A 72,089-nucleotide genomic window follows, 5' to 3' on the forward strand; every position below is an offset into this window, starting at 1 on the left:
AGAATCAATCCACTATTTAAAAAATGAACGTGTGAGAAGGTAATATTTGTTGGAAAGACTAAACCATTTGATAACGAATGCTTAAATGCTTTTACAGACGTCGTGTTTGAACTCGGGACCTTTAGGGATAATAATCACCCTTCACCCTTTAACTACAAAGGTGATCACTTGGTTCGTGCAACATGTCGGAATATAAACAATAAGAATAGAGAGATTTAACGTACCTAAAGCTGGCTGGTTTGGTAGGGCAATGGTATTGAGGATGTGCCACTACCTTAAGATATTCTCTGTTTTCCCCAGCATGGGATCTTAGACCCCATCTTATCCTATCCATGGAATCCTTCTTTAAATATTCACTCCTTTCTTCCTGATTCGTCAGTTCGAAGAAATCTGAGATACCCTTCAGTGCTGCTTCTACCACACTTTCTTCAACACCATTTATCAGCTTCACAAAACGAACACGAATCTCAGCATATAATACATCATTAACATAATTTTTATATTTATGTGTAAAGCATGCAAGGTTCATACATAAAAGAAACCGAATTCTTCGCATGCTTTTCCAAGGTGTTCAAGGGACTTAGCCCGTTCATTTTGATCCTCGGAGAACAGCAAAGAGTAATCAACGGTGGGGATTTGATCATCACAACCATCAGTGGCTGAGACAGCTAGATTGTTGGCCATAGAAAGGAAGTGAAATTTAAAAGCACAGATAAGTGTTGAAGAGGTTTCTTGATTAAGATGATGGATTTGCATGCAGGTTTTGGAAGTAAGTTTCGTCATTTATAGATGAAATTCCGGACCCACTTCATTTTTTATTTAAGGGTAAATGATATCTCATTAAATTATGTTGGTTTGTTGAGTATCCTATTGTTAAAACTTATAAAATAGTCTCTTGATTATAGAATATTACTTTTTGAGTTTATCGACTATTAAAAGTTATAAAATGACCACCTTACTCTTCATATGTTCTAAACTCATTATTTTTCATTAAAAAAATTGATAGTCGCCGTCAATTTTTTAATAGAAAAGAACTAGCTTGGAACATATGAATAGTCGGATGACCATTTTGTAACTTTTAATAGTTAGAGAATCAACAAAATAATACCTCATAATTAAAATATCATTTCGTAACTTTTAATAGTAAAAAAACTCAATAAATTACTATCCTATAATCAAGAGACAATTTAAGTACTTTATCGTTTATTTAGATATCAAAATTTAGTCTTAATCGTCACTTTTTAATCATCTTAACTATCAAGTAATCTAAACCATTGTTTATCTTTTTTGTTGAATAAATTATACCCACCTTGCTTATCGTCTTTACTATTAAAAGTTTTGTATAACAATCAACCATACTACTAATATACCAAAATTTTATAAAAATAATTTACTTTTTTCCTTATTGTTTTACAAGTAACTTTAAATAATTGAGGAAAAATAAGCTCATGATATGAACACACATGGTATAGTGGAAAATGAGGTGCTGAGCAAAATAAATAAATAAGATGACGTGGATAAAGCCAAAAGAATAGTAAGTGAAACTGTGGAGGTATCGTGTACGTATTTTTTTAATTACATTGTATATTAAATTTTGGGATATGAGTAGGGGAGATGTACTTTAATCGATATATCAATATTAGGGTCTTATACATCTAGAAATATTTTTTAGGGTGAACATTATTAGTAAAATAAATTATCGTAAAATTTTAATTTTAGAATAAACATGTAACGTACATAGATCTACCAGTGGTCTTATATATATTTTTCTAAGTAGATAGAAAGATATTTAATTAAACAGTACAACCGGAAAACATGTATTTACAATAAACCTAAGATATCTTTTAAATTGTCACTGTCGGTTAATTGTTGTTCACCCTCAGTGATTATTTGTGATCAAATTAGCGCACAAACGTTCATATTTCGGTCATACCTCTTTTTTCGTATTAAATTAAAATTAAAGAGAATTGATCTAAAAATTTGAAGTTTTAAATCATAAAGCCAAACTCTCCGAAATGATGATTTTTGCGCTTAATTTCTTGACTTTTAAAATAGTTTTGAGAAAATATAAAATCACAAAGTGATAGGGGTAAAGAGATAAGTTTATAGGTATTTAGGGTGACTGCAAAAGACGTCGAAAAGTAATGATTTTTTGAAATGATTAAAAATCGATAAAAAAAAATGAAGCCCTAACTTTGATAAAGATGACGATAAGAAAAATAAAAAATGATTAAAATTTAAATTTTATGTCAACATTAAATTATTATGTCGTTAAAAATAATTACATTAAAATTAAAATCAAAATTTAATACAAAATTTAAAGTATTTTATTATCTAATGATAAAATCGATATAAACCCTACAATTTAATGATATTTAATTTAGTTTACCCTTTGTTAAATCAAAGTTAAGTACCGGTTCTTTCTCAGTCATAATTTACTAAAACATAGTAAGCAGATAGAAAAATTTTGGCACAGAACATCATTTTTTTTTCTTAATCATAATTATTAAAACAGAGATAATCAGCCCGTATATATGCTGGTAATACAGTAATGGTAACACCATAAACAATTATAATCAAACAGTAACTACATAGGTTAAATCAAGCAGCATCGTAGTTGAGTCTGAACAGAAGGGACATCTGTGTAGGATCTCAAAATTAATAAATTTACATATAACTAAAAAATAAATAAATTATCGATTTAATCCCTCATCTACTATTTCTTTTCTATCTTGATTATGTAATTATAATTTTAGCAACTCATCATTAAAAAATTATCGACAATATTGACATGATTTAAATTATTTTTTAACTTCCACATAATTGTTCTTTGTTATTTTTTGACGAGATTAAAATGAGTGAAATCGAATCATGATCTTTTGAAAAGAAGATATGCTTGTTTAATGGTCTAATGAGTAAAATGAATTATTTTTAACAACATTGACTTTAATAGATGTTTTTTGATTTTGGTGACCAAACTTAAAACACCCTTAAAATGCAGTAACCATCAACAAAGTTTACCCTATGTTTTATGAAACAACTATCCTAAAAATATATGAAAATTGACAAGAAAGTATCTCCTTATGATATTTTTACTCCACGATGTAATTAATTTTGGGATGGAACAAAAATTTTAAATAAAAAAATATAGAGACTTAATATTATAAAATTAAAATATAAAAATAAAATTTTAAATTTTAAATTTTAAAAAAATACGAAAAACCCTGTCATATTTAAACCTGAAATTTTCGTACAACAATCCACCAAGTAATACACCACAATTTACTTTCAGCTTTTCCCCAATTAGCTTTAAATAATTGAAAACATTAACCTTATGAACATGAATGGTACAATTAATTAATATGTTGTGCTGAGCAAAATAAATAAAATGACGTGGATAAAGACAATAGCATGGTTAGTGAAATTGTGAAGCCATGTCATATTATAATGTTTTTATATATTAATAAACAAATTTAATTAAAAAATTTAAATTATTACTTTTGTTCCATTTTGATATTCGAATTTTTATTTTTTTAAAATCATATCTAACATTTAGTTTATGTTTTAATTTTGTACTTTGCCGTTAAAAATATTAGAATTACTGACGTGGCATTTTTTATTTTTTTAATGATGATGTAGCATTATCTTATGGTGACACGTCAACATCATCTTTAATTTTTTAACAGCGAGATACCAAAATCAAACCTAAACTAAACGTTAGATATGTTTAAAAAAATAAAGTTTAGATACCAAAACCAAACAAAAGTAATAATTTAGGTAGTTTACCCTAATAATATTTTGGCACAAAGCAATTTTCAACAAAACTAGGATTTTGATTTTTCTAAAACAAAAGTGGACTTGAACCAGTTTGATTTACAACTCAATTCATAAAAAAAGTGATAGAACAATGAAATTATTATCTAAAGGCATAATGGTAAAATTAGTCCCAAACGTTTACTATCATGGTCATTTTACCCTCTATTCTATTTTCTAGAGCATTTTAGCGTATTATTCTTCCTTTTGGGACATTTTATCCTCAATGTTTCATTTTAGGTAAAAAAATGCTCCTATTTTGGAGTGTCAATCATGTGTTAACTAATAATTTTCATCTATAAAGGGAGTTTTTTGTCCCAAAGTAAAATGTTAGGGGGCCAAAATACTCCAGAAAAAAATATGGGTCAAAATGACTATTTTGGTAAACATTAAGGGCTATTTTTAGCATTATGCCTTATCTAAAAAGAAAACATAGAAACGAAAAGAAAGGATGAGGAAAAGAATTAACGATGACATGAGGATCATTGATAGAACAGTTGACTATAATTATTATCTAAAGATTCAAGAGAGTAAAAGAACTTAGAAAGTGAATTTTAATTGCTTTTTCTATTGGGCTTCATGAGAATAATGAAATTGCATTGCTATATGATATCCTTGGCAATACGTACTAGGGTTATATGTGATACACCAAACACAAATGTGGTGGCTGGAACTTAATTCAGTCCACAATTAACAAATATTTAGGAAAGAAGCAGCAGTATTTATAACGTTGGAAGAAGTTGTGTCGCAGGTCATCCTCAAGCTTCTAGTAAAACGTTGAGAAGAGAAGAAACCTTGGCATGAACCTCATTTGTGTCAAGCGTCATCCCGTGCTCCATCATTATATCCAGGAACGATCCGCAAACGTGGTCCTCGTTTCGGAAACGTTCCTGCAGACAGTATAGTCCGATAAATCGAGTCCCAATTAGATTTCATAAGGTTTAGGGTTTCACCTTTACATGGTTAAGAAAGTTGGTTACTCTATCCAATCGAGATGTCTTCTCCGAACAAGAAGCGTCCTTGTCGAGGGTAATGACATATCCTTGTGGCAGGAAGACATTGAATACATTGATGAGGTTGTTATGGCCTTTAACTAACTCTCCTACTCGGAAACAGGCGGTAACTAGGCCGATCATGCATGAAAGAATCCAAGATTTAGTAGGTTAAACCAACAATTATTTACCTTAAAAGAAACAAAGAAAAGAATACCTGTTATCCAATAAATCATTCATGAATTGATGGAACATGTCGTACTTCCCTTTCTCATCCTCAAACACCTCCTTCGCTGCCTTCATATAACTCTCTGCCAGTTCATGACTTGGCATACTTCAACAATACCAAATCCAAGAATCACAAAAGCATTCAAGTAAAACATGCCAAATCAATGATATTTAACGAATCACTGAATTCAACGTGATGAACAAAACAATCTAATAGCAATGGACTAAGGAAAATCAACTTACGCTGTAAACCCAGAAACCAAAAGAAAATAGTAAGCTGAAATTGTTTTCGCATAGGAGTAATCTTTGAACAAATATAAATAATCCCATTTCAAGAATTGGGTTCAAGAAATGAAATTTAGTTTTAAATCATGATTATTACCTCCAATTTGATCCGGCGTCTGATTTAAATTTAAAAGTATTTTTATTTATTTCTCAAAAATTAATTAAAAACTCGACTCCAATCGAATTTAACATGATTTTTAATATTATATATATTTAATTTAATAGTATAAAATTAAAGTAAATTTCAATATAATACGATAATTCTAGTAGCTTATATGTTGAATTTTTCATGGAAATTGGAAAACCATCTGGACAGGTTTGGTTCCAAGTAATATTGAACATTTTACATGGAAATTGCTTATTAACCGGATTCCTACAAAATGTGAATTGATGAAAAATGGTGTTTCTCTTCTAGATAATTTGTGTTCTTTGTGTGGAAAGGAAGAAGAGTCAATTGAACATTTATTTTTTCTTGTGAGGTTTCCTGGAAGATTTGGAATCGATGGGGTGGTTTTTGGGGTGTTTACCAAAAGAACGGGTGGAAATTGTTTTGACTCTTGGTTGGAAAATGGCGTTCTTTGCAATTGTGTGGACTATTTGGTCTTGTAGGTATGAAATTGTCTTTAATAAGACGAGGTGGGATGAATATAAAGTATTAAAGTGTTAGATCTTACCTGGCTCAGGTTAGGCTTAGGCTGATGGAGTAGCGCTAAATGGCCGGAATTACCGTTCACAGTCAATGATTTCATGCTTAATCCGTGGATTTGGTCCCTCCAAAATCCCCCTGTTTCCCTTTGTAGGTGTGATGCTTGGATCCCCCCTTGAGAGAAGGTGCTAAAATTTAATTTGGATGGTGCTGTGGCAGGTAACTTTGGACCTGTTGGGATCGGAGGCTTACTTAGAAACCCCAATGGTAAAACGCTGATTCAGTTTTCGCGAGCTATTGAAAATTCGGATCCTGCGTCTGCGGAATGATTAGTCATTAAAGAAGTTTGCATGTTGTTCCTTGCATGAGTGGTTTGGGGCTGCTGATATAATTTTTGAATCGGACTGCTGTAATGCTATCCATTGCATTAAGAACTCAGAGCTTGCAACTATAAGCTTCAAGGATTTAGTTGAAGCTGGCAAGGCTGCTGTTTCCAGGTGTGGTGGATCTCTTAGTCTGATTAGTAGAGGGGGAAATTGTGCTGTGGACAGTCTAGCAAAGAATGGAATTAATAGGCGTTTTGATTTAGTACAGGTTTCGACCTCAAATAACCAGGGTGAGTTGTGCTAAATGGTTTTTTGCGTGATAGTTGCTGGTGGTATGTTGAATTCTGTTTTGTGCTTCCTAGTTGTGTCTTTTTGTTCATTTTGGCAAGCTTTGGTAGGTGTTTTGGTTGGTATTTTAAAGTTTAAAGTTTTGTATGGTTATTTGTGTATTTGACAATGATATGGTACACTCTTTTTCCTTCATCTAGGCTTAAGGAATTTTTCTAATGAGGTCCATATAACCAGATTAGCGGGAATGCGAAATAAAAGCGGAAAAATAATACCCGTAATTGATAACGGTGTTCAGCCAATTTTACTTACGTCTCCGGACTGCTGCAGATCTTTTACTAAGAGAGAAAATTTACAAGTGTTTACAAAACACTCACTACTCACAAGAAAGCTCTCTAGAAATAGGAGAAAAAAAAATGATTTTTGGGATGATTTTGAAGCTAAATGAGCTAGGGTATTTATAGTCGAAGCTTAGGGACTAATCTTGTAAATACCCTAAAGTGTGCAATGGCTAAAATATAATTAAGCAAAAAACCATTTTCAACAAGCAATAAATGCACCGTTCGGTGCATTTAATCACCAAAAGCCAGCATGATTTTCTTTACTTTTCCAACAATCTCCCACTTGAAAATTGATTTTAATTTGTCTTCACACCTCGATCACTGAGCATAATTTCTTGTCTTATTACTCTAGCATGCCAACTGAAGTTGAACACAACTTCAGTTTGTCCGTAGTTACCGTCTTTGTCAACATGTCTGCAGGATTTTGAGCTCCACTAATCTTTTCAAGTTTCAAAATCCCATCTTCCAGAAGAGACCAGATAAAATGATATCTCAATATATGCTTCATCCTGGAATGAAACTACGGATTCTTTGCTAGATGGATAACACTTTGACTGTCACAATACAATACATTGTTTTCTTGTTTCTTGCCTAACTCTTCCAAGAAACTTTGGAGCCAGACCATCTCCTTGCTGGCTTCTATAACTGTGACATATTCTGCTTCAGTTGTGGAGAGAGCAACTATCTTCTGTAGTTGAGAAACCCAACTCACTGCGGTTTCTCCTAGAGTATAGACATACCCTGTAATGCTTCTTCTGATGTCAACATTTCCAGCTAAGTCAACATCTACATAGCCTGTTAGTATCGTATCTCCGCCTTTGAAACAAAGTTCTTTGTTTGTGGTACCCCGCAGATATCTGAGGATCCATTTGTCTGTTTCCAGTGTACCTTTCCCGGATTATTCATGTACATGCTAACAGCTCCCACTGCATGAGCAATATCTGGTCTGGTACAAACCATGACATACATCAAACTTCCAATTGCTGAGGCATACAACACCTTCACCATGTGTGTACGTTCTTTCTCCGTCTTTGGTGACTCACTTAATCCTCATCCCAAGAATCTGCTTTGCAGTGCCCAGACCTTTCATTGCAAACTGCTTCGACAATTTTTGCTTTAAGTTTATAATCTCTTGCATGTCTGAACCTACAACAAGCATGTCTGAACCTACAACAAGCATGTCATCAACATACAACAATAACATAATGAAGTTGTTGTCGAACTTCTTGATGTAGCAACAATGATCTGCTTGGCATCTGGTAAAACCACTGCTACCCATGAAGCTATCGAACTTCTTGTACCACTGTCTAGGAGCTTGTTTTAAACCATACAAACTCTTCTTCAACCTGCATACCAGGTTTTTATTGCCTGCCTCTATGAAGCCTTCTGGCTTCCTCATATAGATTTCTTCCTCCAAATCACCATGAAGGAAAGTTGTCTTGACATTTAATTGCTCAAGATGTAAATTCTTTGCAGCTACAATTTTCAACACCAGTCTGATTGTAGACAGTTTTACGACTAGAGAGAAAATTTCATTGTAGTCAATACCTTCTTTTTGATGAAAACCTTTGACAACTAATCTTTCTTTGTAGCGTTTGCTCCCATCATGCTCTTCTTTGATCCTGTAAATCCACTTGTTATGGAGCGCTTTTGTAATATCCTCCATACTGGGTTAGTGATCAAATTGTGAGATTTAAAAATTCAGTGACCAAATTGGATAAATTAAAAAGTTCAAAGAATTGATTGAAATGTTTTGTGTAGGAGCAATTAGCAAAGAAGGAGGAACTAAAGGGGTAAATAAGTCTTTTAGTAAGGGAAGCAATTAAATATTACTTTTAAAGGGATATTTTAATACCCACGTGGAAGACAATTGGGGAAAACCAAAGTTCTAGACTCTCTTATTCTTCATTCTTCTTCTCTACCGTGAAGCCAAGCTAAAGGCGAGTTTTCTTGTTGATCAAATTCTTGATGAATTTAAGGTTGCTTATTGATCATTAGATGATAACTAAGCTTAAGGAAAGCTTAGGTTATCTTAAAATCAAAAGAGGATAGAGTTAGGAAGGATTAAAGAAAGGAAGTAGAAAAGTGAAATCTTATAATATAGTTCATAATAAGAATTGGAAGTGGGATTTGACTTGCCATCAAGCTAATTAAGGAATAGGAAGTGTTAGAATAAGATTAAGAACATGTTGGAATTTGAGTATGATTCTTAAATTCTATATGGAGAATTGGATTTCTAAGTTTTAGAGGTATGTAATGGATAATAATTAGTTTAAGTAAGAGTATGCAAGTTAGGGATATAAAAAGAGGGGAAATATAAAGTGTTGAGAAGATTATGAAGAGATTTTCGTGCTAAAATGACATTTCTGGGCAATGTGCATCGATGCAAATTCAATGTGCACCGATGCATCAAGGATAAATCCCAGAAATTGTTCAAGGTGTATCGATGCACATGAAGTGCATCGATGCACTACTTTAAAATAAAAACATCAAATGCCATCAGTGTATCAATGCACCCCCTTAAATACAAAAATCGAATAGGATTTATGTATCGCTGCATAGATAGTGCATCGATGTACCCGTCAAGGGATGCATCGATACATGGTGTAGTGCATCGATGCATACATTCATTAAAAGATGAAAATGACTTTTCTTTTAGCCTAAGGAATGATAGTTTAGAATATATTAATTATTATATTGATAAGTATCAATGAATTACCATGTAGATACAGAGCCTAAACAAGTTCTAGAACAATTGCCTAGTAAGATCGATCGAGGAAAAAACAAGGAAATATAGGTGAGTTCATATGCATAACATGATTATAATGATATATTTAGTTCTAGACTTGTGAGAAGTCTAGATTCAATACATTGATGCATGATTCATTTCATATTGTGAAGCATGATATGAATTCACTATGTGCATTGTGTAACATGTTTTAAATGAATATGTATGCAAAGTTATAAGAGCCATGTGATGAAGGTAAGGAAATGATATGTCTATGTGATATATTATGTAATTTGGGAAAAACACATATTATATAGATGAGAACTATAGGTATAGTTGGCATGCCAAGAGTAGAGGGTTTACGCGGTCCTTCGGGACATATATGTATTCTTTGGAACATATATGGAGTTAGGAAGGATTAAAGAAAAGAAGTAGAAAAATAAAATCTTAGAATATAGTTCATAATAAGAATTGAAAGTGGTATTTGACTTGCCATCAAGCTAATTAAGGAATAGGAAGTGTTAGAATTAGATTAAGAACATGTTAGAATTTGAGTGTGATTCTTAAATTCTATATGGAAAATTGGATTTCTAAGTTTTAGAGGTATGAAATGGATAATAATTAGTTTAAGTAAGAATATGCAAGTTAGGGATATAAAAAGAGGGGAAATATAAAGTGTTGAGAAGATTATGAAGAGATTTTTGTGCTAAAATGACATTTCTAGGCAATGTGCATCGATGCGAATTCAATGTGCATCGATGCATCAAGGATAAATCCCATAAATTGTTCAAGGTGTATCGATGCACGTGAAGTGCATCGATACACTACTTTAAAATAAAAACATCGAATGCCATCAGTGTATCGATGCACAAGTAGTGCATCGATGCACCCCCTTAAATACAAACATCGAATAGGATTTATGTATCGATGCATAGATAGTGCATCGATGCACCCGTCAAGGGATGCATCGATACATGGTGTAGTACATCGATGCATACCTTCATTAAAAGATGAAAATGACTTTTCTTTCAGCCTAAGGAATGATAGTTTAGAATATATTAATTAGTATATTGATAAGTATCAATGAATTACCATGTAGATATAAAGCTTAAACAAGTTCCAGAACAATTTCCTAGTAAGATCGATCAAGGAAAAAACAAGGAAATATAGGTGAGTGCATATGCATAACATGATTATAATGATATATTTAGTTCTAGACTTGTGAGAAGTCTAGATTCAATACATTGATGCATGATTCATTTCATATTGTGAAGCATGATATGAATTCATACTATGTGCATTGTGTAACATGTTTTAAATGAATATGTATGCAAAGTTATAAGAGCCATGTGATGAAGGTAATGAAATGATATGTCTATGTGATATATTATGTAATTTGGGAAAAACCCATGTTATGTAGATGAGAACTATAGGTATAGTTGGCATGCCAAGAGTAGAGGGTCTACGCGGTTCTTCGGGACATATATATTTATTCTTTGGAACATGTGTGAGGTCTTTTGAGACACATACTTGATCCTTGGCATATGTATATGATTCTTAAGTAATTTTCTATGTAGTCCTTAGGGACAATCTTATATGGCACTACGGTGCAATTCTACGCGGCACTTCGGTGCAATTCTACGTGGCACTTCGGTGCATTTATACGAGCTGTGGTGACAGCATAGTGCACAACCTCACAGTACTCACATACCTTAGGTTATCAGTATGGTATCATGGGTCAATAATCTTATTAATACGAATTCATGAATGTTAATATACTATGCTTACAGGTAAGGAACATGGTGATATAAACTGCATGGTTAAGTATTTGATTTCATCTCATTCCATTTTATTATGGCATTTTCATTACATTTCTTTGTTGTTATTATTATTATATTGCATCACTAAGTCGATGACTTAGTGTGTGAGTGTTTCACACGTAGGATCCGAGAAAGTAGACGAGACAGGTTAAGCAGCTGGACAATACTACTCCTGCAACTATCAGATCAGAGGCAACTTAATCAGTATGTCCTTTTGTTATGTAAATGAATGTTGACATGTAATCAAAGGGTCAGGTTGTGTATGCTCTGAGTATTTTTATAAACTTGTATTAACATATGTATATTATTATATTTTAATAATATAAGTTCAAATGTTTTATCATTTTTTAGTATTGTTTTGTATAGTCAATGTGACATCCTGGACTCGTATCCGGGTCGGGTATGGGTTGAGGGTGTTACATTTAATGGTATCAGAGCTATGGTTTAGTCGATTCTAGGCATAAACCAGAGTCTACAGAGTCTTTAAATGGAATTCATACCAATAAATAGTGAGAACTTCTTATCTGGTATAGTATGAGTATGTTGTTTTGCTAATAGAACATTGTGTTTATTTTATTAGATGTTCGGACATAATAGTTCCCGAAGTGAAGCGGGAGAAGATAGGCTTGCTGAAAGCAGTAATTCACCTGCCCTGGCCAGGCAAGGTGAAGGACAGACATCTCAAGGAGTGCCTGTACAAGACCAAGACACTTTCTTCAAGACGTTGGACGCTATTCTGCCGCGTCTTCAAACTCCTGCCCCACCAATTCAAAGAATGGATGTAGCAAAAGAGTTGAGAAGTTTGGGAGCTCCCGAATTTAAGGGAGAATCTAAGGAAGGTCCGGTTGCGGCGGATCTTTAGTTAAATGATTTGAAAATCATGTTGGATGGTCTCCACTGCTCTGAAGTGGAGAAGTTAGATGGCGTTGTCTCGTTACTGAAGGGTCAGGCAAGAATATGGTGGACGAACGTCGCCATGAGGATGTCAAGTGACCAGTTGACTTGGTCTTTATTCTTAGATGAATTTAAAAACAAGTATATAGGAGATCAGTTCATTTGGCAGGAGTTTATGAACTTGAAACAGATGAACCGCTTTATATATGAGTATGAATGCAAGTTCAACAAGCTGAGTCAGTTTGCATCTGAGCTTGTGCCTACTGAAAAATATGCATGTGAATGGTTTGTGGAGGGCTTACGCCCTAGATTGAAAGAAATGCTGATAGTATTGAACTTGTCCTCATTTCAGGAGGTGATTAATTGTGCCAAAGCTCTTGAAAGAGCTTAGAATGAGAGATTTGGGGACTTAAGAGTTCAGACATCAAAGAGGACATGTGTTTCTTCCAGCTCAGCACAATCAAAAAGAGGAAGAGACTCAGGATTTTGATCACAAGTTAGATCAGAATCAGTTGCATCATCTGATAGGGGAGCAAGTCAGGCAAGGCCTAGACAAACACAGTCAGTGGGATCTGGTACTGGGAGATCCAACCAGGGTCAAGCAAGACATTGTCAGTATTGTGGGAAAAACCATTTTGGGGCGTGTCGGATGACTGTTGGGACTTGTTTCCGATGCGAAGATGCTGGACATTTTATCCGAGATTGTCCGTTGATGGTTGGTGAACCTGCACCATCTGAGAGAGTTGGTTCTGCCTCATAGAGAGGACGAGGAAGAGGCAGAGGAAGGAACCAGTCTGAATCCTCTGCTTAACATGAAGTTTGGTCAACTGCACGGGTATACAATTTAAAGACAAGTGAAGACCGTGATGATCCCGATATTATAGCATGTACTTTCCAGCTGTATGATAAATTAGTATTAGTATTGATTGATCCGGGTTCTAATTATTCTTACATTACAAGTAAATTAGTAAAGGAATTGAGGATCCCCTTAGAAGCCACGAGTAATGAAATTATAGTAACTAATCCTTTAGACCATAATGCTCGGGTGAACAAAGTCTGTAAGGGGTGTCTCATAAAGATTCAGGGAATTAAATTCCATGCTAATTTGATGGAATTACCCTTTGACGAGTTTGAAGTGATTTTGGGAATGGATTGGTTGTTCTGTTACTATAGGGATGTTAATTACAGATCGAAAAAGGTAACCTTGAAGAGCCCAGGAGGAACAGAAATAAGTGTGATCAGTAAAATGTTTAATCCTTTAGCAAATGTAATATCAGTAATGTCTGCTAAGAAGCTATTGCTACAAGGATGTCAAGGTTTTTTTGCAAATGTGATTGATACAAGAGTTAAAGAGAAAGGATTAGATGAGATTTCAATAGTTTGGGAATTCCCTGATGTTTTCCCTGCTGAGTTGCCAGGATTACCTCCAGATAGAGAGGTAGACTTTCAAATTGAAGTAATGTTGAGAACAGCTCCGATTTCAATGGCACCTTATCGGATGGCTCCGAAAGAATTGCAAGAGTTAAAGAATCAATTGTAAGAGTTGTTAGAGAAGGGATTTATTCGACCAAGTGTGTCTCCTTGGAGAGCTCCGATGTTATTTGTTAAGTAAAAGGATGGGTCAATGCGTCTCTACATTGATTAGCGACAGCTTAATAAGGTGACCATCAAGAATAAGTATCCCCTCCCACGCATTGATGACTTGTTTGATCAGTTAAAAGGAGCTTCGATATTTTCGAATATCGATCTACGTTCGAGTTATCACCAATTGAAATTCAGGAGAAAGACATTCCAAAGACTACTTTTAGAATGAGATATGACCATTATGAATTCATTGTAATGCCCTTCGGAGTAACGAATACACCTGCTTCTTTCGTGGATCTCATAAATAAGATTTTTCAGCCCTATTTGGACCAGTTTGTTGTTGTCTTTATTGATGACATATTGGTTTACTCGAAGTCCATTGAAGAGCATAGCATACATTTGTGAATAGTTTTGCAAATTCTCAGGGATAAGAAGCTTTATGCCAAATTGTCCAAATGTGAAATTTGGCTAAATGAAGTAATTTTCTTGGGGCATGTGATCTCTACAGATGGGATTCGGGTGGACCCTCAAAAGGTAAAAGTTATAATGGACTGGGAAGTTCGAAATAATGTATCCGAAGTTCGGAGTTTCCTTGGACTTACCGGTTATTATCGAAGATTCGTTAAGAATTTTTTGATGATAGTGTTGCCTTTAACGAAGCTGATGAGAAAGAATGTACCGTTTGTTTGGAGTTTTGAATGTCAAGAAAGTTTTGAAGCTTTAAAAAGAATTCTAACAGAAACTCCTGTATTGGTTCAACCAGAATCTGGTAAGAATTTTGTGGTATACAGTGACGCGTCCCACAATGGGTTGGGGTGTGTATTAATGTAAGAAGGGAAGGTGTTAGCGTATGCATCGAGACAGTTGAAACCATATAAAAAGAATTACCCCATCCATGATTTAGAAATGGAAGCAGTGGTGTTCGCTCTCAAGATTTGGCATCATTATCTGTATGGAGAACGATGTTACTTGTATACGGATCATAAGAGCTTGAAATACCTGATGACTGAAAAAGAGCTTAATTTGAGACAAAGGAGATGGGTTGAGTATTTGAGAGATTATGATATAATAGTTGACTATCATCCCGGAAAGGCTAACGTGGTAACATATGCTTTGAGTAGAAAAACGTTTGCAGCTTTACGAGCTATGGATGCAAGGTTATCTTTGACTGGAGACGGTGGTCTATGTGCAGAGTTAAAACTTAAACCATCATGGTTGGACCGAATAGGAGAATTACAAAGCCAAGATGAAATATGTTTGAAAAGAATAGAGAAAGTAAAAGAATAAGGAAATTAAGGATTTTGAGGTGAAGTCTAATGGGAAATTGTATTATAAAGAAAGAATTGTGATACCATACGATAAAGAGTTGAAGAAAGATTTATTGACAGAGACTCATTGCAGTCCATTGACAATGCACCCAGGTGGAACCAAGATGTATATGGATTTAAAAGATTGTTATTGGTGGCCTGGGATGAAACGAAGCATTACTGAATTTGTGTCCAAGTGCTTAACATGTCAGCAAGTCAAAGTCGAACATTAAGTTCCATCTGGATTATTGCAAACACTTTCCATTCCACAATGAAAGTGGGAAAATGTAATGATAGATTTTGTTTTGGGGTTACCCCTGACTCTAAACAAAAGAGATTCGATCTGGGTAATTGTTGATCGATTGACCAAGTCAACACATTTTCTTCCTGTCAGAACAGATTTCTCTATGGAAAAGTATTCAGAGATGTATATTAGAGAAATTATTAGATTGTATGGAGTGCATGTTTCTATAATTTCTGATCGAGATCCTCGATTCAACTTGAGATTTTGGAAATCCTTGCATGGAGCATTGGGGACTCGCTTAAATTTTAGTACCACCTTTCACCCTCAGACAAACGGACAATCAGAAAGAACAATTCAAATATTGGAAGATATGTTGGAGCATGTGTCATTGAGTTTAAAGGGTCATGGGAGAAATATTTACTACTGGCGGAGTTCGCTTACAATAATAGTTATCAATCCAGTATTAAAATGGCACCCTATGAGGCGTTATATGGGAGAAAATGTCGTACGCCATTAAACTGGTATGAGCTCAAAGATCGAAATGTACTCGGTCCAGATTTGATTCAAGTTATGGAAGAGAAAGTTTGGGAAATTCAACATAACCTAAAAGTGACATGTGATCGGCAAAGGTCCTATTCTGACCTTAAAAGAAAGGAGATTGAATTTGATGTTGGGGATAAAGTGTTTCTGAATGTATCACTATGGAAAAAAGTATTACGATTTGGTCGGAAAGGAAAGTTAAGTCCTAGATTCATCGGGTCATATGAAGTTGTTAAAAGAATAGGACCAGTGGCATACCAGTTATCTTTGCCACCAGAAATGGAGAAAATCCATAATGTTTTCCATGTGTCCATGTTACGAAGATATAGGTCTGATCCCTCTCACATTGTTGTATAAGAACAAGTAGAAGTTCAATCTGATTTGACCTATGAAGAGGAACCAATACAAATATTGGCTCACGAAGTTAAGCAATTGAGATATAAAACGGTTCCGTTGGTCAAAGTTCTTTAGAGAAATCACAAGATAGAAGAAGCCACGTGGGAACGTGAAGAAGATATGCAACTTCAATATCCTCATCTGTTCGTACAATGAAAATTTGAGGACGGATTTTTCTTAAGGGAGGGAGATTTGTAACATCCTCCATACTGATTTAGTGACCAAATTATGAGATTTAAAAATTCAGTGACCAAATTGGATAAATTAAAAAGTTCAAAGAATTGATTGAAATGTTTTGTGTAGGAGCAATTAGCAAAGAAGGAGGAACTAAAGGGGTAAATAAGTCTTTTAGTAAGGGAAGCAATTAAATATTACTTTTGAAGGGATATTTTAATACCCACGTGGAAGACAATTGGGGAAAACCAAAGTTCTAGATTTATCTTCTTCTTCATTCTTCTTCTCCACCGTGAAGCCAAGCTAAAGGTGAGTTTTCTTGTTGATCAAATTATTGATGAATTTAATGTTGCTTATTGATCATTAGATGATAACTAAGCTTAAGGAAAGCTTAGGTTATCTTAAAATCAAAAGAGGATGGAGTTAGGAAGGATTAAAGAAAAGAAGTAGAAAAATAAAATCTTAGAATATAGTTCATAATAAGAATTGGAAGTGGTATTTGACTTGCCATCAAGCTAATTAAGGAATAGGAAGTGTTAGAATTAGATTAAGAACATGTTAGAATTTGAGTGTGATTCTTAAATTCTATATGGAAATTGGATTTCTAAGTTTTAGAGGTATGAAATGGATAATAATTAGTTTAAGTAAGAGTATGCAAGTTAGGGATATAAAAAGAGGGGAAATATAAAGTGTTGAGAAGATTATGAAGAGATTTTGTGCTAAAATGACATTTCTGGGCAATGTGCATCGATGCGAATTCAATGTGCACGATGCATCAAGGATAAATCCCAGTTCAAGGTGTATCGATGCACGTGAAGTGCATCGATACACTACTTTAAAATAAAAACATCGAATGCCATCAGTGTATCGATGCACAAGTAGTGCATCGATGCACCCCCTTAAATACAAACATCGAATAGGATTTATGTATCGATGCATAGATAGTGCATCGATGCACCCGTCAAGGGATGCATCGATACATGGTGTAGTGCATCGATGCATACCTTCATTAAAAGATGAAAATGACTTTTCTTTTAGCCTAAGGAATGATAGTTTAGAATATATTAATTAGTATATTGATAAGTATCAATGAATTACCATGTAGATATAAAGCTTAAACAAGTTCCAAACAATTTCCTAGTAAGATCGATCAAGGAAAAAACAAGGAAATATAGGTGAGTGCATATGCATAACATGATTATAATGATATATTTAGTTCTAGACTTGTGAGAAGTCTAGATTCAATACATTGATGCATGATTCATTTCATATTGTGAAGCATGATATGAATTCACTATGTGCATTGTGTAACATGTTTTAAATGAATATGTATGCAAAGTTATAAGAGCCATGTGATGAAGGTAAGGAAATGATATGTCTATGTGATATATTATGTAATTTGGGAAAAACCCATATTATATAGATGAGAACTATAGGTATAGTTGGCATGCCAAGAGTAGAGGGTTTACGCGGTCCTTCGGGACATATATGTATTCTTTGGAACATGTGTGAGGTCATTTGAGACACATACTTGATCCTTGATATATGTATATGATTCTTAAGTAATTTTCTATGTGGTCCTTAGGGATAATCTTATATGGCACTACGGTGCAATTCTACGCGACACTTCGGTGCAATTCTATGTAGCACTTCGGTGCATTTATACGAGCTGTGGTGACAGCATAGTGCACAACCTCACAGTACTCACATACCTTAGGTTCTCAGTATGGTATCATGGGTCAATAATCTTATTAATACAAATTCATGAATGTTAATATACTATGCTTACAGGTCAGGAACATAGTGATATAAACTGCATGGTTAAGTATTTGATTTCATCTCATTTCATTTTATTATGGCATTTTCATTACATTTCTTTATTGTTATTATTATTATAATGCCTCACTAAGTCGATGACTTAGCGTGTGAGTGTTTCACACATAGGATCCGAGAAAGTAGACGAGACGGGTTAAGCAGCTGGACAACACTACTACTGTAACTATCAGATCAGAGGCAACTAATTAGTACGTCCTTTTGTTATGTAAATGAATGTTGGCATGTAATCAAAGGGTCAAGTTGTGTATGCTCTGAGTATTTTGATAAACTTGTATTAACATATGTATATTATTATATTTTAATAATATAAGTTCAAATATTTTATCATTTTTTAGTATTGTTTTGTATAGTCAATGTGACATCCTGGACTCGTATCCGGGTCGTTATGGGTTGAGGGTGTTACAACTTTCTTACATGGTAGTAATTCAGCTATTCCCACGTCTGATTTGACATAAGTGAGTTCATCTCATCTTTCATGGAAGACTCCCACTTGACTGAATCTTCCATCTGCATTGCTTCATCATAGAACTCTGGTTCACCATTGTCAGTTAGCAACAAATAGTGCAAAGAAGGCGAATAACGTTAGGTTGGTTTAGGAATTCTGGAGGGGCGTCTCAGTTCTGGTGTGCCTGGTTCTTCTTGAACTACTTCAGGACTGATCTGAATATCATTTCCATAAATCTCCTCAAACTCAGCAAATTCGTTTGTTTTAGCTTCGGTATTGGAGCTACTTGATTCTATGGTTGACCTGTCTTTGTATCAATTCTCATTGAAAATGACATCTTTGCTTCTGATGATCTTCGATTTTCATAGTCCCAAAACCGGTAACCAAACTCATCACCTCCATAGCCAACAAAGACGCATTTGTTGGACTTGACGTTAAGTTTACTTCTTTCAGCAGAGTTTATATGTACATAAAAATACAACCAAACACTCTTAAGAGTGAAAGGTTTATTTCTTTCTTGCTCTAAACTTCCTCTGGTATTCCACCATATAAGGGAACTGAGGGCCCATGGTTGATCAGTAAGCTGCAGTGTTGAAAGCTTCAGCCCATAGAAATTTGGGCATTTCGCATGTATCCTCATACTTCTGGCATGTTCATTTAGAGTTCTATTCATGCGCTCTGCTACGCCATTCTGCTGCGGTGTCATGGGAACTGTTGTCTCTATCTTGATCCCATTGTTTGCGTAAAATTCTCTGAATCTACTATTTATATTCTCTCCTCCATTGTCAGACCTCAGCCGCTTAACTTTCAAACCAATATCATTTTCCACCATGGCCTTTCATTTTCTGAAGGTATCAAAGACTTCTGATTACTTCTTCAGAAAATAAACCCACACTTCCTTGTAGAATCATCGATGAAGGTGACATAATATAGTGAGCCTGCAAGAGATGGAACTGGAGATGGTCCCCATATATCAGTATGAACCAACTCTAACTTTTCTGCCTTGGGTGTCTTGCCAATCTTTGCAAAACTGACTTTCTTTTGTTTCCTAAAGATGATATCTTCACATAGTCCGACATCTGCATTCTTTAGATCCGACAGCTTCCCTTTTGATAAAAGTGTCTTAATCCCTTTCTCGCTCATATGGCCAAGCCTTTGGTTCCATATGTTTGATTTTCCATCAACATCTGCTGCAGTAATGATATTCTCTAAATTTGAGGTTACATAGAGAGTACCAGTATTCTTACCACGAGCAATGACGAGTGCTCCTTTGGTAATCTTCCATTCACAGACTGAAAAGGTTATACTATATCATTCTCCATCAAGCTGTCCTACAGAAATCAAATTTCTTTTTAGGACAGGAATATGTCTCACTCATTTTAGCGTCCAGGTGGTCTGGTTTGGCAACTTTAATCAGATGTCTCCTTTTCCGACGATCTTCAAGGTTTCATCATCAGCTAGATGAATCCTTCCAAAATCACCACTGACATAATTCTCCATGATTTCTCGGCATGGGTGGAGTGGAAAGATGCCTCTGAATCCAAGATCCATGATTTAATCGGACTATTGACGCTTAGAATCATGGCATCATTTGTCTCCTCTATCATGTTGGCAGATTCCTGTGCGCCGGTATCTTTCTTCAGTGCTCGACAGTCTCTTTTAAAGTAACCCTTCTTGCCACAACTATAACAGGTAAAATCTTTCTTTCACGTTCTTGATTTTCCCCTTCTGATTTGGATCTGCCACGATTTGAATTTCTTTCTGAAATTCTCCCTCTGGACTCCGTGTGCAAGGCTGAGGAGGTTGATGCTTCACCTGATTCTCTCCGTCGAATTTCTTGCTTAGTACCAGATCGAATATCGTCGAATTTAAATTCACTATTTCCCGACGAGCTGGTAACTTCTGTAACAGTAGCATTCTGACTGTCTGGTAGAGATGATAAGAGAATTAAAGCTCGAACTTCATCATCGAATTCAATTTCCACGGAACTCACATGGGTTGTAATTGTGTTGAGTTTATTTAGGTGTTGAGCCACTGATGCCCCTTCCGCCATCCGCAAATTGAATAATAGCCTCATCAAATGAACTTTGTTTGAGGCGATGGCTTCTCATATATTAGAAAGATGCCATAAGACCTGTCGTGGTCTTTTCCTTTGCTATGTTGAAAGAAACATTGTGGGATAACGTCAGTCGGATAACTCCAAGGGCTTGTCTGTCGAGAAGAGCCCAATCTTCATTCTTCATGCCCTCTGGTTGTTTTCCTGATAGAGGTTGGTATAATTTTTCTGGTACAAAAAATCTTCAATCTGCTTCTTCCAAAAGCCAAAGTCTGTACTATCGAACTTTTCAATTTTCACCTTCCCTTCGTCTACAGCCATCGCTCCCACTCGAATCTGGCTTCTTTGGATCGTTTCTAAAAATTCTTACGAACCGTCGTGTATTAGAACACCTCCGTCGACAAATTCGTATCAACGACAAAAATTTTACTATTCACAAAATTCACTATTCACGTAAATAATAATGAATAGTAACCTCACAAAAAATTGACAAAATTCATAACCAAAAGCTCTGATTACCAGTTGTTAGGAAATAAACCAAGTACGAGTAATTTCCATATAACCAGATTAGTGGGAATGCAAAATAAAAGCGAAAAATAATACCCGAAATTGATAACGGAGTTCAGCCAATTTTGCTTACGTCTCCGGACTCCTGCAGATCTTTTATTAAGAGAGAAAAATTAGGTGTTTACAAAACACTCACTACTCACAAGAAAGCTCTCTAGTAATGGAGAAAGAAATGATTTTTGGGATGATTTTGAAGCTAAATGAGATAAGGTATTTATAGTTGAAGCTTAGAGACTAATCTTGTAAATACCCTAAAGTGTACAATGGCTAAAATATAATTAAGCCAAAAACCATTTTCAACAAGCAATAAATGCATCGTTCGGTGCATTTAATCACCAAAAGCCAACATGATTTTCTTGACTTTTCCAATAGGGTCTTCATATATTATATATATGATGAGAAGAATTATAGGTAATTTAGGGGTGTAAAAAGAAACATTGGTGATATTGTGAAAATATAAATGAATTGTTAGGGTAAAGTATATAGGAAAGTTATTAGGAGTGATGTGGTGAACCATGATCTTTGTATAGTATAGGGGATTCAATCCTCTTAAGGGGTCATTTTTGTTTGTATTGGTTGTAAAGGTACTCTTTATCTGTTTTAAGCTCTCTCTCTTTTTATTATGTTGTCCATGGCGTCAAGTAAATTGTAATGAATCAATTTTTAGTTGAGTATGAAACCGAGAAGAATGTCTTTTTGCTTTTGGAATTTGGGGCACACCTTCATGTAAATGAAGAACTTTTCTTTTAGGGGTTATATGGTTTGATTCTTGATTCCAGATGCGTATTTGCTTGGCGATTTCAATTTAGGGTTTGATCAATTTTCACTCCAATTTTGTTTTAGGTTTTAGGGATTTTATTTGTCCCTTATCTCAGCTTTCATACTTCGTCCCTCTTTCTTGTTTGATGGACAAGGATTACTAGAAAAATCACTGCTTTCGATTCCTTTTGAAATTTGAAAAGCCTGAGAATTTGGGTGCTGTCACACCCCAATTTATGGGGAAAATAAAAAAATTATTAAGTTAATTAAAATTAAATCAAGGAATAAATTGTAAGATTTTGAAGCTTGCAGTCCATTTTAGGTTCAAGATGACTCGATATACTGATAAATCGACATGAATCTTAAATACTCTAAATCGACATGAATCTTAAATACTCTAAATCATCATTTCACCTTATTGGATTAAGCTACTAAGAATCTATCAGACATTAAAATGTCTGAATTATCCATATTTATCTGAATAATGAAAACGATCATGTTATATCTAGATCTTAAAAAATTATGATGTAAAGGTTTCTGAGTCCTTTTTAATACACTCAAATTCTTAAATGATTCTTGAAACATCAATTTCCAAATGTTGACTAGATCTGCTAATGAACGAACCTTTTTTTATAGAGACCTCGAATATAAATTCTTTCAAATCTACAGAAGTTATACGTTTATCATTCCCGGTAATAATCAATTGCCTCTGAAAAATAACATGAATGACTGATGAATCCGTCGGTTATCAAACTTCATAGTTCTCTATATGATAAATATCAAGTACCTCCGAAGAATAATTGGATCCTCTAGTGTGTTTCTTATGTACATGTAATTGTTTTACCTGTTCCAAAATATGATTTTCCGAAATTACAGATTCACTGAGGGTTTAATTTACTGTTAATGAACTATGGACATATGATGTGTTTTCTGATTTCCTGTTTTCACTGGAAAATATAATCGTTCTGATCTATGGATCGTAGAATCTACTGGTTTATGATTTATGGATACCTGAAATGTGTTATATGGTTTCCTGTTTCACTTGAAAATATGATCGTTCTTGATTTATGGATCATGGAATATATTGGCTACTACTTGAACTGTTTTATTGGGAGATTATCTGGGTAGGCTGGAGTATGGAGGTTCAGCTCTGATCAAGCTGGTAAATCCTTACAGACCTAAGTGACCCTTGGGTAGGGTCCGAGATCCCGAGAAACTTTTTGGGTATCTCTGGCCCCAAGGCACTTGTTTCTTTCATATTTTGAATTCGATCGTGCAAGCTGGTTTGAACCTAGTCGTTCATACCATTGTGAAACTGAGGCTTGGTATTGAGTATGTACAAAAATCCCCGCATAGAAGAAGAATTTTTACATAATTGCCAGGACTTAGAATTTGGATACTGAAAGAAAGTTGTGTCTTGATTCTGCTACTAGATGGAATTCCACATATAACATGATTGAAGTTGCTTTGTCTTACAAGATCGCATTTGTGTACTTAGGAGAGCAGGACAAAAACTTTCTAAAAAATTATCAGGAGACAAGTGGGAAAAGATGAGTGTCTTGTGCAAATTTCTGAAAGTCTTTTTTTAGGTGACTACTGTATTTTCTAGAAACAAATAGCCGACTTCAAATTTATATTTCAGAGTGGCATGGAAAGTTCTTAGTCGCGTGCTTGATATGGTTCGAGGTCCAAAAATTTTATGACTTGCATGGTCAGGAGATGCACTCAAAATTGAACCAATACTGGCTACGTATAGCTTGATCTTGTCATGTGCTGCGATCTTGGATCCTAGGTATATGATTAAGTTTGTTGAATATTGTTATACCAACTATATGGTAGCGGCACTCAGAAATACGTTAGTGCAAGTGTTGACACTTTGTATGGCTGTTCGAGGAATACATGCAAAATTATGCACACCCTTCTCATGCTACCGAATTATCAGCTACTACCTGTAAAATATGCAATGATAAAGATGATAATGATGGGTTTAAAGACTATAAACCTTTCAAAGTGCCAGATTTCGAACTCAAGTCGAGAAGTCTCAAGTTAATCTTTATTTAGAAGTGTCTAGCCATGATCTAAACAGTGAAATAATGTTTTAGAGTATTGGACTGTATGCTCCCTGAGGTATCCAGAGCTTTCAAGAATGGCTTGCGATGTTTTAACCATTCGGTGTCCACTATTGCTTCTGACAGTGCATTTGACATTGGTCCTCAAATGATTGGCGGTGATCGTAGTTCTTTAAAACCAAAGATGTTACAAGCATTGGTTTGTCTTCAAGATTGGATACTGGCTTCTGATAGGAAAAGTAAGTTGGCTTATTCGATTTATTTAGTAATTGTTGTTATCCTATTCATAACTAGTTTATTTAAAACATCTGTAGGAGGTTCAGCTCTTTGGAAAGTAGACCCGAAGATAATAGCTCAAGTTCTAGTGATGGTGATAATGATTATTAGGTAATTCTTTTTTAATCATATATCTGCCTTCATTGAGGGGCAAAAGAAAGCCCAACAATGCAACTCAAGGTGTACTTTCGTGGCATGCTCGATACTACCAAGATGCGCATGTAACATGTTTGATTGAGTTAAAATATACATAAGGTTTTTTTGAACTTATATCTTCCTCTTCCAGGTTATCTGAAGTGCTGCAGAAGAGCCAACTTGCTTCTGGTAAATTCTGATGACAAATTCAATAGACTCGGTTACGAATCAGAGTTACAAACAAATGATGGCAGATCAGTCATCTCCAACATAATGTTTGAAGGAAATGGAGCAATGGGCTCATACAAATGGATCCCAGACTGCCCAAGATTATGCAAAGAATGAAGCTCTATATGACTGATTTTGGAGTTCATGACAACACCGGTGGAAGATCAGAGCAATTTGTTGGTTGTTTCCTAAGGCTTTTCCAGGTATTCGAGAAACTGATGATGTAGTGGTGTTAATCATCGATGTTGATATTAGAGTTTTCATCTACTTCAAATTATTTGTGTTGACGAAGCTTATTGAAGCTTATGGTTGAAATGCATGTGATTAGGCTTCGAAGCTAAGCTCTTAAAGAATTGCAGCATTTGATATATGCAAATTTGTGTAGAAAATTCAATTTTAGAATGAACACAAAGGCTTTATGATTTTTATTGTTGTAGACAGGGGAGCCCTCTTCTCTGTTCGAAAAACTATGTCTCGGAAATGGTGATTTCATAAATCAAATGAACTGAGTTTCGGATCTACCATTTTAAGAGTACTAACCCTATTTAGATTATGCCAAAATTATAGAAACAAATATAGAATTAAAATAGAGTAAAAACTCTAATTGATCGAGAAGAAGAAAAACTCTCTTTAGAATAATCTCACAAAATTGCAAAAGGGAAGAACTCGTAAGAAAACTTTCAAATGCTTATAATTAAGCTTTGATTATTGGATGATAAAACTCAAATAAAGTAGGGTATTTATAGGTTACAAGAAACAATCTAAACCACTCATTAAAATAATCACTAAATAATCTAAACCATTGAAATTAAAACATGAAAAAATACTTAATTTTCACCTAACTAAATTGATGTAAGCAATGAAATCAAAACTAAATTAATGTAAGAAATGAAATCAAATTAATTTAGGTGTGAACTTATTTATGCTAATATTGAATTTTCAACACTCCCCCTCAATGTTAGCCTCCATTCTTTGAATCACGCCATTCTGGCGACGGAAATGTTCAAACTTTCCAACACTCAAGCTTTTTGTAAACAAGTCATCAATTTGCTCATCTGTCTTGATTTGCCTCATATCAATCTCTTCTTGCAAAACTTTTTCCCTAACGAAGTGGTAATGTACTTCCACATGTTTAGTTCTTGCATGAAAAACAGGATTCTCCGCCAGCCGAATTGCCGATTGGTTGTCACAATACAACATAATTGTATAATCTACTGGTTGATGTAGATTACTCATCAACTGTATCAACCATGTACTCTCTTGAGCTGTTCAATTCTCAGCTTCAGTGGTTGACAATGATACCGTTGGTTGTCTCTTGCTACACCAAGAAATTGTTCCGGAGCCAAGCTTAAACACATACCTAGTTGTTGATCTCCTGGTGTCATGATCTCCTGCATAATCAACATCACAATAACCAACTAACTTGCAGTCTTCACCTTTCTTGTATAAAAGACCATAGTAAATTGTACTCTTCACATATCTCAGTATTCGTCGAATTGCTTCCAAATGAGGCTTCTTTGGATTTTGCATATACCGACTCATCACACCAACTGCATAAGAAATGTCAGGTCAGGTCAAGGTTAAGTAGATCATACTACCTACCAATTGTCGATACATTGTTGCATCTTTCAAATCTTTTCCTTCATGTGCACACATTTTGACATTTGGTTCCATTGGCGTTGAAGTTAACTTGTATTCGAGCATTCCAAACCTCTTCAACAAATCTTTAGCATATTTCTGTTAACATAGAAATATTCCTTCCTGTGTGCGATCAACCTCTAGACCAAGGAAGTGCTTAAGTTGTCCAAGTTCCTTCATCTGGAAACGAACTGATAAATTCTCCTTTGTCTGAAGAATTTTTGTCTCATCATCACCGGTTATGATTAAGTCATCCACGTAGACTAGCACGATAGCTAGCTTACCTTCATTAACTTTGACGAACAAGCTAGATTCTGCAGGTGTTACTGAATAGCCACTTTTCGTTAGAAATTCAGTAATCTTACCATACCACGTCCTAGGTGCTTGTTTCACTCCGTAGAGTGCTTTTTGCAGCTTACACACATGTTCAGGATGATCTTGACTCTGAAAACCCATTGGTTGGGTCATGTAGATCTCTCGATCTAGCTCTCCATGAAGAAAAGCATTCTTCTCATCCATATGCCACAAATTCCAGTCTTTGTTGGCTGCAAGTGCAAGTAGAACTCGTACGGTTGTAAGTTTTACCACTAGACTAAATGTTTCATCATAGTCTAGTCTAGATTGTTGAGAAAAACCATGAGCTACCAATCGTCCTTGTACCTCTCGATTGACCCATCTGGATGTCGCTTTATCTTGTAAACCCATTTGCAAGATATGAGTTTCACATCTTTTATCTTTAGCACAAGATCCCAAGTTTGATTTTGCTTAAGTGTATCGATCTCTTCTTTCATAGCTGTCATCTACTCAGAACTCTGCGATGCTTCTTCGAACGTCTCAGGCTCTGTTACTTCTTCAATTATGGATGCATTGGCATATTTGAGATTTGGCATTCGTATTCTTGTTGACCTTGGAGTTGAGATTGTGGAATTGATTCTTCTGTTTCACTAGGTGTCGACATGCATTTTCGTCCGACTTTATATTTTATATACATGTTATTATATTATATCATTATATATTATTATTCATTTGCTATTTTATTTTTCAGGTTCAATACTACAAATGAGTTTAAACTCCAAGGCCCTGTACACAATGGCCCAGCAAAAACCCTAGTCTTCTACATCTTCAGCACCGCAGCCAACGTGCAAGGGGGAACTGCCAGCCGAGTTCCACGGTCAACCCGAAGACTCCTCTCGCCTAACGTCTCCCTCCACGTCACTGGAATCCTCGCCACAAGCAAAGCAAGAGTTTTAGTCCTAACGGGAGTCTAAAACCGAATTAGCACTATAAATACACAGAGAATGGAAGGAAAAAGGGAGGAAAAAAAACCCAGAGGAAAGAAGGGGGATTTTCATGAAATGAGAGCAAAAAGAAAACCAGAGGGATTGGGGGGTTTTTCGGGAATTCACCACACCTCCCTTACCAGCGAAAGATGCATTCCTCTTTCCGTTCTCCGTACCATTTCCTCATTCTCCCTTTGTTGAAAGCTCGAATCATCTTCTCCAGTCGAACAACCACATTTGATTCATCTTCACGCCTCTTGCTTTTATGAATTCAAGACAGCTGCGGTTTCGGTTGAGATGAGGATGTTCATTTAGTGGTAATACCGAGTAAACAAAAGAAGTTTTCGTGCTTTTGGTGCTTATCTGTTCCTACGGGATTGTACAATTCCTGCTTAGGGATGTTGAACTTAAGGTGTCTCGCAATTATTTTCGATCTTGATGAAACGCTGATTGTTGCCAACACGATGAAATCTCATATTCAAGCCTTTGAAGCGGCGTCGATAGCTCCTGATTCTTCAAATATTAGAAGCGCAATTGTGAGCGAGGAAAAATTCATTAGTTTGATAAACTAGAAATCCACGTGGAAGCGGCGTCGCAGTGCAAGAAGCTCATTAACTTTCCCTTTGGTTTCTTTCGTCTAAGCACTTTGATAAACTAGAAAAGCCATTAGTTTGGCTTTAATGTTGCGTGAAATGAAACAAATCCACGTGAAGTGGACTTTGGGGATAAACTCTCCCTTTGGTCCTTAAATATTATGGGTAAATCTCATCCCCGGTCCCTGTAAGCTGTACCTTTTATATTTTGGTCACTGTAGTTTATTTTCAGTATTTCTTATTTTAATTTCCAATTTTATGCATACTTTATTTTAGTCACTAATTTATGATTTATTAGAAAATGGCCTAGAAATTTACGCATGTTTTAATTTAGCCACTGTTATTTTAATTGTTTGTATTTTGATCTTTTTTACTTATTTATTTTTTTTTGTTTTTAATATTTATTATTATTATTATATTAACATTTTTCCTTTCTTATTTTTTTCATATTTTTTTTCTAACATATTTTTTTAATAGTAATTCCAATGGATCAAAGGTAAGCAATTCGAATTGAATATTTTAATTTTTTTTAATTTTTCGCAATTAAGACAACCGATAAATTCATTGGTACCGAAAGGGCGGTTCAAGGGTGCTAATCCTTCCTTGACCGTAACCGATTCCCGAACCCGACAGGTTTCTGGTACAACACAGATCAGGTAAGATGGTGTCCGACCCACCTAAATTCGTTTTAAAATGGTCGGTGGTGACTCCAATCCACATTTTCAAGTCGAAACCCAATTTCGGGACCAACCGAAAGACATTTACGACACTAGGCCCACCTTCTTCGTTTGGTTGTTGATACACGCCAGTTTGCCAAGGATTCTGAGTCACTCTTCATTCGACATCATCGCCATTTGGATCTTCTGATTCATCTGAACTTGTTTGGAGTTGAGCAACATGCTCCCCCATATTTTGTTATAGATTGTCTCCAAATTCTCTCGAATCTGGCAACACCTCCTTCTCCGAGGACCACCAAGAAGATGCTTCATCAAATACCATATTTCGTGACGTGTAACATCTTCCACTAATTGGATCACAATAATTCCAACCCTTTCTCTGGCTGTCGTATCCCACAAAGATACATTTAACAACTTTCTTATCAAATTTGCTCTGTAAATGAACAGGAACAAACACATAACATACACAGCCAAATACTCGAAAGTAGCTAACTGTAGGTTTTATGTTCCATAGTTTCTCAAAAGGTGAAACAAATCCTAACCTTGGTTGAGGAAGTATGTTAATCATAAAGGTTGCAGTCCTCATTGCTTCAGCCCAAAACCTTCCAGGTATGTTCTTTGCATGTAGTATACTTTGACAAATTTCTGCAATATGCCGGTTTTTTCTTTATGCTACACCATTCTGTTGTGGCGTGTTGGCACAAGTGTACCGATGACGTATTCAACACTCCCTTAGGTATTGAGAGAACTCGTTTGATCTATATTCTCCTCTGTTATCTGTGCGCAAGCAACATATCTTCTTTCACACTTCTCCTTCAGCGAGTCTCTAAACTCTTTAAACTTTGAGAATGTGTCATATTTTTCTTTCATAAAGAAAACCCACACATACCTGGAAAAGTTATCAATGAATGTTGCCATGTACCGCATACCGCTAATTGATTATTGCTTAATTGGTCCGAACACATCAGAGTGAACAAACTCCAACGGTTCTTTTGCTTTAAACTTTGACTCGTCATATGGTAATTAGTGTGCTTTACCATACTGGCATTCCGCATAGTCTGTGTCTGTTCTCACGTCTAGTTGAGGAAGTCCCTTAAGCATCGACTTCTTCACCATCACACTTAGCTTGAAATAGCTAACGTGACCTAACCGCATGTGCCATAGATCTGATGTCTCATTTTTTCTTGTCCTGTCTACATATGCAGACTCTGCTGACATCACGTAAATTGACTCCAAACGTCGTCCCTCTATTGTTGGTGTTTCTGAGATTTTAACGTCACGATAAACCTTTACGTCTTGGGGACCAAATAAGACATAATAGCCTGATGATGTTAGTTGAGCCACATATAGCAAATTTTTCTTCATTCCTGGGACATGGTAAACATCTTGAAGTTGCACCTGGTTAGTATTATATCGAGGCATAACTATCGTCTTACCGATGTGAGTTATCGATAACCTTGAGTTGTCAGTTGTCACCACCACACGACCTCCATTATGCTCAGACAGGTTTTGCAACTTCTTTTTGTCACCCGTCATATAATTTGAGCAGCCAGAATCTATGATCCAATCATTCTTGTAGTCAATTCGTTCTGGTGTTGTTACCATGAGAGCTAATTCTTCTTATTCCTTAGCAAATAGCGCTTCAGCATCCCAACCGTCTTCACTATTCTCCTTTGAATTGGAAGTAGCAGTATTACTTTCAACAGGTTTTTTCTTGGTCCAACAGTATTTTTCCATGTGACCCATCTTCCCGTAGTTGTAACACTTGCCATCGAACTTTCTACTATTACCTCGATTCTTGGATGCTCCCCCTGAATGAGGGCCTTCCTTTTCTTGGTAATTTTTCACCTTGTCACCATCCATTTTAGATCCACTGCCAGTATACCGCTGAAAAGTGCCTATGCTTTTGGTTTAGAATGCTTCCTCTTAACCCTTCAACGAGACTCCTCCCATTTGTTTGGCCATGACTTCTTGACCTGCAAGAAAATTTTCGAACTCAACAAATGATGGTTGTGTCGGCCATCCCTGTATAACCACAACAAACCCTCGATATTCGGGTTTCAAACCATGGACAATTATTCTTTTTATCCTGGCTTCCCCAATAACAGCTGTCGGATCTAATTATGAAATTTCGCGGTATATCGACTTCACCTTGTGAAAGTATTAGGCAACCGCCATGTCGCGTTGCACCATTGATAGAAGTTCATTCTCGAGAAGTTGCAATTTTGTATCGTTCCTCTTCGAAAAGAGTGTAATAAAAGTGTCACATGTTTCCTTTGGTGTTTTAGCATCCCGGATGTGCTCCAACATTTCTTCTTCAATTGTGGTCTTTAAAGCAAACATTACTTTGCCTGCTTTATTTTCCACTTTCGCAAGATGCCATTGGCATCTTCTGCCGTCGGTTATATAACTTCACCACCACCGACAACCTCTCAAAGGTCTTGACCTTGTAAGTATGACTCCATACATGTTGCCCACGTGTTGTAGTTTTTGTTGTTGAGCTTCTTGATTCCTCCAACTACTTGAAGATCACCCATCTTAATGGCTAGGCTTTGACTACATCGAACAAGCTTGAGTAACAAACGTGTAGAGTACTAAATTACTTTAAACACAAAGAAGCTCCACAAGGTTTGTAATAAACTCGACAATAATCTCAAGAAATCTTTTCTGATGTGGAAGATCAGTTAAAACTGCAGCCACAGAGCATACTTAAAATTTCTAGATACCTTAAAAATATGGCTCTGATATAGAATCAAAATAGAGTAAAAACTCTAATTGATTGAGAAGAAGAAAAACTCTCTTTAGAATAATCTCACAAAATTATAAAAGGGAAGAACTCTTAAGAAAGCTTTCAAATGCTTATAATTAAGCTTTGATTGTTGGATGATAAAACTCAAATACAAGTAGGGTATTTATAGGTTACAAGAAACAATCTAAATCACTCATTAAAATAATCACTAAATAATCTAAACCATTGAAATTAAAATATGAGAAAAATACTTAATTTTCACTTAACTAAATTGATGTAAACAATGACATCAAAACTAAATTGATGTAAGAAATGGCATCAAATTAATTTAGGTGTGAACTTATTTAAGCTAATATTGAATTTTCAATAACAAATACATCAGTGTTCTTGTCTGAACTTCCACCTTCACACACTACTTCAACTGTCAATTCATTCCATTTCAGAGCATTTTCTTTCATAACCTATCTAATGCAACCCAAAATTCCATCTCGGCTCACAATGCCATCCTCTCCAACTGTAACTCAAACCCCAATCTTCCATACATCCTCAACCAACTTAGCATCGGTGGTTTGGTCGGTCCATTGTGGCATTGACACCATCGACACACCCAAACACAAAGCTTCGATCGTCGAGTTCCATCCACAATGCGTGAAAAGGTACCCCGCGACCTCATGTGGTAGCACTTTGGTTTGGGGAATCCAGTTAGCTATCAAGGATTTATCACCCATTTCTTTGGCAAACCAGTCCGGGACTTTGGCCATCTCCGATGATCGAATAACCCACAAGAAATCAAACCTCGTTTGCTTTAAACCCTAGGTCAATGGATAGGTTGACCATGCTGCCAAACGAGACGTAAACAACCGATCTAGGTGCCTTGGAGGTCAACCAATGAGTACTAGTGGAGTATAGTTTGAAGAGATTAAGGTCATAATTTTTGTCCTTTCCGATCTTTGATCTAAATACATGGAGGGGATTATCGGTCCGATCGTTAACAATGGTGGAGTCATCACTTTCAACATCGAGTCAATATATTTGCTGACATATTTGCTTACGATAAGCCTAAGAAGTACAATGCCAGTTCATAGAAAATAAAACGTCATCATCGGTTTGGCTCAACATTAAAACTGAAACTCAGTTGAGTACTTGAGTTCGAGCAGAGCTTTACGCCCCAAATTTTAACTTGAGCTCAACTTTTTTTGATAAAGTGAACTCGGCTCGGTTTGATTAAATATTCATACTATATAGTTAATGCGATTAAACTAACATCTTGTTCCAACTTGTAAAAGGTGTTAACTAGAATGAAGTCAGCTTGGACTACATTTGAGAATTGAATCAACACCATCTCAAAATAAGATGAATACGAGCCAACGACGTAGGTGAACGATGGCATGTCTCGAAGCTCAAGAAATGGCAAACTGGGGATGGTGATTGGCACTGCAGATGACGGAACCGGAAGACTCAAAAGCCCACAGTGAGCATAGTAATATATGTAATCCACGCCACATGCATGCATGAAAAAAGCAGCCCCGATGATGCAAAACTGCTTGGCAACATCGAGAGCCCACGAAAGGAAAACGTCGTAGATTATTCAATCGATAGGATGGGGTGAGTTTCTGTATTTTACGGTGAGTTCAGTTAGCATTCTCGACCCGGCATCTTGCAACCGTACGAGGTAATTGTCGACGCTCTTGGCTTCTGAGAATCCGCATTCATCGCAGCCGTCCGGTATTCTGTCGAAATCGATGTCGGAGCCGGTTAACTCGGGTTTCATGATTTGGGAGATGAAGATGGTGGTGACAAATGTTGCTTTGAGTCCTTTGGAGGATAAGCGTTTGGAGAATTGGTGCATTGGGTTAATGTGGCCTTGGCTTGGGTAAGGAATGGCCAATACATGGACTCTGTTTGTATCTTTTTTCTCCATTTTCCCCCCTCTTAAGATATTCAACGATATTGGAGTCATATATTTATGAAGGAAGCAATGAATAATATATAATATAATCTTAAAAATGCATTTAGTTTGTTCAATATTTTTATAAATCTATGCTAAGGTGATTATAAAATAACATATGGTCTAAATTCTTTCAATCATTTGATAATAAATGTTCAATCACTTTGTTGTAGTCACTCATGCTCAAACTCGTGATCCTTAAAAACAACAATAAATTTTTTAATAACTAAAGTAAATTGATTCGTACATTTAAATTCTATCGTTAACTCTCGTATTATGATATTAATTTTTTTTTTTAAAAAAAATTTACGTTTGTTAAAAACGATGTATAGGTATTATATGTACCATACTTTTAGATCATTCCCAATGACGAAATTGGAATCGGATAAAAATACCATACGTCAACCTTGTACACAAAACAACAATGCATTATATCGTTTGGTCTATTTATATGATATTTGTTTGATCTTATTCTGGCCATGCATTCAAACAATTTAATATGCAGGTATACATGAATTTGTCTATATTTGAAGTTAAATACAAATATCATTTTTGTATTTGATTTATTATCCGACTAATTTGATTTATTAAATTTTAAATTTTATTATTTTTTAATTAATCTAGGGTAAGTATGAGATAACATATGTTCAAAATATTTTTAATTATTTGATATTGAACGTAGTGGAAGAACATTATGGGCCCATGTCAATTATTTTTTCAAATATTAATTAATATTAAATATATATATATATATATATATATATATATATTGAAAAATAAATAAAGAAAAATTTACTCGGTCCCCTCAATTAAAAAATTATATTTATAAAAAATAAAAATATTTTAACTCCGCTATAATAATTCCTAGTTCCGTTACTGAGCTCAACCTTTAATATTTGAAAATTATATACATTTTTAAAAATTATAATACCGGAGTTTTCAAAAATATTTTAAGATTATTAAGGAGTTCTTTTTATAAGTCTATCAAATTTTTAGATTTTCTAAATTATATAATTTGGAAAAAATATTTTTTAATTTTTATAAATTTCTAAATGTTGTTGACATTTTTATAATCGGTCCATTTCATTGCACTGCCTTTGTGGTTCTGGTTTGACATCCCTCTATCTCATCTCGGCTCACATTTCCATCCTCCTCGACCTTAACTCTAACCCGACCTGCCAAACATCTTCGACCAGTTTACCGACAGTGACACATCCATAATTAGTTTTTAAGTTGGACACATATATTAAAATAATAAATTTGAATTCTAGAGTGGGCAGGATGTACATACATCCAGCACTGCTTACCAACCGTGGTTTGGACTTTGGTCTGTCTATCGTCACCGTCCGCATCCTGATTCGAGTTCCATCCGGTTAGCTATCAAGGCCTTAACATCCATTTCTTTGACGGCAAACCTGGAATGGCTATCGGCACTGCCGAAGACAAAACCTGAGGACTTAAAAGCCCATGTGAGCATTGTAAAATAAGTAATTCGCAGCACATACCAGCATAAAAAACGGCTCCAATGATGCTGAATTACTTGGCGACATCAAGAGCCCATGTAAGGAAAGCGTCGTAGATTGTGCGGTCAATGGGAAGGTAGTTGCCGATGTTCTCCGCTTTTGAGAATCTGCCAGCTGTCCGATATAGTGTCGAATTGATACCGGGAGCCAAGTAATTCGGGTTTCATGGTTTAGGAGATGAAAATGGTAGTGGAAAAGGTTGCTTTGTATCTTTTGGAGGATAAACGTTTGGGGAATTGACATCCATTAGTATAGATTGTGACTGAATATTAGCATATGTATATATTATGTACAACTGCTAACCATTTCAACATGATATATGCTTTTAACTCGTATAATATTCAGTAATTGATTTATACTTTAGTAATAAAAAATATCATTATACTTTAGTAATTTGATTTTCTTTGTATGTGCTTAAGTTCTTCATTGCGTCTTGGATGACCATTCTTAACAGGTTCCCTATGAAGAATAGACTTACCCGCATGGGTATTGTTATGGATAAAATTTGTGTAGAGGAGTCTAGGAATCATATTTTTGGTGTATGCTCTTGTACTTGCAGGGTTTGGGACAAAATTATGCAGACATGCAGGTTGCCTTGTAGGCTGAGGGGTTTGTAATTTGAAAGATAAATCTTTAATCGTGTGTATTTTGAAGATTGCTTTAGTTTATTGTATTGTACATGGGAAGAGCATAATTTCATATTCTTTAGGGGAATTGAACGATTATTGGAGGTTATGTATGGAAAAATTAAAGACACTGTGTGCTCTAGGTTTGGGTTGCTGCATGGATAAACATGATAACGTGAATTTGCAACTTTGTGCAGACTGGAAATTAGCGTGAGAGTCCTGACTGTTTTGATGTTGTTTTATGATTCTCTTTGGTATGTTTCTTTTGTTATTATGTTTGGGGGTAGTGGGCTCCTTGTTTATGGCTGTTCTGTTTCTGATTGGTGTACCGTTGCAGCTGTAGCTCTATTCTTTAAGATTTGAAATGGAGATTATTTATCAAAAAAAAAATTAAACGATTGTGTTAGTTGAATGCATATTATTAATGATTAAGAAAAATTCTGAACATATATTATCTTATAATCCCTAAAATATCAAATAAAATTATTAAACTCTTGTTTAAAAATATTTTATCAGATTAAATTTATTTGTATTATTTTAATTATAGTCGTAATTGTTTTCATGTAACACCTTATATATAATTATGTAATTAAACTTTAATAAAAAATATAATTTTATTGTTAAAATAGGTGTAGGAGTTGGGCCGAATGAGCATGAATTGGCCTGACCCGAGCAAGTTGGGTGGATAGTCCAAGTTTAAATTCGATTGTGATTCCTGCAAATTTCTTTACCTATCCAATTTGTTTCCATAATTCTCCCTTCGACGGCTTCGATTGGGTATGTTGTTTCCTCTCTCAGATTTACAGTTCAATTTCTTTCCAATGATTTTAGGGTTAATTGTACATTTGTTCTACTTGTTATTTTCTAGGGTTACGTTCAACTTTCTTCAATCTTATACAGGATCTGATTATAGGAGATTTAAATTAGGCGTATTCGAGGAGCGGGTAATTGATTTGGCTGATTTCAGCATTCCGAATCTGAAAAGAGAATGGCGTTGAAGTTTCTGAACAAGAAAGGATGGCATACTGGAAGTTTGAGGAACATCGAAAACGTGTGGAAAGCGGAACAAAAGCATGATGCTGAGCAGAAGAAATTGGAAGAGCTTCGCAAGCAGATTCATGAGGAGAGGGAACGCTCTGAGTTTTGTCTTCTCCAGGAACAAGCTGGCCTTGTCCGTGCGTCTATTTCCTGGGTTTGCCCCTTTTTATCTTTCGAATTTAGGGTTAGGATTTTAGGTTGATTTCATTTTTTCATTAAATTCTGCAGGAAGCATGAGAGGTTGGATTTCTTTTACGATTCTGGCTTGCAGTTGGGTAAGGCGCCAGTAGCCCCGCAGCTGGAGGCAGCGGTGCAGGTTTTAAGGCTCTCCCGTCGTGTAAGGCTACGGATTCTTCAGCCAACCAGTCTTCTACCCCGAGTGCCTTGTTCGAGCACAAACCTCACTCGGCCAATGATGCCTGGCGCAAGCTCCATTCGGATCCCTTGCTTATGATTCGCCAGCGCGAGCAAGAAGCCCTTGCCCGCATCAAGAACAACCCCGTCCAAATGGCAATGATTCGTAAATCAGTATGTTATCTATCTATTCTATTTCTCTAGCAGATTAAGTAGGGTATGGAACAGTGGCAAATCTAGAAATTAAAAAATGCGTCCAAAATTTTAATGCTCATATTCTAAAAAATTTGGGTATGCAATTTTTTTTTCTATTTTCATTAATAAATTAAACTAAATTTAACACTTTTCCCAAAATCGGAGCCACATACATCCGCCCCTGGAAGGGAATATGATTATATATTAAGTAGGGATAGGGAATCCATCAATAGTTGCAATTACTTTGTATATTGTATAATTCAATGAGATTAACCATTGCTATTACTAATCAAGTCTGTATCATCGACTGAAGGGTGGAAAGTAATAAAACGTGCTAAATCCGGCTCTCGAGCAAGAACTTGTAGAGTCCGTTGTTGAAGCCGATTCTGTAAGTTGAACCCTTCTCGGTTTACGCTTGTATGGTAGTAGATGGCTTGTTTTAAAAACCATCGGCTTTACTTATTGCTTTGTTTTCCTTAGAGAAAGCAAGAGAGGCAGAGGAAAATAGAAGAGAAAAAGGTCTACTTGTAATTACAAGAGGCAATGGAGGCTCTCCTTCACATTTGCAAGGATGGTTGTCGAACTATCGGTCCTCGTGACAAAGTGCTGAAAGGAAACCAAGTTAACTGCATTCCCGCATCTGCAATGAACCGGATTCTTGCAAGGTTCCTCTTTGCAGGTAAGCAACCCTTGATTCTGGTGATTGATCATTATAGTGAATGTCAACAATGACAAAATGAATTGAACATCCGATTCGGTGATTTGATCATCTCCTTTACCTGTTTCATAGGCATTTTAAGGAGAAAATTCAGCAGCAATGAAAGAAAGACGAGACTAAGTGGAAACTATTGGTTAGCAAAGTTATTGAAGCAAAAAATGCAGCTGGACCGTTCTCGGAGGTCGGGTTTATTGTGATATCTTTAATGTAATATATGCATATGGCATTACCATGTAGTTTTATCAGAATGGTTAATGCCTCGTATCAATAACAGAGGCTGAAAATGGAACAGTTTAGCTTTCTTAATTTAGAATTGTCAAGATCACCATTAATGTCTTGCACATCAGAGTCTTTGTTTATCCGTGTTTACATATATTAGATCCATCCGCGATGTATCGGAGTGTTTCTTGATTGTCGTCTTGGAATTCAAGCCGTCCATCGAGACTTAGTCCTCGGCTAAGTAGCGAGTCTAAGATATTAAACTCGTAATTAACTCTGAAGGACTTAACATAAGGATGATTCCACTCCGACATGAATTCTTCAACCTGGTGATGTGAAAGTTGCCTTAATGAGGCAATATCTTTGTTCCTTGCAAGCTCTCTGGCATTGCTCAACAGTGCAACATTTTCATCATACATGCCTTTCTGAATCAACAGATAACCACGGAAATAAAAACATTACGATGTAAAATCCGGAACTTAACTCGATTGGTCCATATTATCATATATATATTCTTAAAATCCGAAACTTAGCTTGGTACCATTTCATCAAATGTTTGCCTCAGTCTAAGAATGCAACGTTGGGCTGCTTCCTTTTGCTTCAACATCTCCCAATGCTGAGTGTCGTACTTGTAATCAAAATCCTTTTCTTCCCAAGGATCAATTTCTTTCGATAAACGCTCCATCTCCGATTCCACCTCCTGTTGCTTGAGTCTTAGTTCCAGTGACATTTTCTTAACAATCTAGATACGTCAACATATATATAGTTAAAATGATCGGGAATACGTATGTCGAAAACGCGCATATAACACGGAAACATAGGATTTAAGTAGGGATTTACTTCGATTTGCTCCTCGATGGCATTTCTCAGAGTTGAGAGGATGAAAATATTGGCTTCTTTAGCAGAATCAGCCAAAGCTTTCTCTTTCTTCTCTTCAATTTGTTTGAGCTTTTCAAGAATCTGGGTATACCTGGGCTTATCTATATTCCCCCAACTAAGCCAACTAGTCTGCCATAGCCATCAGTAAAATAAAATTAATTAAGAATTTTAAAAAACAACATTAATAAATTATTATGATTATTATCTTACAAACTCTTTAAATTGTTCTTGTAACGAGCTGCTTCTTAAATCAAGATCATTCATGACTCTGTGTTGGCTTCTGATCACCTCTTTTATGAGCTTCCTCTCTATAGCCAAATTACTACTTCCATGTGGAATCCAGCTTCGAAAGCCCTGCATATCCGTGTCGGATGCATGTCAAGATATGAGTACAGTGATATAATCATCCAAATATCCGGCACTCAAGTCTGAATCCTAGCAACGAGAAACTTACTTGAGTGTGTTTTGGTTGTCCTTTGTGTTTATGAGGAATCTTGCTGGCTAAGTTAAGCTTATCCAACTGAAGTTGCAGGTGATCCAACAACATCCTTGTTTGCCACTCCAATCCATATGAAATGCTTGATTTCCGATTGTCTAGATGACTGATTCGTGAACGTGTATTGATCCATTTTAACTGTCCACAATTTCCTCACTCATGTTCGAATATGTGTTGAATATAGATATGATAAAGATTTAATGTCATTACATGCATGCATACCGTTGTAAGTTTGTATTCTCGGCGCATTTGATTTAACTTTTGGTCCAAGTTTTCAATCAGCTGCTCTGCTTCTGCAATTTTGGATGCTTCATCAGGGTCCTTATATGGCCAAAACTTGACGAAATAGAATCGATGAATCTTTTTAGAACAACGAACTCGATCGGAAATCACATTTCCGTGTTCTTCGTCTCCGACTTCCGAGTCATCCATTGCCATGATGTTCCTGCTTATTGTTTTGATGCAGTTAAACAATTTCATTCTCAAAATTGTATATGACACTGCATATATATATGATTGAATTGAGAATAGGTGTGAAGGTTTTAATTAAAACCCGAAAGCACTTGCACCCCACGCCAATAATAAGTCAACTCTTTAGCCACCACCTTCTCACTACATTATTATTTGGTGGAACGACTTTTTGGCCCACCAACTTTCTTGGTTTGGTCATTTTAACCCTTAAGTTTCTATTTTTTTTATTAAATTAACCCAAAAATGACTAAATATTTCTTGCCCACCAGTTTTTTTTCATAATTTTTAATATTTTTGATGAAATAGAAGAAAATGACTAAATAGTTGAAGTTAACATTTCAGTAATGATAAAACAACTGACTTCAGCTTGACAGTTCGTTATAGTTCCCTCATATTTGGACTAATCTGAAATTTTTTTTTTGACTAAAATGACTAAACTAATAAAGTTTGAGGGCCAAAAAAGTTACCATGCCTTATTATTTTTGGGTAATTTACATGTTTAGTACCTAAATTATTAGTTCTGATTTGTTTTAGTACCTGAACATTCAATTTTTTTTAAAATCATACCTAAAGTTTAATTTTTGTTTCATTTCAGTACATATGTTCAAATTTGCATGTTAACTTTTTGGAAAAAGTGAAAGTTTAGGTACCAAAACAGATTAAAATTGATAGTTTAGGTTCTAAATGCGTTAAATTTTTAATGACGGGCACTAAAATGGAACAAAAACTAAACTTCAAATATGATTTTAAAAAATTGAAAGTTTAGGTACTAAAACGAACCAAAATTGATGATTTAGGTACTAAATGCGTAGTTTACCCTTGTTTTTTTCTATCTTTGTCAATGATAATATAGAGAGAGCGTGTGAGAGAGAATTATGGGCAAAGAACATGAATTGTTTTGGAATGCTAAAATATACATCAGATAGTCAAAGCTATTAATTTGATTAACTAATTTGGTGAGGATTCGTTTAATCATATCAGGAACCACAAGGGTTTTTGTTTAGGGTAAACTACAAGGATTCCTTTAATCATATTGATTTTAATTTTCAAGGGGTTGGTCTCCCCTAGTACCTCTCTATCCATCCCTATGAACTAGGGTATAATATAAGGTACATGTCACATATTACGACATACGTATTTATACTAACACTCATCAGAAATCCAAACAACATATATCGAATACTGTTTCTAGATCATCGTTCCAGAATTCAATCCGTCCGTCGTCACACATTTGACGATTACGAAGTGAATCTAAGATACTAGCTTCGTAATTAACTCGGAAAGTTTTAACATACGGTTGATTCCACTCCGACATGAATTCTTCGACCTAAACAACAAATAGCAGAAATAGTTATAAATTATCTTTAAACTATGGAATCAAATTCATTAAAACTATAAAAAAAAATTGGTAAATAAAACCTGGTGATGTGAGAGTTCCCTTAGTGCAGCAATATCTTTGTTCCTGGAAAGCTCTCTGGCATTGCTCAACAATGATGCATATTCATCATACTTGCCATTCTAAATCAATATATACATGATAACCATGTACATAAACATGTTGTCAAACGTGCCTTCATGTGTAAACCCTAAACTCTAAACCTGAGATATAATCGAAACTATTGTAGGGATATAAGGAACTAATTAGGGTAAAATACTTGTTACCATTTCAGTAGACGTTTGCCTCAATTTCAAAATGCAATGTTGGGCTGCTTCCTTCCTCTTCGACATCTCCAATCGCCGAGTACGGTAAACAAAAGCCTCGTCTTTCATAGGCCTAAGTTGTTTCTCTAATCGTTTGACTGCCGCTTTCACTTCACGCTGCTCCTCTCTTAGTTCCAGTGACATTTTGTAAACAATCTAGGCACACTACAATATGTTAAAACATAAAACGATAGAGAATATTCATGTCGGACACATATCTACGTTCGATATATATCAGCGAGTATGAATGAAACCATAGGATTCGAATAGGGATTTACTTTGATTTGTTTCTCCATGGCATTTTTAACACCTAAGGGGTTGAAAACGTTGGCATTCTCATCAGCCAGAGCTTTCTCTGGTCTGTCTTCAATGTGTTTAGACTTTTCAAGCATCTTGATATAACCGGGTTTATCTATGTTTCCCCAAGTATAACACCTAATCTGCCATACGTATCATTAAATAATTAATCCATTAATTAATTAAGAAGAAGAATTAGTCCAAGACACTAAAACTTGAATAAATTATTCATTATCATTGTCTTACATCTTCTTCTAGGTCAAGATCATTGAGTCTGTGTTGGCTTCTAGCCATCGCCTTTATGAGCTTCCTTTCCATGACCAAATTACTACTTCCATGTGAAAGCCAGCTTTGATAGCCCTGCAAGCATTATTGAATCACTTAATAATCCAAACCCGAACTTGAAAATTTTGATTTGAACAATATTCAAATCCAATATGATCATAAAAAGTCAACGACCTGAAGTGATCAAAGCCCGAATGATCTTAATAACCTTGTTTGATGCATATCAAGATATGAGTACAGACTTGTGCCCAACACGTACATTATACTGCACTCGCACTCGAATCCAAATAACTTTTAAAAGTAGGGCTAAAGCGGATTTTAGAGAGCAACTTACTTGAGTATGATTTGATCTTCTTTTGTGTTTATGTGGAAGAATGGCTGAGTCATGCTTATCCAAAGCAATTTGCAGATGATCTGACGTCTCCTTTAGCCAGTCCAATCTACTTGAAATTGTTGATTCTCGACGGCATAGACGATCGAGTTGTGAGTGTGTATCTATCCATTTCAACTGTCCACAAATTCCACCACAACAGAATAAGAAAAGTTCGGAATATGAATATCAAACACGAATACTTTAAGAAAAACAAAAACATAAAACATGCCTTTAAAAGTTTGAATTCCTGGTCCATTTTACTTAACTTCTGATCCAAGTTTTCAATCAGCTGCTCGGATGTTGCAACCTTTGATGCTTCATCAGTGTCTTTATACGGCCAAAACTTGACGAAATAGAACCGGTGAACAATTCTTTTAGGCCTATTATTGGCTTCCAAAGTAAGGGTTTGATCTATCGCAGTCGAATTTTCATGTTCTTCATCTCCGAGATTCGAATTAGCTTCTGAGCTGTTCATTGACTTGGTTTTTCTGCATATATTTTGATACAATAAAACAATTTCATTGTCGGAATTATATATACCATTGCGCTTTCAAGTGGGGATACAAGTAGCTAAGAAATCGAGACTATGACTTGCGCCCCACGCTAAGTCATGAGTCAACTCATGCCACCTTGTTAGCACATCATTTTCCATCTAACTATCCATTAGTTATGACTAGATGATAACAAGAAATATACGTTATCGCATAATAAAAAAGCAGGGTAAAATACACAAATGACCCCCTGACTATAGAGTATTATTTTATTAAACCCTTTAACTATTAAAAGTTACAAAATAGTCCTCTAACTATAGAATGTTGTTTTGTTATGTCCCTTGACTAATAAAAGTTATAAAATGGTCACCTGACTATTAACTATGTTTCCAAACTTGTCATTTTTCGTTAAAAAATTGTGGTTGTTCAAGCTGGATGTCAACATGATGATTGGATATGATAGTCATTTGACATTTTAGGATCAAATTTTATTATATCATAGTCAACGGTTAATATTCCGCTCAAAATACTGTTCTTTTTTAACGGAAAATGACGAGTTTAGAATATAATAAATAGTGAGGTGATCATTTTATAACTTCTAATTATCAAGGGACTAACAAAGCAACACTCTATAATCGGATGATCATTTTGTAACTTCTAATAGTCAAAGGACATAATAAAACTGTATCCTATAGTCGGGGGACCATTTGTGTATTTTAACCTAAAAAGTAAAATAGTTACAATGAAAATTCTAAGAACAATTCCAACCGAAAACCATAATTTATTCAGATATTACAAAAAGATGATTCTGAACTGCTTAAAAATCTTCCATAACTTAATTCTTACCATAAACCTTATTATTATTATTTTGAATATCCATAAACCTTGTTATTTGTTTATAAAAATAATTATTTAATTACAAAAAAATTTATATAATGACGAATCTATTCCAATTAGATTTCCTATTTTATGATATTATCTTAAGTAAGATTTTTCACCATAAACTCGTTAAAGTAAGATTTTTCACCATAAATTCGACCTTAAAATAAGATTTTTCATCATAAACTTACCATAATCTATTCTAATTAAATTATCCCAAAATCTATAAAGGAAGATTATGATATTATCTTAAGTAAGATTTTTCATCTTGAACCCAACCTCATCCTTCAGAAAATTCTCAACCTAATTTAAACTTGAATTTTCAAAAACGAAACCGACCCTATAGTATCCATCGAATCAAAACCCATCGAGTTCATGTAAAATACTCATCCATAGTTGCAGTGGGATTGGCATTGTAGAGAACAGTCAAAAGGGCAAAAAGTAAACGAGTTGCCTCAAATGATAATAACAATAATAAAACATTACAAACTTAGAACAGTAAAGGATTTGTAGATTTAACAAACAGAACAACTCTCAATGTTTCATTCAAATGTCTAAAATCCTCAAATCCTATAAATATATCGATAACAAAAGCAAGGATCTGTAGATTTAGCTACTTGATGCAGTCGCAATGCTAAGCCCCATCTGCTAATGTCCTCTTCGATGTGCTTATGTAAAGTGCTGCATAAATGGAATGAAACTCACCATCATTGTCAGCAAAAAAATGCATAAATAACAAAAAGATTAAGGAAGCTGTTAAATACCAAGGTTATCTAAGAATAATTACCATTATTCCCTCGAATAAAAGTGTCGCCGAATTTGTTCTTCAGCTGGCCATTGACAAATTCTTCCGTTTGCTCCATGGCTATGTTCATATACCCGTCAAGGCAAGCTAGAATACCTGGCAAATGAGGGAGGGATATTAAGGATGTAAAAATCTAGGAAAGACGGAAGGAAATTTTGAGAGGCCGTATCGGTTAACGTTATGGCCTACACATACCGAGACATGGACATAGGGACATGACCTTTCCACGGTCTCTCAAAAACATGAGACCATCAGCATGAGAAGTGTAAAACCATGGTGTTTATGAGAAAATAACCGGTACTAATTTTCCTTTCCGAGAGTTTGAGCGAAGCTCTACATATGCATGAAAGTGAAAGGGAGAGACTTGATGGTGTAAACACTGAAACAAGCTGTCAATGCAAATCTAATAGAAAAAAAGGAACAGAACTACAGAAGCACATATAGATGAAACAATCATACCGTGAAAAGAGTAGATGATGAGAGACCAACCTCTATAATCAACCCCGGAGTTCAGTTTCACAACCACCGGTCGACCACGAATCGATTTAAGGAAATCTGCAGGTGTTTTCCTAGTCGTTGACCCTTTCTCGCCTGTTGTACTCGTCGTCTTCCTTACTGCAATTACAGAAAGTGATTATTAATATACATCCCTACAAACTATACGATAGTTATATTCGATTAAACCAAAGCACGATTACGAATCCAGAGTAAGAACATCATGAGTCCCGAAGAACTGATTCAAACAAAACTTCTTATTAACATGGATTCATAAACAAGGATTACCCTAAAGCAAGTTTCTACTCCGAGGAAACTGCAAACACTGACAACGAATAAATTTAAAATAAAAAAATGCAGCCAAACCGTACCCAAAACTCAAAGCATCAACACTAAATCTATTCTCTTTAGAATGGAAAGAAATAAATTATCCATTAGAATCAATGAAAAGGATACCCATCAAATTCTAATCATCATAATAAGCATTAAAAAAAACAAAATGGATGAAAATATATAGGTAAAGCAAAAAAGGGTTTTCAAGCTAACTCATGATCCTAACACGTAGTGAATAAAATTGCAAAACATGATAGGATGCAAGCTGACCCAGCTAGCTGAATTGAATTAAAGGGGGGGGGGGGGGAGGACAATGAAATAAAGAGTAAAATCAGGATTTTAAAATGAAAAACGAAAAATTTACGGCAAAATAGAGGTTACCTTTATTATCTTTTTTGGATGAATGATGAATTTTATTATCCAAGAGGTAGTGATCTGCTACAAATATACAAGCCAAGCACCGCAACAGAATGGCAACTTACAACCAAAAGCAAACTATACATAAGCAACCTTCCACAAAACATATCAAAGAAACCTCTGCACAACAACTTATACAGCATCATAATCCAAACCAACGGCACACAAAAAATCATTTAATCTGCATGATTCCCTTCCACACCTCCTTTTGGGGCCACAAGGCTCTGCATTTGCTTTAAGGTTCTAAGATGGATGCAAAAGTTGATGCAGGCGAGAATCACCGAGCTTGTAGGTTTCAACATGTGACCCTTGACCATAATAATAATGAAAACGAACATCTGCGATTTGCTTCACTTTCCAATAATCTGACCCTTCACTTGGCAATATCTTACGTGCGAACTCCTTGGGCATATCCACTAATTCTAGAACTTTAAGGCATCCCAAATTGGGAAGGTTGTCGGGAACCTCCGGCAACTGTGGACATGGCCCTAGTTTAAGAATCTCCAAGCAAGGTAAAGCTCCGTTTTCTATGACCAGTTTCTTTAACCGGTACAAACAAGCAAGTTGAAGCATCTTCAGTTTTAAGAACTGTCCTTGTTCATATCGCAATTCAACTCCATCGTAAGCTTCATGAAACCGGAACTCCTGTAGCTTTGGCAAACCCCCTAGGATTTTAAGCGAATCATCTGATATTTTAGACCACTCCAAACCGATTTTAACAAGGTTCTTCAGTTTAGGAAGCCAGTCTGGTAGCTTCCCTAGTCGTCCGTGCAGGCGAAGACGTTCAAGGAGAAGTGGAGGAGAAGACATCGATTGTAGTTGAAGAACTTCACCCTCTTCCACTGCCGAAATACGCAGTGAATGAAGGTTGTGCATCTTCTCTATTGCATCACACAAAGCTTTCCCGCAGTCTGGTTCTAGTTTAGTGATTCCCAGCTTCGTCAATCGCTTTAGCCTCCCTAATGCACTTCCAAAACCACCGCTATTTTGGTGTTGGAAGATGACATAATGAAGCTTTTCTAGCGACTCTAAACTCCCGACGACACTGCCATTGATTCTTACACCTTGGTAGGTGTTGATATTGTAACGACTATCAAGATCAATCGTGTAAGCTACAAGATATTGCAAATTACACAGGCCTTTTATCTCATCGGGCAACTCACGCACCAAAGAACCTTTCAAATCCAAAGTTAAGAGGTTATGCAATTTTCCTATGGACTTGGGAAGAATCTTTATTTTTGAATTCCTTAAGCTTAGATATCTCAAATGCAACAGATTCCCTATCTCCTCGGGTAGGCACTCCAATGGAGCTCCTTCAAGGTCCAGTTCTCTCAAAAGTTTGAAATTTAAGGACAGATTCTCAAATAGAGATTTAGGTAACACTCTTAAACTGGAAAAGATGATAGCATGAGTTTCGAAGTTACCATTTCCCCTTGACAAATCACCTGCTCCATTGTCGATCCAGAGGTATCTAGCTGTTCCATTGCAACTTACCTGCGAGGATTGAATCAAATTCAGTTCTTCTAATTTGGAAAGAAGAAGTTCGTGGATCAAATCATGGACTCGACATGTTCTAACTCTCCTGGTGAAGTCCCTCCATTCAACTTGATTTAAGTTTCTGTTAATGAGCATAGTTAAGTATTCTTTTGCTGTTTCTTCCAATGTCACTTGTTGCTTTTCTTTTACAAGACCCTCAGCGATCCATAACCGAATCAGTCTCTTGCTTAGAATGTGATAACTACTTGGAAACACGCCTATATACAAGAGACAGGATTTCAGATAATGGGGCAAATCAAGATAGCTGAAGGATAGAATCTTTTTGACATATGTCAGATGGGGATTGCTCGCCAGTTGTGCACTGAGGCCATCGCGCAGCCTTTCCCACTGTAAGACATCCCTGCCTGTGGTTGAAAGAAGCCCACCTATGGCTACAATTGCGAGTGGCAAACCTCCACACTTTCTGACAATGTCAAAAGATAAATCCTTTAACTCGATGGGACATTGCTTCTGTTGATCAAATTGGAAAGTTGTTGTGCATAAAAGCTCTTGTGCATGTCGTAATCGGTTTTTGTCCGGGCACGAATTTTTTTATTTGGCGGGAAAAGTGATATGAATAAATGGTTTTTAAAATAATTTGGGTCGCCATCGGCCTTTTGGGTCAGGTAGGTCAAATATCTAAAAATCATCATTTAAAAGAGTTTTTAAGAAAACATCAATTAAAAGATAAATTGATCTGCGTTTTAACCAAAAATTCGTTCTTTTTAATAATAAAAATGGATTCGCGGTCGGTTACGTTTAGGGAAGAATTAACACTCCTATAACGCCCAAAATTAGTACTTTTTAATTATAAATTGTCTCTATCATTAGAAATTTAAAAATTCAAATACATATTTAACTTATAATATTTTTTATTTCAAATTTATGATTTTATGAAAATATATTAATATAAATAAGATATTTATTTATTTAGAAATTTTCGAAAAGGGCTTCTAGGTGCTTTAAGATAGCTTTTTTCTTTGATATAGAAATAAATAAAACATTTATTAAAAGTTAATATAGGATTTATAAAAATAGGATATTTAGTAAAAATATCAGAAAACGAACTTCTAGGTGTTTTAAGACAGTCATTTTCTTAATATTGAAAAATAAATATATGTTAAAATATGATTATTAAAAGTAATTTATGAAATATAGGATTTTAATAGAAAACAAATAGAATAAATAAACAAATATTATATATATATATATATTTATATAAATAATAATAATAATGAAATAATAATTAAAGCAATAATAATAATAATATTGCAAATAATGATTAAAATAAAAGGAATTAAAAATATAGTATTAAAATGTAAAATATTAAAAATAAATAGTCAAAAATGAAAATTTAATGATTAAAATGTTAAATTATAAAACTAGAGTCCTAAATCGAAATATATAAAGATGGGCATTAAAAGTGTAATTTAACCATAATTCATAATACGGGATTAAAATAATAATTACTAAACTATGAGGGACTAAATTTGATATTTACCCTAAATATATATATATATGCTGATAAGGACTAAATTAAAATAAAATAAAATTAGAAGACTAAACTAAAATAATCAGAAATCAATTTCAGTGACTAAGTTGTAATGATTATAAACTTGGAGCACTGCGGACAGGGTTTACCCTCTTCCCAAAACGCACTGTTTCATCATGAAACGACGTCGTTTTGTATCGGGTATAAATACCCAAACGGGGAAGGCCGCCTCTCTCTAGATTCCTCCAACCGGAGGCCGGCCATCAGTCGACAGTCTACCGCCGCTGACCGCCGGCCACGCCTTCGGTGGCCGGTGGCCGGGAAATTTTTCTTACACTAAAATACAGCCCTAATTTCCCCAAGGTCGAGTCCGACCTTTGTTTCCCCAAAAAGAATCCTAATCGGAGTAGATCTATGAAAATACCTTCGGTATTTTCTGTTCTCCGGCGATATTTAGTGCTTCCGGCGATGGTCAAGGCTCCAAGGGTAAGTTTCTTTCTTATTTCTTTGTCTTTTCTTTGGTTTTTTTTGTTGCTGTGTTGTTGGTTCCCTGGTTGCCTTTTTTCTGTCCTCTCTTTGCAGGTTCGGTTGATGGCTTTATAGCCATCAACAGCGCTCGTCTTAGACCCGGTAAAAGGGTTGTATTGTGGTGAGTCACCAAACTATAGTGGTGACTCACCGTAGCCCTCAATATGGACAATCCTCTTCATTTCTTCTGGAGGCTTCGTGTCAGAGACTGAGCGGCGTGGAACGGTGGCGGTGGAGATAGCAAAAGCGGCGGCTAGGACGTGGCCCTAGGGTATCATACCCTAGGTTTTGCATCTAGAAGTATCTGGGACCGTTGGATCTAAACCAGATCCAACGGCTGAGATTGAGGCGGCTGGAGAAGCTGAAAACCCTAATTTAGTTTAAGGTTTCCATTGGGCTAGCTCAGTTGGGCTAGAATTGGGCTCCTGTTTGGGTTGGGCTTCCAGATCTGGGCCTCTGGGATTTGTAATTGGGCCGTGTAATCTGGGCCTGTTTGTAATAATAAAAATATTAATAATAAAAATATATAATAAATAATAATATAATAATAATAATATAAATAAAATCGGGACAAAAATTTAGTGTCTACAACTGCCCCTCTTTGCTCATTCTTATGTTAACAAGAATAGAGCAAAGACGAAAAGACAATAAATTTTTGTTCAATTGACTTCTCCTGATTAAGATGGAAATGTTGAACAAGTTCTTTTTCAGATGAGTTCTTCTTATTATGAACTTTCTCTGGAAAAGTTGATGTTGATCTATCTCCTTCTGTGATAGAGTCATGCAAAAGGTTGAACAAGCTCTTCTCATTATGAACTTCTTCTTATTGCTTCAGATGAGTTCTTCTCATTATGAACTTTCTCTGGAAAAGTTGATCCATCGAGTGATGAATTCAAACAAAAGGTTGGAACAAATTCTTCTCATTATGAATTTATTCTTCTTTCTTCAGATGAGTTCTTCTCATTATGAACTTTCTCTGGAAAAGTTGATCCATCGAGTGATGAATTCAAACAAAAAGTTGGAACAAATTCTTCTCATTATGAATTTCTTATTCCTTCTTCAGATGAGTTCTTCTTATTATGAACTCGGCCTGGAAATACTGATCCATCAAGTGATGAATTCGAGCAAAAGGTTGGAACAAATTCTTCTCATTATGAATTTATTCTTCCTTCTTCAGATGAGTTCTTCTCATTATGAACTCTACCTGGCAATGTTGATCCATCAAGTGATGGAAATTTCTGTTTCGAATGAGACTGTCTCAAGCGAGACAAATTTTGTTTTAAGAAAAACAATCTCAAGTGAGATAAAGTTCTGTTTCGAGTGAAACTGTCTCGAGCGAGACAAATTTTGTTTTAAGAAAAACAATCTCAAGTGAGATAAAGTTCTGTTTCAAGTGAAACTGTCTCGAGCAAGATAAATTTTGTTTTAAGAAAAACAATCTCAAGTGAGATAAATTGCTATTTGAAAACATCCTGCAATGTAGGTCTTATGGATGTGGGAAATAATTTACTAAGTAAGATACTATGGAAATCGTTTTCTTACTTTTCAACAATTTCATTTTCATTAAAGATTGAATGAGAAACTATGGAAATCGTTTTCTCATTATTTTTCAAAATAACATGTTGATTGGGTAACATGCCCCAATCTCAAGATAATGCTCATTCTTGTGGATTGCGTCAATCTCTTCTTCAGATGTTTGCGTGATTCATGTATTTGCGGTTTTGAATACTTTCTTCTTGTAAGGTATTTTTTACCTTCTTCGTTCTTCCGAAGATCTGTAAAACTTCATGTTTGAATGCACTCAGATGTATCAATGTAATGTATTGTCTATTGTGTAAATGATATTCTTATGAATGCATGAATGTTGATGCAATCTTCATTTGATTTCAAAGTGGTGAACTTGGTCTTCATTCACTTCATCATTTATTGCCATGGTTACCTCTGGATATCAGTGTAGCAACCTATGCTATCAAGCTTGCATTTCTGCAGAATCATCTGATCAACTTGTATCTTTGCGTCTTCTTTGCTTCATGAAAGTCTTAGAAGAAATGTTTATTTGTGGAACTCTTGCTGTAGTCAGAACTATGACTTTGATGCCCCATTTTGTCTTGGATAAAACCAACTTTCTTTGCTTGGACTTGTGTAGAAATCCAATAAAGCTTTCATCTTTGAAAAGAGAATATATCATCTTTAAAGAGAGAGTATATCAGCTTTGAAGAGAGAACCTATCATCTTTGAAAAGTGTAGATGTAGATATGTCTGACTCAGCAGAGATTAATTAGGAGAGTAGAGTCTGTTCTGATTTGACTCTTGAAACACATCACAAGGAAAATTTATCCTAATTCATTTCATGTCCCCACATCTAATTGGATATCGAACAAGGCAACTTGAACCATATCATGTTGAGATGCTTAACAACAATCTATCGTTCGACATTAGTTAGCTCAAATAATTTCTTGTTGTTCAAATTTATGCTTCCCTTATGTGGAAAGAAATCTTCATCATATCTCACTTCTGACCTTGGGTTTGAAAAAGACAAACTTCATCTTGGATCAACAAATGGAAAACATATGATCACAACATTGGTTTAGCATCATAACTGGTTTTTAAAACACTTGGCAACACATTTATCATTTCTTGTGGCTTCTGCTCAGATGTTCTCAATCAAATGAAGCTCTTTGCATAGTGTTCAAAGTTTTTTTATGATGTCACAAGACTACTTGAGAACAAACTCAGTGGGGATACAAGTGAGATGTTGGTATGATCAAAAAGTTGGTCAAATTCACAAAATGTGCTGGTGTCGAATTGAATAGGAGACAGTAATTGATCTTGATATCATCTCAGACAAGGGCAAAGTGTGATATTGATCACGTTCTCTTCCATAATGAGTGTTATAGGAAGTAAAAACCCATCAACTATAGGAACCATATACAGAAAGATATCTATAGAATTCTTGCCACTGGGGATGAGACGCACATGATAAAACCTAAAATAGATAAAAATTCAGTTCAGCCTGGTTGGAATGATGACCCCAATAACAATGAGAAAGAGCAATATACATGAGCTTCTCTCTTCAATTTCATCAAGTAAACAAAACTGATGTGAAAAACAGCTTCGTAACCTCAACAGTATGGTTGAAACTAACTGACAGGAATCTCAAAGAAATATTTTCAATTATCACCGACACACAAAAGGCCAAATTTAGATTTCGAAGTCTCGAGGAACTGATCCTTGGATCGAATGGTCTACAAAGGGACCATCTTTATTCATGCAACCATGATGTAGCTTAACAAAACACACTGTCATGTGACACATGGTTTAAGAAGATTGGGTATTTGAAACCATACTTGCTGAATAAATATTTGTTCAACAACAGGACCCTAATGCAACTGCCTGATGAACGAAGCAATTATGTGTAGTCAGATTGACAGTTATTGTTTCACCATTTTCATTCTTCATATTTTTCTGTCTTATTGGAAATATCTGTTCAAGTCAATGATTTTTAACACATGATGATGTGGGCCTTCAGCATGCCCCAGCATTTGCTGATACGATCGTTCAAAAATGCATCAACAGTCCTAATTCTAATTGAAATGGGCTTTCAGCATGCCCCAATATTTTGCTGATATAAACATTCAGGATACCTCAACATTCCTGATTCTGATTGAAAAAAAAGTTTTCAGCATGCCCCAACATTTTGCTGATATAAATGTTAAAAGTGTGCTCCACATTACTTCTTGTTGAGATGAGCCTCCAAAAATGCCCAAATATTCATATTGCTGCGAGCCTTCAAAATGCCCCAATATTATATTTCTAGTTGAAATGGGCCCTCTAGATCTATCTGATTCACTCTCAATGTCTGTTTGACTGAAATGTCATGATCCCCACGAGGTCTAATTTTTACAATGAACTGTTGTAGGTGCTTGTAGCTTTATTCGTGCCCCAAATCTATTTATCTTGAATACTCTCATTCTGGTATCACTAAACAGTAGTGTTATCAAGTAACTGAAATTCTCTTCATGTTGTCACAAACTTAAGAAGTATTCAATCATTCTGACAGAAACGTCTGAGATATGTGTCTTCTGAATGAGGTGACCATTTTCTGTATCTGGAGGGATTTAGTCAGACAGAGCAGTGAAAATAGCTTGGTAATCCGTTCCAAGCTGACACAGTGGCTTATCATCTTTCAGTGAAAGCCATCTGAAATATACTTTTCTGTGGGAGAGAAACCAATTTATGAACAGTAATTTGGTGCAATAGCAAGACTACATATACAGTGGTACAGGCTCTTGAAAAATCCACACCCATGCAACATGTTGATTTTGATAACAACTCATCTGATTATGAAGCAATCTTTCAGGATGATTTCACAGATATTGATAGTTCTTTCTGATACCGAGGAAATCCTGAATTCTGATTCTGACGAGAATAAACTGTTATACTTGACAAAAACAGGATATTCATAGGTTGAGGCTTCAATAGCCATGAAGAGATGTGGTCCGAATTCATCAATTACAGAGTTGACAGATTTTATATATGCTGCTCAAATGGCTAAGGCTGCTGACGCACTTCTTTCAGGAGAAGATAAGAAGCCATTATGCAATGACTCCAATTACAAGAAAAGGCAAAACCCAGGCTATGATTTTTGGAAAAGGAAGAAGCAGATGAAACTTGAAAAGAAGCTTATTAATGAAGACGATTATGCAATTCATCTTTCAAATCTAATGATTGGTTTTGGGGTTCATACCAAATCAGATCAGATAATCAAAGAACACTTCCAGAAGATGCTATTGGGTTCATCTTTTCTACTACGAGAACATGCACTTGCTCCAGTTAATGTTTGGACTGAAATGTCACAGTACTGATGTTGTAAACCAAAACTTGTAGATTCAAAGTATTTCATACTGCTACACTGAAATGGGCTATGTTCATAATCTGCCAATTGAGAACAAATTTCCTCTTATTCTGCTTCCTCATGTGCCATACATGATGCTTTTCCATTGACAAAGAAATGATGGCCTTCTTGGATCCAAGAACAAAGTTGAACTGTTTATAAACATGTACAGGAAGTGCCAAATTGACAGAAAGGATCTGTAAGGCTCTTGAAGCTTATGACAATGAGCCACCTTCGAGTGTCCAGAAGTATGTTCTTGATGAGTGCTGAAAATGGAATCTGGTATGAGTTGGAAGGAATAAAATTGTTCCACTTAAACCTGATGAGGTGGAAATGCTTCTAGGTTTCCCTAAAAACCATACACGAGGATCTGTATAGAGACATGTTCCATGGTGGTATCAATGTCCTGTCTCTTTTCTCTGGGATCAATGATACAGAAGTTGCCTTTTACTGTCTTGGCATACTTTTGAAAACATATGTGCAAGAACTGAATGATGATCGGTTAGAGCAATTGATGAGTAGATTTGTCGAATTCGACCTTGTTGTCAGTGGCATCCAGCGTAACAACCTTACTGGAAAAATAAATATCATCATGATGAACTAGAAGATTTTTTGTTGGTGCATTTTCTTGAATGACTGCTACGACAGCTGTCTCTTCTGCTCCAATATCCCACTCTTTTCGAATTATGGAACAGTTTAGTTGACAGTAAAACTGGTCATCTTCAACTTTTGGAATCCTGTAACCAATGTTACCCTATATAAAAGGCCTATAAGGGTAGATTCTGTTCCAATGTCTTATTCTGTGCCATAAGTCCTCAAATTCAAATTTAGAAATCTTCTGAAGGACATAATGGATATCATCTTGACAAAGAAAATGATCGCATAGAAGAAGTAGCAATAATGTATCAAGACTTGAGCCAGCATCACGGTATAACCAGAGTGCAGGTAGTGACTTGTTCATGGCTCTATGATGTAATCTTCTAGAGAACATGAATTGATGGTTGGGGAAAATAATCTTTCTGGTGATGCTTATCGCCCTCAGCATGAGATAACGATAATCTTTCTTGATGAGCTGCTAATAATGTCATAGGAGAGTGTCACAAGTTCAATTCTCTAGACTTTATGGCTTCTTGGACCTCTTGCCTTCAAAAATGTGAAGTGCTTCATTATTCTGGCCTCGTTCATTCTTTTTCTACAACAGAGGTAGAATAAGCAACAGTTGCTTCAAGGACCTTCTTCATTTGAGACTGTCCTGTTTGAAAATGTTTTTTCTCCTTTCTTTATTGAAGAATGAAAGAATTTTGTAAAGTATTACCCCTTTCAGGTTCACAATATAATCAAAAACATAAACAATAAGTTTAATGAATATCCAATAAATCAACTACACTTTTAAATCATTCAAAATCATAGTCCTATGACAAGTGTCAAAATTATTGACTGATTTGAGGTGTAGGTTGATTTTGGTAAAGTAGGTTCTTTCAAGTTGGTTCAGTATGTCGCTTCGGGCTTCCACTAACTTGAAGAAATGGTTTTATGTTCATCTTGTAGAGATGCTTCTCGTTTCCAAAATCTCAGGAACGTCTTTGGGATGTGCGGTGCTTCTTTTAAGAGCTTAAAATCGTCTCTTATGTCGTTGTTGCACCATCAATATTCGAGCCACCTTTTCAGGTTTTCAACTCGAATCCTCCTTTGGTTCTAAGATTTATTTAAAAATTTACATCTTGAATCCCCCTTTTATCATTTTCATAACATGCATTAAAGATTTTAAAAACCAATTTTTGTAAATAAAAATCAATCTTGAGAGGCGGAATGAATTCTAAAGATATTCTCTTTTACTTAGAAATCCATGTATGATTAAAATGGACTTTTAGGTACGTAACGTAGGCCATGGCTTATGGTTACGAAAGAAAGGGATAAAAAGGCCCAAATAAAGGGATAAAAGGCCCAAATAAGTGTTTAAGGGTAATCAAACCAAGGATCAATTCATTCTGATGCCATCAATCTTGCCTTGCTTAACTTGGATCTGCTTTGTTGGGGATTTTTCCATCATCTGGATCCCTCTAGACTGCCAAATTTGGATTCATTTCCATTTTCTCATATCTTCAGCATTTCTTGCTCTTCTTGTTCGTACTTGATCAACCTTGTAACTTGAGGCTCAATAAGTCACCATCTTGATTCAATTTTCCTTTTTCTTCTTCTTCTTTTTTTGTTCTCTTTTTCTTTTTCTTTCTTTTCCATTTTTCTTTTTTCCTTCTTCTTTCTTTGCTGGATGAGTATAATACTTCAATTGCTTTGAGCACCTCCTTTTCCTTTGGATTTTGGAGGTTTTCCATTATTCTTGATTGGATTGATCTTCAAGCACTCTGTATTTGACATACCTTGTAGTTCAAAACTTTCATGACTTCATGGAAACTTGTCTTCATAATAAAAATATATTGACAATCTTTATTCTTGTGAGCAAATATCCTTCACCTTGCCCCCTAATGTGGAGGGATCCTTGGTTAGGTTGAATCAGAAGAAAATCATTCAGGCTCAGTGGGACAACAAAGGATAATATATATATATATATATATTTATTATATATATATATATATTAAAGGATAAATGAACAATGTCGTTCGTCATTTTATACACAAAAACCTTTGTAAAAAGAGGTATCTCCAGGGGGATGAATTCAGATTAATTTTACTTACATGAAAATGTAATTAATGCATGATATATTTATTTCAATCAATCACTTTCCCCTTCTTCTTTGAGTATGCCCTAATCACTCGAAATTATCATCAATGAATTGGTCCATGATGCCTTATCTCGTCTCTCTTGTAGTAAAATTTATAGATAATTGAAAGTTTGGTTCTTTTGAGGTCTTTTGGTTTATGATGGTTTTGTGTTTGGAAGGATAAATGTGTGACTCTTAAAGTCATGTATATGGTGGAAGGTAATATCATCAATCATCTCTATCCGATAAGGTAAACATCTAGAGTTGGTGTCTCAAAAATAGGTAGAGACATTTCTTCTGAGTCTCAGATAAATGTAGTGTCAAGATTTGGTTTTGGTAAGGGTCGAGTAATTGGCATTGGATGGGATATTGAAGATATAATTTTACCACTTGCCAATAGATCTATACTTGAAAAATTAAAAGAATATTTAATCTACTGATACTCAATAATCTAAGTAAAATTTGACTCCTTGCTCATAACCATAAAGAACACATATTTATTTATTGCACAAAAGGCGGAGAAAGAACAAAAACATATTCAAATAAGATGCTGAAAATAGAAAGTACTACAGTGATAGATAATACTTCCAGTTGTTTATGCATCATTACTCCTCTATTGTTGGGTGTGTACTTGGCCCAGGATTTTATCCTTATTTGCCCCCCATTTCTTGATCATTTCTTGTGTCAAGACTCCCTTGTCGACGAGCATCCCTATTTCCTTTAACAGTGACCAACAATTCCCTGTTAATGTCCAGATACTCCCAAGTGAAATTACAGAAGCTATTTTGATCATAGCAATGGGCATAAGGCTTTGGTGACACCTTCACCAATCTTGGTGTAATGTATTGACCTTTAACCAATGAGGGTACAGGTCTAAGATAGATTCTTGAAACACCTTCAGAGTTTTCTCGCTCGCGAGGCTATCACTTTCTTTGATCGTTCTGAATGAATGAATGCTCTCATGTTATCGAGGGGGTTCTGAATGCTCATTCGGCTCTAACTGGGGTAATATTAACCAGATTTCTTAAGTTATCCTTTGCCTTACTGGTTTTCAAAAAATCTGATACTGTATCTGAGGTGTCTTTGGGACACCTTCACCAATCTTGGTGTAATGTATTGACCTTTAACCAAATGAGGGTACAGGTCTAAGATAGATTCTTGAAACACCTTCAGAGTTTTCGCTCGCGAGGCTATCACTTCTTTGATCGTTCTGAATGAATGAATGCTCTCATGTTATCGAGGGGGTTCTGAATGCTCATTTCGGCTCTAACTGGGGTAATATTAACCAGATTTCTTAAGTTATCCTTTGCCTTACTGGTTTTCAAAAAATCTGATACTGTATCTGAGGTGTCTTTGGGAGTTTCTGTTGCAACAACAGTTTTCTGAACATTGAACCTTAACCCTTCTTTTATCTTGCATTTTGAATTGCTTTCTCTAAAGGGTCTTGGAAATTTCCCTTAAGGTTACCAGGAACCTTAGCTGACAATTTGGAATTCCAGTCTGATTTATCCAAGGAACTTCTTTATAGGTCTAATTCTCATTTGGAGGCCACTGTGATTGATCAAGTTGTGGAGTAATTGATCTGGCTGAGAGCATTTTTGGATGCAATTTTTCACTCGAACAGTGGAAGGGAGGAAATTGAAATCCTGCACATTCTTTTCTTGTATTAACCCCAGCTTCTTTCTTGACTTTAGTATTGTCAGAGCCTCTTATCTTGCCATTCTTGATAGCTATTCGATGATTTCTCCACTTACGATGATGTCAGAGAAATTATTAGGGACAACCCCTATCATGTGATTAACATAAGGAAATTTTAATGTGCTGATGAACAAAGTAGTGAACTATTTTCCAGTTAATGGTGGATGTACTTGAGAAGCAATGTCTTTCCATCGTGTGAATATTGTCGAAATCTTTCATTGCACTTCATATTCATGCTTTGCAACATTGTTCGATTAGGGGCCATATCAGTCATGTGCTTGTATTGACCCAAAAAAGCTTGAGCTAAATCCCTCCAAGAACGTATTGAGTACGTTTTAGCTGATTATACCATCTGGATACAGCCAGATAAACTGTCTTGGAAACAGTGGATCAACAACTTTTCATTCTCTACATAGCCAGTCATACGACGACAGTACATAGTGATATGATATGAAAGGCATGTGGTCCCATTATACTTCTCAAAATCTGGAACCTTGAATTTGGTGGAATAACCAGGCCAGGGACCAAATTTAGTTCTTTGGCATGAAAACCCATAAAATGACTCAACTGTCTATAGATTTTATCACCTCTTCTATATTTTCCAGTCGTTGAGTGAATTTTTCCATCTCAACTAATTTGTTTAGGTCAAAGACCTCATTACTAATACAAAATTCATCAGGCTTCAACTCAGAAGTAGTAGGACAATCAGTGGGGACGATGCTCCAGTTTGATATGATGAGTTCTTAACAGCGAAATAAATCGGTGATTGAATTTCCTGGGGTACAGAGGTGAACTCAGGAATGAACAAGTGTAACATCCAAAGAATTTATGGGGTTTTCAACAAGACTCTTTCCAGCGGTCTGGTGCTTCTCAATCATTTCTTTCATTGTTCAGTAGATCGATATGAGAATTTGTGATATTAGCTTCAATTTGTGCCAACTTGCTCCTCAATTCTCTTGTATTCTTTCTGCTCTATCTCCAATTTGGCTAGCCTATCTTCAGTTTCTTTAGACATTTTTCTTGTGTCGTGCTGAGCGTTCTTGCTTCAAGGAAAAAAAGATCACTTCGTTTGAAATCCTTATTTAATGAATGAATGTTTTAATGTATTATGACATAAAAAATGCAAAGATGCCAAATGCAAATGTAAATATATGAATGTAATAATAAGATACAAATTGTGCAATACAAAAGAAAACATAAAAATACAAATGCAAAGATGCCAAATGTAAATATGCAAATGTAAAAATGTAAATGTAAATTATTTAAATACCATAATAGGACATCCAGTTATATTAAGAGTGCCATTTTCTTGATATTGAAAATAAATAAAATATTATTTAATTAAATATGTTTTAATGCATGATGTAAGTTTAAATGTAAATGTAAATACAAACGTAAAAATGTACGAATGCAAAACACAAATACATGTGAAAAGGTGTTACTCAAGAGTGATCATCTTAGAATAGATTTCATTGAACGTAAAAGTTTCGGTACATCAAACAAAACTTTCATATGGGATATATTTCATTCCTAACTTCTCCAAAGCCAAATTCTATTAGCTTAAGGGACATATTGCTGTCTGGATTGCAACTTCTTCCATGACATTCTCCTTTATCTTCTGTGTCACTTCTCGGAGTTGCTCATTTTCCCTTATAAGAAATCAAGAAATCAATATGGACAGATTAGAGCAATAAAATGCATGAAAAAATAAGAAAAAAATAGAATAGTTAGTACCAACTAATGGAAAAAAATCTATCTATCAAGGTATAAATCTTAACCTCATCCTTTCTAGTTCCATGCTTTGTTTGGAAAAATTAACCTAACTGCATGATTTCTAGTTCGCATGCATTTTTCAGAGAGGAAATAATAAATTAAAAGCTAAAGCTTATTTCTCCTTGTGTACACTTACAGACAGAGGTTCAGTACTGTCTTAAATCAGGAGAATTTCTAGGGTTCATTATATGCAGGGTTTTAGATCTAAGAATAAAGGTACTCGAATTGTCCTTGTTAGTGCCCCCTTGGGCGCTAACCCTAAATCCTAGTCCATCACAAACTAAAAGTAGTCCGAGTTCAATTCGAGGAGACACATTTCTTTATGCCTAACACGGAGAATAAATTCTCACAAAGACATAGAGCATATGAACCCCGAAAGCTACTTGCTAGGTCTGACACGGAGAATAAATTCTCACGAAGACGTCGCTTTCACTCCAACTTAAAAAGTGACAAGCTGATTAGAAAGCTTATGTTATGCAATGCAAGTGTTGTGTGTGAGGAGAATGTTCAAACCTCTGACAGATAAATAATGAAATAAAACTGAAAAATAAAATGAAACATTAATAATAATATACATATAAATATTATGAAAATAATAAGTATATATAAAAATTTTGAAAAAGAAGAATTAAAAATTAAAATATATAAATTTTAATTTTAATTAATAGAGACAATTTATAATTGATTTAAAGTTGACAGTCCCCAGCAGAGTCGCCAAGCTGTCGTAATCGGTTTTTGTCCGGGCACGAATTATTTTACTTGGCGGGAAAGTGATATGAATAAATGGTTTTTAAAATTTGGGAGTCGCCATCGGCCTTTTGGGTCAGGTAGGTCGAATACCTAAAAATCATCCTTTAAAAGAGTTTTTAAGAAAACATTAATTAAAAGATAAACTGATCTGCGTTTTAACCAAAATTGCTCTTTTTAATAAAAAGGGATTCGTGGTCGGTTACGTTAGGGAAGGATTAGCACCCCTACAACCCCAAAATTGGTAGTTTTTGGTTACGTTTAGGGAAGGATTAGCACCCCTACAACGCCCAAAATTGGTAGTTTTTAATTATAAATTGTCTCTATCATTAGAAATTTAAAAATTCAAATATATATTTAACTTATAATATTTTTTATTTCAAAGTTATGATTTCATGAAAATATATTAAATAAATAAGATATTTATTTATTAGAAATATCAGAAAAGGGCTAGGTGCTTTAAGACAGCTCTTTCTTTGATATAGAAATAATAAAACATTATTAAAAGTTAATATAGGATTTATAAAAATAGGATATTTAGTAAAAATATCAGAAAACAGACTTCTAGGTGTTTTAAGATAGTCTTTTAATATTGAAAAAAAAAATATATTAAAATATGATTATTAAAAGTAATTTATGAAATATAGGATTTTAATAGAAAACAAATAGAATAAATAAACAAATATTATATTATATATATATTTATATAAATAGTAATAATGAAATAATAATTAAAGAATAATAATAAATATTGCAAATAATGATTAAAATAAAGGAATTAAAAATATAGTATTAAAATGTAAAATATTAAAATAAATAGTCAAAATGAAAATTTAATGATTAAAATGTAAAATTATAAAACTAGAGTCTATTCGAAATATTTAAAAGATGAGCATTAAAAGTGTAATTTAACCATAATTCATAATACGGGATTAAAATAATAATTATAAACTATGAGGGACTAAATTTGTATTTACCCTATATATATATATGTGATAAGGACTAAATTAAAATAAAATAAAATTAGAAGACTAAATTAAAATAATCAAAAATCAATTTCAGTGACTAAGTTGTAATGATTACAAACTTGGAGCACTACGGATAGGATTTACCCTCTTCCCAAAACGCACCGTTTCATCATGAAACGACGTCGTTTTTTATCGGGTATAAATACCCCAAACGGCTGGCCTAAAGGGCCAGCTCTCTCATTTCTCTTCTCTCTCTTAAACTGAGAGAGAGATTTCTCTCTCTTAAACTGAGAGACAGATTTCTCTCTCGCCTCTCTCTAGATTCCTCCAACCGGAGGAAGGCCGGCCACCAGTCGGCAGTCGTCTGCCGCCGCTGACTCTACCGCCGGTCACCGAAGGCGGTGGCCGGGAAATTTTTTTTTACACTAAAATACAGCCCTAATTTCCCCAAGGTCGAGTCCAACCTCTGTTCTCCGGCGATGTTTAGTGCTTCCGGCGATGGTCAAGGCTCCAACGGTAAGTTTATTTCTTCTTTTCTTTTCTTTGGTTTTTTTGTTGCTGTGTTGTTGGTTCCCTGGTTTCCTTTTTGTCTCTCTTTGCAGGTTCGGTTGATGGCTTTATAGCCATCACGGCGCTCGTCTTAGACCGGGTAAAAGGGTTGTATTATGGTGGTCACCAAACTATAGTGGTGAGTCACCAAACTATAGTGGTGACTCACCGTAGCCCTCAATATGGACGATCCTCTTCATTTCTTCTGGAGGCTTCGTGTCAGAGACTGAGCGGCGTGAAACGGTGGTGGTGGATAGCAAAGCGGCGGCTGGGACGTGGCCCTAGGGTATCATACCCTAGGTTTTGCATCTGGAAGTATCTGGGATCGTTGGATCTAAACCAGATCCAACGGCTGAGATTGAGGCGACTGGAGAAGCTGAAAACCCTAATCTATTTAGGGTTTTCATTGGGCTAGCTCAGTTGGGCTAGAATTGGGCTCCTGTTTGGGTTGGGCTTCCGGATCTGGGCCTCCGGGATTTATAATTGGGCCGTGTAATCTGGGCCTGTTGTAATAATAATAATATTAATATAAATAAAATCGGAACAAAAATTTAGTGTCTACAGTGTCATTTCTAGAGATAAAGGTTCCAAATTATGAACATGAACAAGGGAAGATTTCTTGCAAAACTCTGCAACATCATGCTTCTGGTAGTTATTATAATTCTAATGCCGGTGTTGTTTTCTGGCAAAGCATATTGAATCTCTTGCCAAAAGTCTTCATTCCAGACGTTATCAAATACACAACATACCTCTTGTCATACAAATATTCTCTGGTTTTGCCGATCAGTTCGTCGGTCCATCGCATCAATTCCTCTGGAGGGAGCTCTTTCTTGCTTCATGGAATTGTCTGATCATGGTCCTAAGCCGCTCCACCATCTTGTTGATTGTGACACTGTGATCCAAGCATGGCAATCAAAATGGCCTCTAACGTACGGATCATCATAAACTTTCCTTGCAAGAGTGGTCTTTCCAACCCTACCCATACCCACAACTGAAATCACTGTGCTCATGGGTGCTCCACGAATCAATCTTCCCACCAGCTCGCTTTTAGAAGCTTCAATGCCACAAGCGCATCGCTCTCAACAAAATGAAGGCCGGCTCGAGGGTCGTCGACATGCCCGCTGCTCCTCGATCCCCCTTGGTCAGCGACATTGAACCCAAATCTCTTGCTCTTTTCTCCAATTTCACGGACCGTCCTTGATGAGGCCAGCTGTCTCTTAAGAAAAGCCTTGAAACCATATTGATGGCGACGTTTTCCCATATAAAGCATGTATTCATCGATGGCATCCTCTATGCTATAAGCTGCTTCCCTTACATGTTTCACCCATGTCTTCGAACCATCGTTGCTTTCTCCTGTCACCGCCCTTGCATCCGCGTCTCGTAGGAAGGACAAAATGAACTCTAGCTCAAGCTTTATGTCTGCAACTTCTGAATGAAAACCACTCAGCAGTTTCGCCTCTTCGTTGAGGAAATCAACCAACCTCTCAAGAACTAAGTTTACAGCCACCTCCGCCATTTACAGTAGATCTCAACGGATACGGAGGTTGATTGACAAGAATTGGCTGAGCCTCTATCAAATTCTCCTTTTTCTTATATCTAGTTTACGAATTGCTTATTGGTTCTTTTCTACTTACTAATTGTTAATACAATCACGTTCTTTCCCATATAATTTAAAGTTTATATACTAAAAACTACAATTAGGCTCTAATCATATAATCTCAAAATTAATGTGAACGTAATAAAGAAAGACAAGTTTTCTTTCTTTCTTTAGTATGTATTTCGCTTTCCCGGTTCCACCGTATAGAATATGATAACTATAGTAGTATTTAAAATTTATAAAACTTTAAGAGTATAAAAATATATTCTTAACAAATATATGAAGAGAATATTTAAAATATACAGTAATTTGATTTTTTTTTTTAAATTCAACTGCCTTTACTTGTCCTTTTGACCTATTTTAATGGTAATTGTAATAAATTTATTATTTTTAAATTAATTCTTTTATTAATTTAGGACGTGTTGTTTATGTTCTAAAGATTATCAATCATTTAATAATGAAAGTTCAAATATCATATGGTCTTCAATACTTGAATCTATAACTTTTAAGAATAACAATCATTCCATAAAAATATATATATTATATGTAGGTAGTTTGATATCACTTAAAAAAAGTCTCGAGTTTGAATCCTTGTGTATGCAGAAAATCTCTGCTAGCAGACTCTTCTTGATCTTGGGTACTGTGTAATTTCCAGTTGTAATTTCCAGTAAAACTCTTTTATTGTGAATTTCCAGTTGTCTCTTTTAAAACTCTTCAATACTTCAATACTTGTCCTTTCGGTACTATGTAATTTCCAGTTGTCTCTTTTATTCCCTTTTCGAAATGTTCTACAAGTGCCTGGACCTTCTTTTTGGTTGCTATTGTGAATTTCTTGTGCGTATTACGTGTAATCTCTCCGGTGTCCCTGTAATCTGTGTGTAATCCCCTATTATATACAAGAATGCCCTATTTTAGAGTTTTAATCCGAGTAAAACTCGGTTTGGTTGGCTGTTGAAGTCCTAAACTAACACGTTGCTGCTTGTTGTGATGTGTTGATGCTAATGCCGAGATCCCCGGAGATGGTTGCGTGCGTGCGGAGGCTGTTAAGAGTCCTCACATATGAGGGTTGTGACGCTGGTGGAGGGGCGATGGAAGGAGAGAAGAGTACGCTAGGTTCTGGAAACCCTAGCCCGCATGTTGGCTTGGCATTGGGCTTCACGGTTTCTGCTGGGTTCCTTGATCTTGGGTACTGTGAAAATGTGAACCAATGTGAATGTGTGTAACATTGTAATAAAAATAATATAAATTATAATTATAATACTATAGGACAAATTTTGGTGTCTTCACTTATTGATGTGATAATGTAATTTTTTAGATGTATTTTTTTAAATTGTGTTTAAACTTTTTAAATAAAAATCAAATGCTTGAATCACATCATTTAATAAAAAAATATAACATTGTTTGATAATTCAATTTTTTAGATTTCGAAAATTTTTAATTTTAATTTTACAAATATCATGATTAATAAATAAATAATTAGTATAAAATAATTTGATAAATGAACATTTTTAAGATTATATTTTTTTAGTTTTAAAAATTAAATCGTTTATATAATGTTTTTTAAAAAATCCTAATTCTCTATTTATATATTTTACAAATACTCCACGCTTTAGTTTCTTCATTGTTTATACAATTAGACTCAAATTTCTCATATGATTTTTCATTTATTAAATTATTAATCAATTTCCATTATATAATTATGAATGACAGTATAAACCAACACTTAGGGATGTAAATAAGATAAGACAGATCATAGCCTATTTAAGATCTGTACAACCCGAAAAAAAACAATTAAATCGGTGTAATTTGGTGAAATTGGGTATTAAATTAAAGTTTTCAAAACTTGTAGGCAATATTAGAAGTGAAGGAAATTCAGGGACCAAGCTCTGAATTACTCCTTTTAGTATCTGCAGGAAATTTGATATATACGTATGTATGGTTTTCTGTTTTCAAAACAGAACACAATTGTGAAATTCCTCCTCCCGCACTCTACTTCAAAGCCTGATTCCAACGCTGTCCGACCTCCGACCGTCAAATTGAAACCACCATCGTGTTAATCTTCGACTCGTGAACAAAGCCCAGTAACCCAATTATAGCGAAACGCTGCCAAACGCCGTGAATTTCGAGTCAAAGTCTCGACGTTTTTTTTAGCACCACCGAGAAAATCTTAAATTCATCTCGATCGTTGATCGGTTTTCGACACCTCCTGCACCATCGTGTTCCTTGCAACGTTCCGAGTCCACCGGTGTTCACCGTTTCTCCGTCATCACCGGTGAGTGGAGGGGTGAAGCGGTCAAAGTTTCGAATTTGTTGTAATCGAGCTCTCCACCGTTCAAAAATTTGAACCGATCGTTGTAAGTATCTCAAAATCGCTTAAAATAATTTTTAGAAATTTTTCCATAATTTTTAGAGCCCCAGAGGAGACCCCACGCGCCAGTTAGAAAACTGGTTTGACCGGTTTTGAACCTGTTTTGACCGGTTTGACCTGTTTTGACCGGTTTGATCGGTTTCGACCGGTTCGAACCGGTTTGACCGGTCTGAACTGGTTTGACCGGTCTGACTTGACCGTTGACCGTTGATCGCTGACTTTCTTTGACCAGAACCTTAAATGGCTTTGACCGACCCTTAAACGACCGTAAATATTTTCCGAGTATACCCCAAGATACCGATTACCCCAAGATACATTAGGTTGGCTTCCCTTGCTGTGTGCTTAGGGTAAGCTATATGGACTTGGACTTACGGGCTTAAGGATACAAGCTCTAAAGCTTATCCTTAGGTTGGCTTTCTTTTTGCTGTGTGCTTAGAGTAAGCTATATGGAAAATAGTTTTGGAAATTACTGATGGTGTACAAGAAAAGAGTTTAAACTATGATTTTCAAAAGTTAAACTCTTTTATGAATTTATGAGATTTACTGGACTATGATTTGTTTAATGTACCTATTGTGATTTTAAGGTAATATTGGGACACACTGAGCCTAGCTCACCTTTCGAAAATGTTTTTTCCCCTTTCAGTTACTGTTGGTTAGATACATCGGTTCGAGCACTTGGAGGATCAATATATCTCTTGAAGTATATCTGATTGTAATATTTTATCTTGCTAGTTGACTTTATTTTGGTGACATGGACCTTATTTTAAAGTATCGTATTTTAGGATGATGACATTTTATAATGTGATTTTACATTGATTGAATAAAGGTTTCAGAAAATGTCTTTAAAAATCATAATGTGATCCACTAGACTTATTCGAAACGCATAGGTCGGGTCTAGGGGGTTACATTTATTGGTATAAGAGCTTTTGGTTTTTAAACCGCGGACTGTGTATGAGTCCACATTGAAAATACAGTTTTAGAAATATTTTACAAAACAAGTTACTAAGGCCATGTCACAAGTTTTTAAGATTTTAACTATGTTCGAGACTCCAAGTGCTTGTCTAAGCCTAAGTTTTATCTTCTGTAGTAAACTCGAGATCCACAAAAAAAAAATGAGTGCTAGACGTGGTCGTCGAACTAGCCGTGGACGAGGTCGAGTGGCTAGATTTGCAGACCCGATCGATGAGATACGAGTAGATCCCCCACCTCCGATAGGTGATCCTGCTCCTACGACCCCCAACGAATCAGAGCTACTGGTGTTGTATCAGAGGTTCATATTTTGCAGACTTTGATTGCCAATGGAGTTAGAACTTTTGGGGGATAGATTGGTGGAGCTCCTACTGAAGTTGAGGATTGGCTCCAAGATACAGAGAGACGCATGGATCAGTTGGGTTTAGACTCAACTAAGAGATATCAGGGTGCTGTGGCGATGTTAGATGGCAGTGCCTACACTTGGTGGGAGTCAGTGACCAGTAGTGTTCCTACCGATCGTTTGACCTGGAATTTCTTTAAGGATCGCTTTCGGAGTCGTTTTCTGGGAGAGCGTTACTTAGCTCAGAGACGTCAGCAGTTTCAAGACCTGGTTCAGGGAGACATGACTGTTTCTGAGTATGAGATCGAGTTCTTGAAGTTGCTGAAGTATGGATTCAGTATGGTACCTACTGAGAGAGTTCGATGTCATAAATTTGCCCTTGGACTCAGATACGAGATGCGTATACAAGTTGTAACCCATCAGGATGAGATATTTGATGTGCTGGTGGGCAGAGCCAAAGATGCTGAAGAGGTGGAGGTTTTAGCTTCTGGTAGAGAGCGTGTTGAACAGGAACGATCTAAGAAATTTTCAGGCCCCGATGGAGTCATCAGCATAGTCCGAGAAAACGACTCGTACTTCAGTCCCTCAGAGAAGCAATACACGTTTTAGGCCTGCAGCATCCTCAACTTTAGTTGGCAGTCGAGGCGGTTCCTCGTCGTATTATCATGGGCCCCTCTGTGAGTATTGCGGTAAACAACACACAGGAGAGTGTCGTAAGAAGATGGGTTTTTGCTATCAGTATGGATCTAGTGGTCATTATCGGAGGGATTGTCCTCAGCTAGCTTCGTTTGAGCAGACCGCTACCCAGACTCCTGTACGTTCTCAGACTACAGTACAGACTCTAATTAGAGATCATAACCAAGTAAAGGCTCGTGGTTCAGTGTCCAGGACTGACAGTAGAGCTCGACCTCAGCAAAATAGAGGGCCAACAGTTTCTGAGGCTAGACAGCCAACTTTGGTTTTATGCCACTAGACATCGGAATGACAGAGATGAGCCTGAGGTTATTGCAGGTACATTTACTATTTATTCTATCCCATACTTTGCATTACTGGATAATGGCTCCACTCACTCCTATGTATCGAGCTTGGTATCTCGAAACCTTCAGATTTCGATCGAGAACACTGAAAATACTGTTACAGTTACGAGTCCAGTAGGACAAACGATATTAGTGAATAAAGTATTTCGGCGTTGTCCTCTCGAGGTTCAGGGAGAAATTTTTCTCGCTGATCTTATGGAACTTCCTTTAGAGGAGTTCGATCTAATTCTTGGGATGGATTGGTTGAATAAACACAAGGTAAATCTGGATTACGAATACAAGCGGGCTACTCTAAAGACTTCAAATGGTCGGACTGTTGTGTTAATTGGTGAACGGCGTGGCTATCTCTCCAATATAGTTTCAGCGATGGAAATTGATCCTATGATCCGGAAGGGATATGAGACTTTCATTGCTTATATTTTGAACACTAAAGGTTCATTGTCCACGATCGAAGAGATCCGTACAGTTAGCGAGTTTCCTGATGTCTTTCCAGAGAAGTTGCCTGGTTTACCTCCTGATAGAGAGGTAGAGTTCGAGATAGAGACTTATCCGGGATCTGCACCTATTTCTATGGCACCTTATCGCATGGCTCCAAAAGAACTTAAGGAGTTGAAGGTCCAATTGCAAGAATTATTCGATCGAGGATTTATTCGGCATAGTACTTCACCATGGGGAGCTCCAGTTCTGTTCGTGAAAAAGAATGATGGGTCGCTAAGATTATGTATTGACTATCAGAAGTTGAATCAGATGACGGTCAAGAATAAATATCCACTACCCAGGATTGATGACTTATTTGATCAGTTGTGAGGAGCTACTGTATTCTCTAAGATTGATCTTCGTTCGGGGTATTATCAATTGAAAGTTAAAGGATCTGATGTTGTAAAGACGACCATTCGCACTAGATATGGTCATTATGAATTCTTAGTGATGCCTTTTGGTTTGATGAATGCTCCTGCAGCTTTCATAGATTTGATGAATCGGGTGTTCCGATCATATTTGGATCAATTTGTGGTGGTCTTTATTAATGATATTCTGATATATTCTCGTACTGAGGCATAGCATGACGAGCATTTGAAGATCGTTCTACGGACTTTGAGAGAGCATCGTCTATATGCCAAACAAAGCAAGTGTGAGTTTTGGCTTCAAGAAGTGTCGTTTCTGGGGCATATTATTTCTGCGCGAGGTATTCAGGTCGATCCAAGCAAGATCGAGGCTATTGTGAATTGGAAACGACCCAAGAATATCTCTGAGATTCGCAGTTTCTTGGGCTTGGCTGGTTATTATCGACGTTTTGTTGAGGGCTTCTCGATCATTGCTTCTCCTTTGACAAAGTTGTTAAGGAAGAATGTGCCGTTTGACTGGGGTGAGGCACAACATGAGAGCTTTGAGAAATTAAAGGCGGTATTGACTCAAGCACCAGTGTTGATTCAACCAGAGTCCGGGAAGGATTTTACAGTGTATAGTGATGTGTCACACTCAGGACTCGGCTGTGTTCTAATGCAGGAAGGTAAGGTAGTGGCTTATGCATCGCGTCAGCTGCAGCCGCATGAGTGTAATTATCCTACTCATGATTTGGAGTTAGCTTCAGTGATTTTTGCCTTGAGGATTTAGAGACACTATCTTTATGGAGAGAAGTGTTACATTTTCACGGATCATAAGAGTTTAAAGTATCTTCTGACCCAGAAGGAGCTTAATTTGAGACAGCGATGCTGGCTAGAGCTTCTAAAGGATTATGATTGCGTGATTGATTATCACCCTGGTAAAGCTAATATTGTAGTGGATGCTTTGAGTCGAAAGGCGGTAACAGAGTTGAGATCTTTAATGGTCAGGATGAATTTATATGACGATGGCACTCTGTTAGAAGAATTACAAGTTAAGCTGACCTTGGTTGATGAGATCAAAGCTAAGCAGCCCCTTGATAGCTCCTTGTTTTCTATCTTTGAGCAAGTAGAGCAAGGGACAAGCTCAGATTACGCCCTTGATCAGGATGAAGTTTTATGCTTCAAAGGTCGGTATTGTGTGCCGGATGATGCTGAGTTGAGGCAGACTATCCTTACGGAGGCTCATAGTAGTCCATATGCTATGCACCCCGGTGGAGATAAGATGTATCGGAATTTGAGAGAGAGGTATCATTGGGTCGGCATGAAGAAGGACATCTCGAATTTTGTGGCGAGGTGTTTGACTTGTCAGCAAGTTAAGGCAGAACATCAACATCCATCAGGTTTGTTACAACTTATCAAGATTCCTGAATGGAAATAGGAGCGTATTACTATGGATTTTGTTACTGGTTTACCTATGACTCATTCGAAAAAGGACTCAATTTGGGTGATTGTTGACAGACTTACAAAGTCAGCTCATTTCATTCCTGTACGGGTAAATTATACGTTGGACAAGTTGGTGAGGTTGTATATTTT

General features: G+C 35.8%; 4 protein-coding genes across 4 annotated transcripts in view; 1 reads left to right on the top strand and 3 right to left on the bottom strand.

Moving 5' to 3' along the window:
* LOC120177412 (flavanone 3-dioxygenase 3-like) overlaps positions 1–783 on the bottom strand; it is a 1,495-nt gene extending 712 nt beyond the window's left edge. The window contains exons 1-2 of the mRNA XM_039183572.1: positions 532–783; positions 225–445 (exon numbers count right to left, since the gene is read on the bottom strand). Coding sequence (XP_039039503.1) covers positions 225–445; positions 532–783 — 473 coding nt within the window. The remainder of the gene's footprint in view (positions 1–224; positions 446–531) is intronic.
* A 31,652-nt stretch (positions 784–32,435) lies between these two features.
* LOC120177413 (UDP-glycosyltransferase 74F2-like) lies at positions 32,436–35,231 on the bottom strand. The gene is made up of 4 exons (XM_039183573.1): positions 35,206–35,231; positions 33,539–33,812; positions 33,179–33,454; positions 32,436–32,726 (listed from the first exon to the last, which is right to left on the bottom strand). Exons 1-4 carry the CDS (start codon positions 35,229–35,231, stop codon positions 32,436–32,438), a joined length of 867 nt encoding a protein of 288 aa, XP_039039504.1.
* Positions 35,232–36,642: 1,411 nt separating this feature from the next.
* Positions 36,643–38,679, top strand: LOC120177521 (pre-mRNA-splicing factor CWC25 homolog). The gene is given in 7 exon segments (XM_039183646.1): positions 36,643–36,788; positions 36,880–37,190; positions 37,278–37,327; positions 37,330–37,577; positions 37,912–37,986; positions 38,079–38,277; positions 38,389–38,679. Coding segments are annotated over 4 exon segments (501 nt in total). The 5' UTR covers positions 36,643–36,788; positions 36,880–36,999; the 3' UTR covers positions 37,924–37,986; positions 38,079–38,277; positions 38,389–38,679.
* On the bottom strand, positions 38,656–47,430 carry LOC120177520 (proton pump-interactor BIP103-like). Its single transcript, XM_039183645.1, has 7 exons — positions 47,426–47,430; positions 40,133–40,270; positions 39,869–40,048; positions 39,625–39,768; positions 39,376–39,543; positions 39,077–39,277; positions 38,656–38,960 (listed from the first exon to the last, which is right to left on the bottom strand). The coding sequence occupies exons 2-7, from the start codon at positions 40,157–40,159 to the stop codon at positions 38,673–38,675; spliced, it is 1,008 nt and encodes a 335-aa protein (XP_039039576.1). The 5' UTR covers positions 40,160–40,270; positions 47,426–47,430; the 3' UTR covers positions 38,656–38,672.
* Positions 47,431–72,089: the final 24,659 nt, after the last annotated feature.

This window comes from Hibiscus syriacus, unplaced genomic scaffold (genome assembly GCF_006381635.1).
Source record: "Hibiscus syriacus cultivar Baekdansim isolate YM2019G1 unplaced genomic scaffold, ASM638163v2 tig00112289_pilon, whole genome shotgun sequence".
In the NCBI taxonomy this organism is placed as follows: domain Eukaryota; kingdom Viridiplantae; phylum Streptophyta; class Magnoliopsida; order Malvales; family Malvaceae; genus Hibiscus; species Hibiscus syriacus.

What these genes read in the sequence shown, in the direction of transcription:
- LOC120177413 (XM_039183573.1), bottom strand. Translation starts at nt 35,231, where the DNA reads ATGGAACTCGAATCAGGATGCGGACG. An exon ending in CTCGAATCAGGATGCGGACG is followed by an intron (nt 33,813 to 35,205) that starts GTGACGATAGAC and finishes AGATACAAACAG; the next exon opens with AGTCCATGTATTGGCCATTC. An exon ending in GAATGCTAACTGAACTCACC is followed by an intron (nt 33,455 to 33,538) that starts GTAAAATACAGA and finishes GTTGCCAAGCAG; the next exon opens with TTTTGCATCATCGGGGCTGC.
- LOC120177520 (XM_039183645.1), bottom strand. Translation starts at nt 40,159, where the DNA reads ATGCGCCGAGAATACAAACTTACAACG. An exon ending in CCATCGAGGAGCAAATCGAA is followed by an intron (nt 39,278 to 39,375) that starts GTAAATCCCTAC and finishes TGACGTATCTAG; the next exon opens with ATTGTTAAGAAAATGTCACT. An exon ending in GGCAAACATTTGATGAAATG is followed by an intron (nt 38,961 to 39,076) that starts GTACCAAGCTAA and finishes CTGTTGATTCAG; the next exon opens with AAAGGCATGTATGATGAAAA.